Raw genomic sequence first — 55,759 nt, 5'->3', positions numbered from 1 at the left:
CAAAGTCAGGCTTAGGAGAACCGCCGGTTGTGTTCATACCTGATATATTCCTCTCCAAGGCAAAGGATACAGTGCACACCTTTTGTCAGAGTGCTAGTTTATAGGAAGCATCTGGCACAGAGCTGCAAGTTTTGTTGAACTGAGCCATGAGTCCCCAGGTTTATGACTGTCTTTCCTATATAGAGAGGGAAATGAAAGAATTGCTAGTAGTTTAGTCTAGAAAATCTTTGTGCTGTCTTTACTTTTTAATTTTGCCACATATTAGTGATGGAAAGAAAAGTCAAGACAGAGGTTACAGTGTAATAAGCATGAACATAGATAACATTACATGCACACTTAGCAAACAAATAATGAGGCTTTTAATGAAGAGCATCGATTGCGTGAAAACATGGTCAGTAACCACTCACCTGATGTAAGAACTGTGTATGTCTGTGTGGCCAGAGACTGTGTGATACAATCACTAAAGAATAAAGGAAGTATTTGATTCTTCAGTGAAAAAAGGCAAGTGCTGTCTGCTTAGTATGATTAAAAGACTGTAACACCTGCCAACCCACCTGTTGATTAGCAAGTAGACTAAAAAATATTGAATGTTCAAGACACAGTTTAACAATGAACGATTGACACACTTTGATAGTTGCTGGGAATCTGTTTGAACATGCATCTTGAAAATATACAAACCACTGACATTCATCAAGAGCAACCAATCTTTAACAAAGACAAACAGTAACAGGAATGTTAGATCCAAATCTAAAGAATAAAAGCCATATAATGTAAAATGTTAAACTATCTAACTAAAACCCTGCCTTGTTTACAATGCAAAATGCAGATGCATAAATGTACCATTACTGACTCCATAGGCTTTAATACTGAGAGACTGGAATCTTTTTCCTGAGAGGAGGAATTTGAACACAAGCACTTTACAAAGATATAGGTACAGTTCTTTGCAGCAGTTTTTTCTTTTCAGCTGTAATTTATTGAGAATTTAAAACCACATCTTGGTATATAGAGTATGTTTTCATAATGTTTTTCTTCTCATATATATATATATATATACATATATATATATATATACATATATATATATCATGTTATTTTTGAAAACTCAATAAGCTAAATACAATGCTACACCTTTTTTATGTTTTTTGTCTACAGAAACTCAGTCATACACTGCAGTCATTTGATTAAAAAAATCAAGCATAATATAACAAGATTCTAGCTCTTTTTGGGCTGTCAACACTGCCCTGATATAAATATTGCACCTGAGGAATATGGATGGTTGAACACATGACCACAGCTTGTTTGAGTGACCAACATTAACACTTTTAACCCAGAAATAGAAAGTGTATTTCATACTGAGGCCTATGTTATCAGTCACACCTTGTAAATTATAAACAATAATTTGTCATGGGTGTAGGGAGGAATAATCAAGGTGTTAAAAGTCATTCTGCACCATTCAAGTTCTTATCTCTGACTGGAAGGGACTGTGTGGTGACAAAGACATGATAATTAGCAACTAGGAAAACACTTTGTTCATATGTTGTTTGCATTTGAAATAATGCCAGAGTTTGTACTTTTGGCAGTCAGTAGTGAAATACAACCTTCTACAATTTATAGTAAATTCAAATCAAACAGTTAAAAGCCATGTGCCAGCATCATCATAAAGACAAATCTTTATTTCAGTCTCTACACTTAGTAGTAAAACAGCATCATATATCTGAAGTCCCAACAGTCAAGCTCATACGTTTGGGTTTCTTCTTCTTAAACTTTTCTCTTAATCATGACACTTTTAAGTCAGTGTGGCTGCAGATATGAGAGCATCGATGTCCTGTATGGCTTTGGATGTTCTCTGAAGAGCTTCAGCGATGCAGTTTTCGTTCACTGGTTCACGAGTCACCTCTTCTGCAGAACTACCTTCCATTTCTGCACGTCCTTTCTCACTTCTTAGCAGGCGGCTGTTCTCCAGCAGAACTGGGCACAAGACGTTAAAGAGCACACACGATCTTCCCAAGCATTGTGCAGCGACCACCAGCTGATATGATAATATAACATCATCATTTGCAATATATTAATTCCCACAGCCCCTTAGCACCATCATCTCAATGTTTAAGGATACAGTTAAATCGTTTTATCTTCTCCAGTTCTGCAGCTACAAGATCTGACCTAAATTGAATGGAAAGAAATATAACATTTTAAACAAGCTGTTCAGCTTTCAGTAATATAATACCAAAGGAGTGATCAGAAAAATATAACTCACCGACTTTCTACTGCCTGTTTGACATTCACATGCTGCTCAGATACAGGGTTGGACACATTTTCTTCAGTCATTGCTGGGTTAGAAAAATGTCTGCCCTGGAAACAAACTTTTAATCAATTTAGAAGCTTGAATACTGTGTAAATACCATAGATATTAACAGTAATATCAGCAAGGACTACTTCTTTCACCTTTTGCAAGCAGCTGGGTGTGGCAGGGAGCTTCATTGACTGCTTGGCCTCGTTGTAGCAAGTGAGAATCCTGTAAAACAGCGATGTGATGGTCAGGGACTGACGAAATAAAGTCATCAGATTCACCAGACCGTGATGAGGCAGTGTCTTACCTGCTTGCACGACTCAGAATAGAGCATATAGAGTACAGCTGTCCGGGTACGTCAGGTGGAAGGTTGTCCAGATGGTATGTTACCTCTTTCACCTGCAAGATACACACAATCAGTTAATTAGGCATTGCTCATTTATGCAAAGATGCAAACATATTAATGCCTGATTGGCTTTGTATTTTTTTGTTCCAATGCTATTTTAAATATAGTATATTAGACTTTATGACATATATGATGAGACTGAAATTTACCCGCCCTGACAGGAGCTCAGGTTTGTGATGGGTAAAATAATTGTTAAGGACACCATTAGATCGGATGACTGATCCATCACCTGGGGAAACCTCTATGACGGAGACAGCCATACTTAGTATCCTACACAGGAGACATACAGGTAAACACACAGTTACAATGCAACTGTATATATCATGTATCACTACATAGGGCTTCTTAAATAAGAAAGGTTAAGGCTCTTATTTTTTGCCTTGACAAAACACTCATTTTGAGCATCTAATCTAAACAACTGTCAGTGCTTTCATTTTGTGAAAGCAAGGACTTATACTGGGATGTTTTGACATAATAAGCTGTTATGGATGTTTTAAAAATCGGAATCTTGTGGTGTATTCATATTCAAGATCTTTAAACACAAAATTTCAAATAACCTGCATACCGACCTGTAGGTGACTCCTTGACACCACATCACTTTTACCAGCTCTGTTGGAAGATCTTGGTCTGAATGTTGTTTTTTGGCCAGGGGGTCTTTAACCTTCCACCTTAAATACACGAGTAAGAAACCTTAAATCAGTCGATGAACAACGTTAAATAGTGCTCCAGATGTCTTACTTAAGTCAAGTGATCAATCAACCTGTGCCAGTGAGGTGATGGACATGTGAGAGGCAGCGTCTGAGGAAGGTGAGACCTTCTTTCTACAATAGATATGTCTGGCATGTTTATTCTCCTGTGTGCCTGGGGGAGATCGCTGGCCCCCTCGGCTCTGACATCAATAGGTTTAGAGAGACGAGCCATCCAGAGATGGCGAGCCAAGGAGAGAGGGTAGCACCAGATGGGGGCGACAGCACAGCAGGAGTGATGCTGGACCACTGCAGTGGATTGGTACATCTCCTCTGGCTGGGAGTGGAAGTGAAGGGAAGTAAAATATTTAATCAAAGCTAAGATATAAGCATAGAAATATTACTCAGATGCATTACCTTTGGCTCAGTAGTGCTGGTAATCCGAGGAGAGCAAGACCTTGATCTAATAGACTCATTTCTTCTGCTTCCTCTTCCCTGATGAACCTCTTTGGTCTCATCATTGGTGGTCTGACAGATCAGATTGCTTACTTGCTCCTGCTGACTGCCTGGGCTGCTGTCAGAGTCTCTTCTGAAACCATCCATGCCGCGGTGCTGATTTTGAGTCTGACTGAGGCTGCATGTGAACTTGACGGAGAATTCTTCACCTGAGGGCGACAGCATCAACGCAGCTCGTCCCTCCTCCGACCTAATGGTGGTCTCGCCTCCAGGTACGAGCTCAACATCACAGGAAGACCACTCAGGCCACTGCACGTCTGAGTCAATGCTGAAAAAAGGCTACAGGAGGAAGTGCAAAAAATATAGATACTGATATCATTCCCCAAACATAATTTGAGGGATTAGTAGTGGGCTAGGAAATAGCTCTTGGTACCTTCTTGTGGTCAGCAGGGATGAGTTCCTCTGGTAGATATGGTCGACTAGCATATTTATTCCTAAATGCCAATGCAGCTACCATCAATGCCTATAAAATGACATAACTTTGTTAATACAGTGGGACTGAGCATATGTGTAATGCAGAAGACAACCAAACTGTGTACATTTATTCCAGCAGCCTATAGCCAGTGGTGGAATGTAACTAAGTACATCTACTCAAGTACTGTATTTAAGTACAATTTTGAGGTACTTGTACTTTACTTGGGTATTTCCATTTTATGCTACTTTAAACTTCTACTGCACTACATTTTGGAGGCAAATATTGTACTTTTTACTCCACTACATTTATTTGATAATTTTAATTTCTAGTTACTTTGCAGATTCGGATTGTTAATTCAAAATATAAATCAACTAATAAATGATGATATATTGTTATAGATTAAGCTACAGTAGGCTATATAAAAAGTTATCTAAAATTATCCCCACCAATACCAGCTGCAACATTAGTGATGCTTACACATTAATGCATCACTAATTATAATCCAGTAATATTTTTTTTCTGAAACGGGTCATTGTGCATAATGAGTACTTTTACTTTTAGTACTTTAAGTATATTTTGATGCTAATTCTTTGTACTTTCAATTAAGGATGATTTTAAATGCAGGACTTTTACATGTAACTAACAAGAGAATCTGAATACTTCTTCCACCACTGCCTATAGGCCCAGTTTGAGCCTCTTAAAATACACGGGAGGCACAATAGCTTAAACCATTTCTAAAGAAACGCGTATACTTCATGTTTACACCTTGTAAGTGCTGATGGTGAACCTTGTTCTTTGTCGGACTCTCTCCGTGGGCTGCAGAGGATGTCCGGAGGGGTCTGTGGGTTTTACCAGCATGAATTCACAGCCACACGGGGACAGTTGTAACTGGGCTCCGTTTCCGTAACGAACATCCACCGACTCATCCTCATACATGATCATCAAACTGACACTGGTTTCCATCGTTATACATGCAAACAGGACCAATCTTTCCTGGGTTGTATACACGCTGCTGAAACTCAAAACACGGTGATGCGTCGGTCAACGTCAGCAGGTGGAGACGTCTGTTATTGGTGCGCTCACGGTCGTGACCCTGGATTTGGAAAACTCTCGCGAGATTTGCACGCGTTGTTTCTTCATTGTGCGCGTTCCTAAACCTAACCAAGTAGCTGTGTTGCCTAAACCTAAATCTCGCGAACGTTTCTGCAAATCCAGGATTACCATCTAAACAGCTCCCGCGCTCACCGAGAGGGAGCGGGCCGGACCGGAAGTGCCATAGAGTTTACCCTATCTCATTGTGTAGAACTGTACAGCCAAGCACACAAAACAAGCACAGTACAAAGCAAAAGGGGCACAGTATGTAAATGAACAGTAACACAGAGATATAACAAAAGTGGAAAATAAAAGCCTCAACATTTTTTGGAAAGCTTAATCTATACAAAATATATCTTACATTACTTTTTAAATACTGGGAAGATAGCTCTAGGGTTACCAAATTTACATTTATGTACATACAATTTAATTGTATCATGTTTGCTTTTGTCCTCCTGCTTTAATCAAAGATACCAAAGAAAACAAAAGTAAAATGTATATTTTAATACATTCAAGAACATCAGAGAAAAAGAGGGTAAAGTGAAAGTAAATGGACAGGAAAACTTGTTGACCAGCTCAAACCAAACACTGGACAAATATATAAAATGAACAAGACAGGCAAATGCCCAATAACTACTTGAATCTTTTAATTATTATTTTAATAACAAACTGCAAGATTGGTTAACGCTTTGATATTATTAGTATTTAACCATGTTTAAAATTTGACAGTCTAATCGTTTATTATCTTTTAACTAACTTGTTTGTTTCCACATCAAAACTAGGACAAACCAACATATAACTATAGGCTCAGCACCTTGATCACTATAAAATATACAGCCTTTAAACACAATCCCTTTCATATATCTTCTCTGAAATTGGCAAATTATAACTTCCACCCCTAAATTCAGACAGATTTGCTCTGTCCAACAGGCTTGGCATATAAATGTAGTTTTAAGAGCCTGTAGTTGTACTTGTATCAATCCTGTAGATCCATATCCCTGAGTCTAGCATTAACTCTGCCACTGCCACTTTTTCAGCCATGGCCTGCTCCTGCAGCAGAATTCTAGCATTAGATATAGTAGTGACATGGGCAGCCATATCTAAGTACAGCCAATATTGGCTGTATTGAGATATGGCCAATGGCTGTGTAGTAGTAGTAGTAGCAATAGTTGAGTCACTATGAATTAAAAGGTAGGCTGGCACTGGCTGGGAAACACCTGGATGCAAAGAGAATGTGAAGCATGTTTTTATCCAATGCAGCAGTTACATTGAAAATTATTATACAGTTATTTAATTATTTGGACTTTTGTATTTTATTATTCAATTGACCAAATATATGTATATATATAAAAATGTATGTACGTTTTACCCCCCCAACATAAAGGTATAAATGTTGTTTTAAACTATTCCACTGCAGTTCTGGCGGGAAAATAGTAAATCCAAGTAGTGGAAATCCACTTTTTATATACTGAGCCAACAAATTGTTTGTAATTGTAAAACATAAACTTATCCTCAGTTTAAATAAGTTACATGACTGGGAAGTAAACTAAACTCAATTCTACATATGACCTGTGGAGGGCAGCAATACAATGCCGCTGCGTGCAGGCTCAGAAAGAAGAAGAAGCAGCATAGGCTTCATCATCATCATCAATGCTCGGGGCTCGACCGTTGCTCTCATCACGGCGCATTCAGGCAGTTCAGCTAAATAAGTGACGCCCCATATTGCAATGGTTACACCGCCGATCTGTTCTTTCACAGTAGACACGCCGGAGCTGCAATGAAGGTGTAGTTTTCTTTACATAACCTCTTCTCCAATTCTAGCAGCAGCTAGCTAACGTTAGCTAGTGAAACGCAAGCTTCATGTCGCTGTATCGGGGGAGCTTACGTTATGTTACCTAGTCTGTGGTTGCTAAGCTGAGCTAATTGTCAAAAAGGTTGGATAGGCAGCAACTTTGACGGCTGTCACTAAACATCGACTTGATAGTAATGTTAAGCACGAAATTATGTAGGTACATTTGTTGGAAGGTGTGTTTAGTTATTGTTCTGCTTTCTGGTAACATACGCGTCAGCTGGTTATCTAAAATATTTTAACTGTTATATTTTAACTAGCGTAATAGTCTGCTTGTGTTGTGGCAGTGTTTTGACAACTCTAGCTGCTTTCTTTTCCTGTCTGCACGGTCTGTGCTTTACTGTGGTAAACTAGCGCTGTTGGTGAAGGCTTTCAGTTATCAGAGAGTAGGTCTTGTTTCGGTGGTAACCATATGCATAAATGATGCTGTTAGAGGTGCACCTATTCATGTTTGATATGCTGTCAGTATTTACAACATCAGCATGATTAATAGGAAAGATAATACTGAAGTGAAAGTGTTTTGTGACTGTCAGGCAGGGGCCTCGTCCATGTGGGCTTCATGCTGTGGTCTGCTGAATGAAGTCATGGGTACTGGGGCCGTCAGAGGCCAGCAGCCAGGGTTTGGGGCCGGCGCTGGACCCTTCAGATTTGCCCCCAGTGCGGGTTACTCCACATACCCGCCCACCAGCTCAGGGAGTCCCAGTCTTGTATGCAAGGCCTGTGGTCAGGCCTTCTCAGTCTTCAGGAGGAAGGTAGGTTTCTGGATGTTGTATGTTAATTGGTCTACTGACTTAATGAGAAGGAAAAGCTGCATGTGTTGAAGCAGAGGGGGATATTAGATTAATATTTTAGACAGAAGTACTAATTACTTGCTGTACTTGGCTGTGGAAAACTAGTCATCTAGTTTTTGGCATGTAGGTAGAGTACATATTTTTATTCTCATTTTCTTTTCTACATTTGTAATGAGTCTTTATATTTTTAATGTTGTCCAGCCAATAGACTCGACGTTAATTAAGTCTGTATTTTAAGCATAAAACACAAATTATTAGTTGTTTTTTTTTTTTTACAAATATTCTTAAATCCTAGTCATTACTACAAAGAAAATATACAAATTCTCTACAGAGAAGAGCATAACTGACCACTAAGCTCAAATAATGTGTGGGGGAAAAAAAGTTAATTTAATTTACGCCCAGAGGCTACTAATTCCTCTTGAAAATGCTGTGCCGTTCTGGCTGATTGCAGACAGATGGACAACATACTTGTTCTGTAATGTCATCTTCACTGAGTGCCCATGTTCATGTATGGCTCGGGGTCTCATTCTGTCTGAACCTTGTGCTTCACTCGCTCACCATGCCAGTCGAATCCCACGTCTTGCATTTATTACTGTTTGATGTTTGTCACTTAAAAGAAATGAGCTGCCTCCTATCTCTGTGCCTGGAGAGGCAGAGCAGATGTGAGTGATTGAAAAATGCAGGAACGCTCTACTGGCATTCATATGCTTTCCAGTAATTTGTTAAATGTCCACTTCTTCTCATTTTTATATCATATAACAATTTAATGAAGAAATTTTAAGGGGTTAAATAGAAACATTTGGCCACATTTTTCTGTCAAATGCAGTGTTCTTTTTATGAGGGAGTTCTGGCAGTAATATTTTGTAGAAGTTGTGCATAAATCCCAAATTGCCTCATCTTGTTTTTTTTTTCACTCTGTTCTGCAGTATATCTGCTCCGACTGCAAGAAGAGCTTCTGCTCTTTGTGCTCCGTGCTTCAGGAGAATCTGCGCATTTGTGCCACATGTCATTTGCTGAAGGCAACAGCCTTTCAGCGGCCGCGGCTCATGCGCCTACGAGTCAAGGACCTGCGTCAGTACTTGCTGCTCCATAACATCCCCACCGATACCTGCAGGGAAAAAGAAGACCTGGTGGACTTGGTGCTCTGTCACCAAGGCATTGAGGAAGAGGAGGACCCCGACACGGGCAGTCTCCACTCACGTTCCCTGTATACGCCGACCCCTTCTACCACGCAGTCTGCCTCAGAGCTGTCTACTTTCGTCGCCTCTCAGGAGGAGCCGCTCAGCAGGAGTGATAGCTCTGATACCAACCAGGTCAGGACCGGCTTTAAATCATGTATGATTTTTAATAACACCACACATCAGACATATCCTTCTAATTACTATCCGAAGCACAGAAATAAGTCTACTAGCCTCTAGTTTTACTAGTCATCACGTGGCCCTTTCTGTTTGTTCTTAAAACTTAGTTGGCAGCTAAAATAATTTACTTGACTAGTGAAAGTTTAGATTTTCAGTAACGGTGGCCTGTTGGCTCAAAGCTTACATTTCTGAAGAGTCCACACTAGTGTTTTTCCACAGATCTTTAGTAGAGCTGGGTACCGCCACTGATATCCCGCATCGGTTCGATTCCGATTCACAAGGTTTCGATTCGATTTCCGATGAAAGCAGCCAAATCGGTAAAGTTTCCCCAAGTATTCCAGTATTGCACCCTTGGTACGACCTTCCTATCCGCGGAGCCCAACACGCTGCACTTCTCCTGGAGAGGAGCAACTAACACTGGTGGCTGGGGTCCCACTGCAGCTCGGGGGAAATCGGCTACATTCCAGCCTCATACATCGAAAAAATACGGGTAAACACGACTTTCTGACCTGGGTGTTTTTTTTCTCTCTTTTTAGTTACCTAGCTAGTGTCAATCTGCTTGTCATAGAAACAAAATCCACACGCAGCCGTTTTTCTCTCTCACCGCACAAGCGCTTCACTCCAGTGCTTCTCTGCTAGAAAAAAACCCGCTAGGCTATATGGACACAGGCCCTAACGGGATTAAAGCTTCACACAGCCACATAGGCACGTGTAAAGATATATTAAAAGATCGATATCGGATAATTCAAGTGACGATCGATTTGAATCAGAAAATTGATTTTTAATCTTTAGGTTATTTGTGCAGATCTTAGTACATTATGTCATCGCTTCAGGCACACTATTTGTTGAGCTGCCACAAATGAGTCTACTGGAACAACTTGACATGTCACCAAAGACAAATATAGAGACAAAGTAAAGAATTAAGGTTTATTGTTCATTCTTTCTTCCTGGCTTTACTACAATTTGTAAACCAGCTAAAAAGAAACTCATCAGGATTTTAGATGGCAGAGAGGCAAAAAGTAATGGAGAGAACAAGAAGCACCACAACTGGCACTGAAAAGGGAGCTCATCTCCAAGCAGCCAGGATCCACTACAAATACTTGTACTTGGCCTGCTTAGGGAGCTGGAAGCTTTTCTGTGAATGGAAGGTACGAGACGTTGTTTCCAAGGTATCATTGAGCTGTTTGAAGAGTGTCTAATCTTAATCCTCAGTTAACTGGCTTGTTCTTTGCATGTAGTGCACACTGATGTTTGGTACTGCTGCTGTTGTGTTGCAGGATATAGGTGATGCCACATCTGTGTCTCTCCTCAACTTGGACCCCAGTGAAACCACTCCTGAGGTGATCGATCACATTTCCTGCTATCATTATGAAATCATTCATATGTGAAGTATTGATCAATGCATTTAATGTCTGTTGCTGAATGTTGATACTGAAGTATAAATAGATAAATAGAAATACTTGGTGACACAGCTATATATAGATAGTTGAAAAAACAATGAGATACATTTTTTTTTAGATTTGATTCCACACCAGAACGTTTTGTTAAGCATGATTTCTGAATACGCTTTCACCTCTGCTGCAAAAATTGCAGTGATTTGAAGATTGCAGTAATAAATATACTTAAAACTTTCAAGTCAAAAAGTGCTTTTTGCACAAAAGAAGCAGTAATAAACCCCTTTTTGATGCACAATGGAGATAAAAAGATTTTTAATTACAAGAAGTATCAAGTGGTGCTGTATTCTTACTATAAAATACAAAACATGGAGGATTCTGGGAAATATCAGCTGTATTTTAATCTGACCTTCATACTGACTACTTACATTTTTAATGATCCTGAATAAAATATTTGTCACTGTGTGTCATGTGCTACCACATTTCACTGTTGTGCATGAGGCTACCTCTTAAGTGCTCAAATATTAAGGTAATTTAAACAGAGTTTGTCATGGGAATCTCAACTTCCAATTTTATTTCGTCACTCATGTCTTAATTCCTGTTCCTATAGGTCAGTCCTCAGACGCAACGTCGGGCCAGAGCGTCTCTCTCGGACATCTCCAGCTTGAGGGACATCGAGGGCCTGTCTGTCAGACAGCTAAAGGAGATACTGGCTAGGAACTTTGTCAACTATTCAGGGTGCTGTGAGAAATGGGAGCTGGTGGAGCGTGTCAGCAGACTGTACAGAGAGACAGAGGAGAATAGGAAATCATGTGGGTATTAACTTTGTCTCTCTGAGTAAATACGGTGTGCTTTTGTTTATCAGTCGTTAGCTATAAAAATGTCCTAATTAATTAGATGTACTATAGATTTTGTCTACTAAGGCTCTAATTATTTTTCTTGCAGTGGAAAATGTGAGCAGCACTGTCACCACAGGTAAGCTGTCACTCATCTGTGTGTACACTGTCCTAGATGTCAGTATCGAATTACCACATCCTGTTTTTAACCATAGAAACCTAGTCTCTGCTTCTTCAATAATATATAGTAGTTAATAATAAGTTGCACTGATCACAGTCAGATTTCAGTTTTCTCATTCACAATCATGATGAAATGTCTCTTGCTTGCTTTACTCCTCCCACACTAAAGTGGTGGCCTTCCCCCCTCCCATCTGCAATGGTGCCATCGGAGGTAAGGCTTATAGAGTCCTCGCCACTGTTGCCACGGTCACATGTACCATCTGTGACTCTCCATTGTAACAGTGTCATCACCACATCTGTATTCACCATGAACCCATTCTAATTCGTTATCCTACTTTCCACTTTGTAAAATCACCATATGTGGAATGGCATTTACTGTGAGCGTCTCTGGCTGTTTTATTCAGGACGAAAATTAATGTTCATTTATCCCACAGAAATTTCAATATTTCGGTTTCATTTGTCATGCTCCAGGAACATTCAACCACCCTGAGATCAATCTCCCTTCATCTATTCATGTGTTCAGTGTGTGAAGCTAATTATACTGAGAACTGCAATATGTTATGTAATTAGTATGGCATGTATATTCACTCTCTTACCAGCACGCTTCCAGTGATAAAGACTGTGTGGTTGTCATAGAAACATCTTGACACATAGCCCTAACAGGAGATTGTGAGCATGACCTTACTAAGATATGGCACACTGGATAAGACAAGGTGTTTTATTAAGCTGCTCGGTATATCACTCTGTTTTTTGCACTGTGTTTACAGCAGTTTTCGTAGAAAAGGTTTCAGTCGTAGTCATCTGGACACTGTTTTCAGAATCAAGACGTTTCGGCTCTCATCCGGAAGTCATTCTTAATTGTGAAAATTGAATGAGGGACTACACCGTCTTTACAGCAGTTTCTTAACATTTCCAGTCTTTGATTTTCTCTTGCAGATGGTGAGAAGGGTCCACTGACGATCCACGACGACAACCTCTGCAGGATCTGCATGGACGCTATGATTGACTGCGTTCTGCTGGAGTGCGGTCACATGGTCACCTGCACCAAGTGTGGCAAGAGGATGAACGAGTGCCCAATCTGCAGGCAGTACGTCGTGAGGGCCGTTCACGTCTTCAAGTCCTAATGCACCACTGCAAAACCGCGGCCCCTGCTTCAGAGCAGCAGCTCAGACTGAGACTGTACCTTAAATCAACCATGCAGCTCATAACCTTTGAATCCCCAAAAGACTTATTGTGGATGTTCCATGTTTGTATTCCCTAAATTCTCACATTATTTGCACATTGAAATATTATGAGAAATGTGTTTTTCTTAAGAATTTGACTCTTCAGTTTCACCAGTGGGCAGAGTGTAGAATCGTACCCTCCTATGAGTCATTCCTCAAGTAAACATATCTCTAATCTGTGTTCATTCCTAAGTGTCTGTTTTTCTTGTCTTTCAATTTTGTTAAAAACAAAGAATGTGTGGCACTCAGCCACGTGCAGTCTTGTTAAACACAAGTAATCCCCCTCAGATCTGCCTATAAACTGTAGCTGGTACTCAGCTCTGCTGAGTATTCTTAAGAGCACCTCTCTTTACAACTGCTGCAAGTGACTACATATCTTAGTAACATAGAGTACAGACACATACTGAACCTCACCACAGGAGAGAGGGGGTGGGTGAACTAGGTGCCAAATAACGGGTCATGCCTTTATGCTTCTCACCCATTTTTTCCCCTCGACTGTGTGGGCCAGTGTGTGGCTGCTTTAACAGAAAGCACTTTGTTCACACTGTGTAAATGCACCATTGCTCACAACCCAGTGCAAACTATGACCAGTAACGGTGGCTGAGGTGTACTAATTCTTGAATACTTCTCCAAACTTAAGCTTGACTGATGGAGTTTGGAAGGCCACTAACTTTGTTTAGGTTGGTGGAAAAAGCTAATTAGAAATCATTGAGCTTGTTTTCTTTTCAAGTTAAACTTGGTGTTACCCAGCCCACAAATGAGCAGGTGCTCTGCCGTTGTGATCAGAGGATATTTGTGATTGATATGGGTGATTTATGATGAAGTCGATCGATGCATTATCAATTTTATTATATTCACTTATTTTGTTATAGAAGCGCTTATTGTAATGCATTACACGTTTAAATGGTCATACAAAGTGTCATTACAGCAATAGCTAACCTCCGCTGTCACCTCTGTCCTGTCTCAGCACTTTAATGGAGACAAAAGACAAAAACCGGTGCTAACTCATCCAACCATCTTCCCTGATTTCCAGCTGAACTGTGGATGTTAAACTCTGAATGTTTTTATTTTTATTGTTGTATATTGTTGGGAGTGGAATGAAGTGTCTTAATGCAGTTTAGTTGATTTTCTCTCATGTAGGAGTAATGTATTGAACTATATTCAAAGCTAGATATAGCTATGAGTTTACTGACAGCTGTGGTATAGAAAGTATATAGAAATAATGACTTGCTAATGTACATTTGCATATATTGATCCATATGAGATGTATATATCTATATTTTTTTCCATTTGATTTAAATTGTGTAATATCAGAGTTTTGAAATGTCCCTGGGATTGGGTTAGTTTATTATTACAGAATTACGTTTTCCTGTTAAGTGGTTTAAAATGTGTTTAATCTGCATAGGTTTGCTTGAACTATCTGTCCCTCTTGAACTAGAGCATGACAAGAACCTGGTTATGTTATTCCCCATCTTCTCCACCTATAAAACTCAATTTCTTAGTTTTCTTTTCCCGTAATCCTACTCATTTAGAAGTATCCAGCTCTCTACTGTACCCACACAAAGTCAACATTGCTGCTATTACAGTAAAGCTGTCCCCTACAATCATGAACAGTAGTGGAGCAGGTTGCACTTTTCTTTAAGAGAGGGTGTAATTGTGTACAAGGTTTGGTCTTTGTATTTGGGAATGTTGAACTTTTTATTTTGGTAATTAAAGATTTTAATTCAACTCTTTTTTTTTTGTGTGTGTACTCATGCATCACAAGCGGTGACCCTGTACTATCTTGGATAAAGCAATTATTAGTGCTGAAATGATCAGTCAGTTGATCAACACAAAATTATCAACAATTTTGATAATTGAGTAATTGTTTTAAGTCATTTTTAAGGCAAAAACACCAAACATTCACTGGTTTTAGCATGTCAAATGTGAAGACTTGCAGGGTTTCTGTTTTATATTGTAGTTTTGGGGGGTTTGGACTACTAGTTGGACAAAAGAAACAATTTAAAAACATTGCATTGTGTGGGGCATTGTTTTCCACAAGGCAACTATATTAACAAAGGGACAGGTACAATAGAAACTCCCAGCATTTATTTTGGTTGTATTAGATGATAATCTTGCCCTAAATGACATTTTCCCCATTGTGAGAATCAAAATATATATACTATGGTTCTCAACCTAGGGGAAGATAGATCTGGAAGGAAAAATGATTCAAAGAAAAAAAAAAGTTTGTTCCACAAAACTGTATAATTTATAATTTTTTGATTTCTGTTGTGAAATATTTTGGATTTATTCACTTTGTCAGGCCTCTTAAAATTCTTCAAATGAAATAAGACGACACAGCTTTATCATGTTAACTATTTTAGTTTAGTGTGTTACCATGCTAACATTTACAAGTACAGCTGAGGCTGATGGGAATGCCAGTAGTTTTGCAGGGATTAAGTCATATTGTCCAAAGTAAAATTTTGACCTGATGATGGCACTATGTTAAAAGTTAATTTAATCGATTAATGGACAAAGTAATTACTTTTCATCCTGAGGGGGACCTGAATGTGTTTACCAAATTTAATGGAATCCATCCAATAGTTGTAGAGGCGTTTCACTCAAAACCACAAATGTCAACCTCACAGTGGCACTAGAGTAAAAGTGAGGAGATCACAAAAGTCCATAGGATTCATCCTCTGGGGACCATGAATGTCTGTACAATGGATCATGGCAGTCCATTGAGTAGTTGTGGAGATGTTTCAGTCTGGAGCAAAGGGGTGGACCGACAGACAGATCGATATTGCATGCCACTAGCATGGCTACAAATCACGTTCATATTCTGAACAGACACTGAGGCCATGACCTGTGATCGGGTGTCAAAAGCGGACAAAGTTGGGGACCACTAATATATCTGACCTCTGCTTCAAAGAACAAATCAACCATATTTCCATCACAATATGGAAATGAAAACTGACAAGACTCAGTGATGGTACAAATGAAATTCTTTTAATGCATATTAGCACTTCGTTTTTGGATTTACAAATATAAACATTATCACATTCACCTGAAGTGATAGATTACAGCACAACACACCCCAAAATACACACAACACCAACTGTTTGGAGTTATTATATATGCAAATGAGTTACTTGCAAGGGGATGACTTGCAAAAGTCTTTCACTTAGTTGCTTTTTTAAACCTGTACAGAGAACCACATGTGTGGGGTTGGCTGCATTATAGAAAGTCAGTGTCAGATAAATTGTCAGTCACACATTTGCAGGGACTGTCAACTTCCTGCCGCTGGCTTCTAGGTGTTAAACCCTATGAAACCCACCAACTGGATGCTGCAACAGGCTCTAACCACCCAGATAAATTATTTGCAAGCATTGTTTGGCCCAGCTCTGAGACATGCATGTCAAGTTACTCAAGTTACCGAAGAAATGAATAAATACAAACTGTAATATAAAAAAAAGAAAATCAAAGAAAAAAAATAAAATCAATAAATTAATGTTGAAATGTTGGGAGAAAATCCATGTCAAACAACACTCAACAATTCATAAGTATTAAGGTAAGTGAAGAGATGAGGGTGTAACAGATATCTGAAATTTGTTTACTCCATTTTATCCTTCTTGAAATACATTCTAAATATTCAGGTTTATGATAATTTAGTCAGATATGTATTACTGTTCATGTTATTTTTTGTCTGATACTGAAGTTACAATGTCAAATACAGATTTTGGCACATACAGTAGAAGACACTGATGTTTGAAGGTAAAGTAATAAAGGGGACAATTTTCAGTTCACATGCCATGCAGTCTCTGTAATATTTAGCTCCTGAGACAATGTAAACTCATGAAAGTATGCTTGTATAAAAATACTGCATTTTCAAATATTTAAAGAATAAAAATAAACAACCCACCATTCAATTACAAGCACGTCTTTATAAAAGTACAATCTCAGCACAAATACATTCATGCTGCTTCCTCTTCATCTGTCCAGTGAATGTTTATCACCTCCTTACATCAGAGTCCATTTAAGATCTCCATCCAGAAATCCGTCTCTCATTTCAGTTTGTTTACGGTGACATTGATTCGGGGACGTATCACAGGAGCAGTTTAAAAAGAAAAAACTTGTTCCATTAAGTGCAAAGAGAGTCTTTCAATCATTTCTGTCCTGTTAGGAACTAGCTTGACTTCTGCAGCAGTTTGTCCTCTTTCAGTCTAAACGGAACGCTCACAGACATCTCTGCGATGAACCTTTCGCAAGCCGTCTTGGACACCTGCTTGCAGAAGCGAAGGTCAATCTGACAGATGCTTCCACAGCGCTTGAAAAAGTTTAGGGAATGGTCTGTGACCCGGTTACAAACTAAAGGGAAACGAAGAGAACAATAATCAGTCATGAGCTAGAAAATTCACTGTCAAATGTAAATAACGTAAAAAAAAGCACAAGATCCCAAAGTGCATGCAGATTATGCAAGTAGGACAAATGCAAATTATGTAGCAAAACCCCTAACTCTTTCCCATGGGGTCTACTGAAACTGGCCCCAGTAAGCAGACTCAGTTCATTTACAATGATGGCGAGCAGCTACGACTTTCACCTTTAACTATATTCCATTCGAGAAGGGTTGCATTGAATTTTTGTGGTTTTTGTAAAGTTTAGTTTACATTCACAAATTTGTTACTTGAGGACAAAGTTACTTATGAGTAAAAAAAACAAACAAAAAACATACCTTTGGTTTGACACAGGCAACTCCCCATCCTCTTGTTTTCTTTTAAAAATCACACCTACTTGACTCATTCTTTTTTGGGTTGTAATTTGCAAACTTTCTTTGTAAGAACTCAACATAGCGACTAGTTCAACTGGAAAAAAAATCTGGATCCCCTCAAAAACTGTCTAGTGGGGCCTCCCAGTTGAAGCATCTAACTTACTACTGTATTGCACTTGTATGTACCCCCTTTACAACTCGGTGCAACTTTGCCTGTGTATTCCTACGCTGCCGTTGCTCAGGTCCCAGTTCTCACCTGACAGGTTAATTTCTGTGAGGGAGTCTCTGGTCGTGGTCCCTGCTGCTGTCAGCAGGTTGACTGACTGGTCATTGATATGGTTGCAGTAGCTAAGGTCCAGGTTGGACAGCAGAGGCATCTGCCGACTAATGAGACGTAAAGACGTGTCAGTGATATCCAGCCCCGCCAGCCGCAGGTCCTCCACGTTCCGCAACTTGCAGCGGTTATCCAGTTGACCTGTTGGTCACATAAAGAACATCACCAGTCAATTTTGGTATTTTGTCAACAGTGTCACACACTAGGCATCACAATGCATTTTTACATTTTAGTATGGAATAACCCCCCCATCCATGGCAGTGCTTGTGCTTTGTTGATCTTTGTTTAGTTACCTGGTCTGTTGTCTGTGGGGGGTGAGAGGAGGTCCCTCATCTGGGCATCTTTGAGTCCCTCCACCCATTGGACATCTAGGGTGCGCAGCAGAGGGCAGCTAGAAGTGCAGAGCGCAGATACAGCAGCCCAAGAACACCCCGATAACTTTAACACTCGCAGACCTGAAAGACACAGCAGCAATTTAAAATACTGATGCAGAACAAGTGAAACAAGATCAAGAATCACTCATCGTTAGGTACCTGGCAATCTATTAATAAGCCAGCTTAATTGTTTCTTGGAAATGTTGGTCCAGCTGAGGTCCAGGGAAACTGGCTGTCGGCGGATAATCCCACTTAGCATGAGTGGGGTGATGGAGGTGCAGCGGTTCAGATCGATCTTTGTCCAAAGTCTCTTATCACAGCACCTAGACATCCGAAAGGAAGATTTGTGTTGCATGTTATTGTCTTCATGTTACACAGTCAAAGCACAGCTCCCAGAAAACAAGCTCTAATTGCTCCTTCACACTTAAAAAGGAAGCATTTATACATTCTGTGCAGCAATATTTGAGTTTTGTCTTTGTGAAGCTGAACATAAATATGTAAACATGCTATTTTAAGTGTGTGCTGTGCATTTACCATCTGTTCCACGTCTTGCAAACTCTCATGCAGACACACAGCTCCTGGTGTGTGAGATAGCCAAATATCTTCATCCAGACCTCACGCTGTATGACATGAGTTTTACCATCTTTTAGAGGCAGTCTGTCGGGAGGCGGGCTTATCGGAGGGGGCCGAATGACGTGCCGCTCCATTTGGACACACTTGGGTGGGGAGTGTGGGGGCACCGGCCGGTTGGTAGGGGTGCTCCTGTTGAAGCCCAGCGGAGTGATCTGACTCGGGTAGAAGTGGCGCAGCTCCCAGGGGGTCCCGTTCATCTCTTTGGTCTTGAGGTGGGGCCTCTGATCCCCGAGTTCACTGCCATTGCGGAACAACCTCTTGGGTTCCTCGTTTTCTGTCTCCGGCTCCACCTTGAGGGGTTGCCGGTTCTCATTGGCCAGGCAGTTCTCAGTCTTCTGGATTTCCTGGTTCAGTGCTTTGCTCAGCTCTCGGCTCAGCTCTCTATTAGGTAGACGCCGCTTACGGCGAGCTTTTGGACGCTGACCTTTTTCCTGGGTCTCACTTCCACCCTCGCTGCTGGGGCCGGCCTGAGGAGAGCTGCAGAGAGACTGGTCACTGTCTCCAATCGGCGTTTTAATGCAGTGATTCAAAGATTCATTCTTGGAGTCCTTGTCATCCCCTTCATCTTCAGCATCTCTAAAACGGCATTTCCTCTCTACGCCACTCCGGAAGTAAGGCTCCCTTCCTTCTCCATCCTCCTCTTCATATGCGTCTTCGTCCTCCTCTTCTGTCTTGATTTGGTGCAGAAGTTTGGAAAAATACGGATCATCTGACTTTTCCTGCAGGAAAAAAATGGTATGAGAATTACTTACATTACTTAGGGGGTATTTCCACTTGTACCAAACCAAACACTTGCATCTACAATGTATTTAAAAAAAAAAAAAAAAAAAAATGTCAGTCAGTCTGTAAATGATACAAACCTTCTTTCTCACACTAAGAGCCTCTTCCTCATCATCATCAAACAGCTTCCTCTTCTTCCTCAGTTTGTCCTCAGGCCTGGGCCGGGGCAGGCTGCAGGGCGAGAGCAGTGGTGGCTGTCTGTGGAGAGACTCCTCGGGTTTGTACCTGGGTGTCTCCTCTCTGTCTGGTCTCCTCTTGGCTGCAGAAGGAACATCCCCCTCCTCTTTCACAGGCTTCTGTTCCCTCAACAAAGAGCCAGGGAGGTTGGACGCATACTTGAACCCTGGACCCCTTTTTTGCTTCAATACCAAAGGGGACAAAAATTGCGAGACAACTTTATACCTTTAGCCTATAGTGACAAGGAAAACCAACTGTACTACAAGTATACATAAGGTTTAATAAACTCATCACTGTGACCAAAACACAAAACACATCTGTTTGTGGTTTCCTGATTCTGAGACAGAGTCACGTGAATGACTTTCACAAACTAGAAAAAAGGAAAAACAGGAAGTGGCAAGCTATTCAATACACATAAACTGAAATACTGAAAGCAATACTGAATTAGGAAAGAGACTGTAATCTATGGGTAATACCAAAATCTCAGAAATTTCTAGTAGTAATTGTTTTACTGTTTTCAGAGTGAAAATACTTCCAACACACACCTAGTAAGCTGGCACATAATCTAAATCCTCTAACTCACACATATTTGTACTCACTTTTCCACTTTTTCCAGCATGGTTGCATTTGGGACATTCCCAGCAGTTAGGGAGTTCATCGTTCACCACTCCTGAGGCATCGTTCACCTGATAAACCAACAAGAAAATGAGCCGGATTTCAACACAAACAAGTCGTAACGGAGTGCTATGTACAGTTTGTTTAATACAAACAAGACAAGGGAAGTGAAAGTGACTGTTGTGACGTGTCCCTGTTAGGCAGGTCAGCGCAGTTTAACCTCAGCTATAGTTAACATGCTGACTCTTGATTCCTGTGTTGAATAGAAAAAGGGAAGTAGAGTTATTAAACACTCCTACTTGAGGAGCTTAAATATGCACTTCTGAATGGCTGTAATGTCTAAATTGTTCTATGCATAAAATGGAAAAAATAAAGATATATAATAACTTTGTTGTGCTGCAAAACAACTAGACAATGCTTGTATGAAAAACTGGTTTGACCAAACCTGTGCTAGCAACGACCTGTTGTGTTTTTGACATAACAGTTACAAACAGGGTGTGTGCTGCTTTACATTTTTGTTTTGGCTTTACCTCACAAAATGTTTTTAGCATTGCAACTAGTAAGGTCTGCTGTCTCACATCTTTTTAAGGCAGTAAACTCAATTTTGGGTCATTCAGATAATGTTCTTAGCCCCGATCGCTTGTTTTCTTGAGCATGTGGTGGGAAGTCAAAACCTCAAACATGATGGTGTCACACTTGAGCCATAAAAACTTCTGAGCCACATAAGAGCGATGAGTGTGTTCAGTGTTATATAAACAACACCAATTCCACATCCAATTACCTTCAGCAACTACAGTCCAAAAGTTTGAGTCACTCACATTATGTTACGATGTCCTGAGATTCCTGCCACACTAATATAACAGAAATGAGTCACTGAGTAAATGACTGGACTAAGGTGGAGCTGTTCAACTGTTCCCAGCCTGGCCCTCTGTACCTTAAGACAGTTGGGATGGACGATCTCGTTGCAGATAGAGCACTCCATCAGCATGAAGTTGAACTTGTCCTCCTCATCCTCCAGTGTGTCCTCTTTCCCTGCCTCTTTACACACCACACACACCGCCGTGTGGGGCAGAACCGGCTGCATGGATTGAGAACAAAACATCAAGAACATGCAGGAACAAATACATTTAACTCAACAAACCATATTATAATGACTTCTTTTTCAGAAGAGAAACTGTGACAATGCCCCTTGTTATTTCTTTGATACACAGCTGTTGTAGCAAAATATATAATATAGAAAATGTGTGTGTGAATGTGTAAAAGTGCTATCTTTTGAATATGCCAACTAACTTACCGCAATGCATTGTCTCATAATGCAAGACTGCTTCATGCGCCCCGGCCCTCCAAACTTCTTCATGTCCTTGCAGAAGTGACACTCTCCACACTCTGTCCGGAGGCACGCCTCGCACTTTCGGCAGCGTGTCCTCCTGCGTCTGGCTCCGGATGAGCTGCGGTTGGACGGCAGCTTAACGGCCGACGACGTCCCCATCTTGGGCTTCGGCCGGTTGGCTGCCCGCTGCTGGAAGACCAACAGTGAGAGTGGTTAGATGAAGGCCAGAAAATTACGAGACTCTTGTCATTTGAGGATGAAAGGTTTATACCAGGAAACAACAAGGGTCTTTAAGCAAGACAATGGGTGCAACATACTGTATATTAGTGAGCTCATCTGTTTTGAGCTTCTGAAGCTGAGCATCAGGGCAGATATGAAAATGATGCCTGATATGTTGCATCAACACGATAAACGGATTATTCATTTATATGTTTTAGTCATAATAGGCAGTTCTTGCTGCTTTTTGACAATTACTATACAATTTAGAGTTTCTAGTTGTAATTTATTTTCAAATGTTCTGTGTATGCTTGTGTATTTCTTTGTTGTGATTATTGAAACAAAAAAATACTAATAAAGAATAGTTTTTAGATATCTGTACCAAGCATTAATGCAACTATTATGTAAGTATAATAACAGGTAAAGTATTGGACACCAGACATATGCTGGCATTTAAGTGAAACAAATTATATTTATAGGTCTCCAACAAATGATTACTTTCATTATCTATTGATCTGTGAGTTACATTTATTCCTTTGGCAGAAGCTTTAGTCCAAAGCGATGTTCAAATTAGATTACTTTCTTGATAAGTGATTAAATGTCAGAAAATTGTGAAAAAATTTGAGTATCTGAAATGGTATCAAATGAAATAATCACGGAAGTTATCATCTCAAAACCAGGCATTTACATAATCAAATCACAACCTGCCCCACAGCTCTGACCTTCCTGGTGAATTGCATACATACACTCCCCGTGTGACTCACGGGAGAAAATGAAAGAGAAGGTAACATGGTGATTAATCTCATATTACATGTTTGTGTGGGAAAAGTCTCTCTCCCTCCCTCATATCTATGGTCCTAAATTCACGTTTGTGAATTTCTCATATTTATTTTTAGTCTCTTCCCTGTTGCCATGGCAGGTCCGTAAAGCACAATGAAAATAAGACAAATCATAGACCATTACAGTGATTCTTGTCTAGTAAGAGAGGTTACCTTGGCAACATGTTTGCCTTGCTGGTGGCAACTCTTTGAATAGAGGACTGCAAGAGATGGATAAAAATAAGCTCACAGGAGGAGGTTATGGTTTAGGGTGAGGCTGTGAGCACTTTTTTTGATGTCTTATTCTCTTACTGATTACTACTACAACATGGGATTTAAGCACATGTTGATTTCATTTTTAGGTAACAATGCTAGAGTACTATGGACAGGTCAAACAAGTAAAACTACTAAATGGTAATAGAACAAGACATTCCAGGATAATGACAATGAATCATATTACACAGACAGAAAGGAGAAACTAGTCCTAAATCTGTTGACTGTGACAAAGAACCAAAAGTGTTGTCCTGATTTTAATTTTCCCTCAGGAGGATTTTGGAAAGATATGTTTTCTTTTAAACTGTATGTTTTTCCCAGAACAATAGGTCATGTTTTGCCTGCTGTTACTGGTGGAGAATTTAGTCGAAATAAGGAATAATCCATCTGACAGCTTTCCATAAATCCATCGGTCTGCCGTGGAAATATGGGAGGGAGACATCAAAGGATGGGCTACTGCGGCTGCTGCAGGGGTGGCTGTGACTGTCAACATTACACAATGTTTTTTAGTTCAGCTGGCTCATTATTTTCCTGACCTTGTCTGACACAACTGCTTTTCTAATATCATATCTTAAGTCAAGTTTGCAGAGCCTCTGAGCAAAGTAGCTTGAATTAAAAGTGTCCATGCAAAGTTTTGACCACAACAAATATTTGACGTTTCTTCCATTCCCTGAACATCTTGGACCTCTGCCTTGCTACATTGGCCACTTTGCAAAGCGTGGTCAGCAAAAAAAAAAACAAAAAAAAAAAACTATCAGCTGACTCGTCTTTTCTGTAGCTCTGTGCGGTGATATGTCAGGAATTTGGGATTGGTTGCAGAGGACTGTGAACAAAAACATGGCCTATATTCTGAGCGCTGTCTTCTGATTCAGCTTCAGCATAGATTTCTGTGAGAGGAGGTCACAAGGCTCAGCTTTTACTGCTCATGTACAGTGGTCTTCAACACAAACAAAAGTGTGTGTTACTGTCTTCAACACAAAATCACAACAAAACAGGTCTAAATACCCTCTCTGATGAACTGTTAGTGAGTGCTGTAGGTATAAACATTGTGTAAGCACAAGTAGCCGACTCTTATTTCAGCAGCTCTCATATTTCTCCTGAGTTGTACAGGCCAAGTGTCTAATGGAGACTTGTGCAATATCTCATAAGCCATGTTAGAAAGCATTCATGCTGTGGACCCCACTATAGATGCACTTCATGCTACATATCAAAACTTTGTTCTAAGGAACCTCATATTGAGTGCTGTTTATTCCTCCTCCTAGTGCAAAACAAGTGGACCAAACACTGTTGAAATCAAAGTGACCATAATTTTGCCAGGGGTTTGAGGGGGTCACTGGACCCCAGTTTGGGAACCACTGGACTACCAAGCAACACAAGTCGAGCCACTTCATTGTTCCCTCTCCCCATCCCCCTCCTCGGTCCCTGCCTGAACAACATTTTGCTTTCTTAAAGTCCTCTTAAAGGCACAGAGTGGTGAGGGCAAGTTCAGGAAGTGTGAGGAAATTAATCACAGGAAGAGCATTTTTTTTTTTCCAAGGGGGCTTATGGGAGGTTAGTGTACATGAGGAAATCACAGCTTTTAAAGTATGAGGCTGGATGATCTTAATGGTGGACACAGCCACGAAAAATGTAACATTGCTGGATGAAACTGCTCTGTATTAAGAGGTGGTCAGTACAACATGGGTCAGTTGTGATGGTGTCCAAGGTGGAGAGTACACGGTGTGTTAAGACGGCCAGGGTATCAATTCTGGGTCTATTTAACTGTGTACGAAACATTTAGCTAGTTGTTCGTCTCTATAACCTGGTTAACTGTAGAAGAAGGTTTAAATGACACCTTTCTCCTTACAACTCGACTGGCGTAACGTTAGATAGAGTGAAGAAGAGCGGGTGAAAACCCAACGTTAACCAGAAGCAACTGAAGAAAAACACCATTCCGCTCACAAAAGGCTTTCTTTCGCACACAGCACACTGACAATAAAAACAAAAACAACACACGCATATAGAGAGGTCACATAATGAAATGTAGGAGCTCTGACCTGCTCAGACTCTGAATCATATTCCTCATCGTCTCCGCTCAATGACAAGGCCATGGCTCCTCTCTCTCATCGTTCGTGAACAGCAGAGAAAACTAACATGGCTGAACGAGCCTCCAGCTCAGCTCATTCCCCCCGCCTTCACATCACACCAACACAGGCAGCTGCTGGCTATGTTCATTGTGTTGTGTTCAGGAAACAAGGGAAGCATGGTAAACACCATTTTCCTGCTTTCTTAACGTGCTCGCAGCTTTAGGGTTAGCATAAAACAGTCGACCGAAACGCGTGAAGGCAGACAACAGTGATTATACACGTGTTCTAAATATAAAAGAGTGTGTAAAACAGTGAAGTAAGGTAAAAACTAAAGTAGGCTAAATATAAAAACCCTGCCATCCGTTGCTACTGTTATTAACGTGCGACGTGACCGCAGCATCGATTCTAACAGGAAAAGAAGATAAGCAGCTGAAACAAGAAAGTTCACTCCTACACAAGTCCGTCTTCGCTTCTGCTTCTGTTTCTGTTTGTGGGATGTGTGAGTCAGTGAGTGACGGTACGGGTTAAATTCGTCAAAGGTTAATTTGATTTATTTAACATCTTAATCCTTAAGGGTTTAGTAGGTTACTAATGATTTTATCGCGACACGCCGCACGCGACATGTGTAATAGGTTTGGTGTCAGTAATGGTTATTCATATTTTCTATATGCTGTAGCTTAATCGCCAAACAGTGCAATGATTCTTGAGTGGCTATGTCAGTCACCTGACCTCAGGTGTTTCACCTGCTGAACACCAGACAAAAAGCGAAAAGCCATAGAAATTAGCAAGATCTGAACTACAGGTATCATCAATATTTCCTGTGTGTGTGTCCTGATGTCTGTGAGTCACAGACCTCATCATTGATTGCAAGAGATTTGCAACCAGATATTAAATCTGATGACTGTTCACTTGTCCAATACATTTTGTTCCCCTGAAATTGGGGGAGTAGTTATGTATTTAACATTTACAGTTACCACACTCACACTGTTGGTGATAAATGCTGATGTTGATAATGAAATTAACCTCAAACGTATTACTTCATTTTGGATCCAATGTACTTGGGTACAGAGCCAACACAACAAGAAATGTGTCACTGGCTTACTCAGGACTGGACTGTATGATATAATGATGATGATACAATGAATCATGTAAAGCCACTATGTTTAGGGTTTGAAAATGTCTTACTTTGGCGTCATCCAGTGGTAGTATCAAGAATTAGTCTATGGCAGGCAGTTTGGGAAGACTACTAAAGCTGAAATAAAAGTGAAGGAGAATTTAGAAGATTTATTTCAGTAATTCATATAGCCTATCTAATATGAAAACTGTTTTTTTTTTGTCTTAATATGCTGATATTTTGTATTATTAGCCATACTGCACGCTCTTTTAGAGCTACACTCTATTCTTCTTCTTTTCCTTTTCCTGTTCCCTTTCAGGGGTCGCCACAGCGAATCATCTGCCTCCATCTAACCCTGTCCTCTGCATCCTCTTCACTCACACCAATTAACTTCATGTCCTCTCTCACTACATCCTGACTTTATCTCTGAAACGTCTAACATGAGCTGTCTCTCTGATGTACTCATTCCTGATTCTGTCCGTCCTCGTCACTCCCAAAGAGAACCTCAACATCTCTGCTACCTCCAGCTCTGCCTCTTGTCTTTTCTTCAGTGCCACTGTCTCTAAGCTGTACAACATCGCTGGTCTCACCACCGTCTTGAACACCTTTCCTTTCATTCTTGCTGATACTCTTATCACACAACACACCTGACACTTTTCTCCACCCGTTCCAACCTGCTTGCACTCGCCTCTTCACCTCTTTTCCACAGTCTCCATTGCACCAGAGCAAACAAGAAGGGGCTCAGAGCCGATCCTTGATGCAAACCCACCTCCACCTTGAACTCCTCTGTCACACCTACAGCACACCTCACCACGGTCTTACAGCTCTCATACATGTCCTGCACCACTCTAACATACTTCTCTGCCACTCCAGACTTCCTCATACAATACCACAGCTCCTCTCTCGGCACCCTGTCATACGCTTTCTCTAAATCTACGAAGACACAATGCAACTCCCTATGACCTTCTCTGTACTTCTCCATCAGCATCCTCAAAGCAAATACTGCATCTGTTGTACTCTTTCTAGGCATGAAACCATATTGCTGCTCGCAAATGCTCACCTCTGCCCTTAGCCTAGCTTCCACTACTCTTTCCCACAACTTCATTGTATGGCTCATCAGCTTTATTCCTCTGTAGGTGCCACAGCTCTGCACATCTCCCTTGTTCTTAAAAATTGGCACCAGTACACTTCTCCTTCATTCCTCGGGCATCCTCTCACTCTCCAAGATTTTGTTAAACAAACTAGTCAGAAACTCTACTGCCACCTCTCCTAGACACTTCCATACCTCCACAGGTATGTCATCAGGACCAACTGCCTTTCCACTCTTCATCCTCTTCAACGTCCTCCTCACTTCACTCTTGCTAATCTTTGCTACTTCCTGCTCCACACCAGTCACCTCTTTTACTCTTCGTTCCCTTTCATTTTCCTCATTCATCAACTCTTCAAAGTACTCCTTCCATCTTCCCATCACACTCCTGGCACTTGTCAATACATTTCCATCCTTATCTTTAATCACCCTAACCTGCTGCACATCCTTCCCATCTCTATCTCTTTGTCTGGCCGACCTCTACAAATCCACCTCTCCCTCTTTAGTGTCCAACCTAGCATACAAGTCCTCATATGCTCTTTGTTTTGCCTTTGCCACCTCTCCCTTCACCTTACGCTGCATCTCCCTGTACTCCTGTCTACTCTCTTCAGTCCTCTCAGTGTCCCACTTCTTCTTAGCTAACCTCTTTCTCTGTATACACTCCTGAACTTCCTCGTTCCGCCACCAAGTCTCCTTGTCCACTTTCCTCTTTCCAGATGACACACCGAGTACGTCGGATGCCCTTCCTGACACAACCCTCTGCATTTATCCAGACTTGGGACTGGCACAAGAAGACACTGGCTTGTGCCCCCTTGTGGTTGCATTAGAGCTACATTCATGTTTTAGAATCGCCCCTGGTGATAAAAGACTTCAAATTAAAATCTCCGACTGTGCAGGGACAGATTCATAAGTGTCCTTTATAAATCTACAACCTGAGTGATGTGAGATCAGATTTCATTGTGCTCAAAATCAGGATTTCACCAAAAATCTAATCAGCCTGTCCCTGTGCCAGTGCAAATAACTAACTTTTCAAGTTTACTAAACAGGAGCAGTTTACACTGCTTCGCCCCCATCAGAGTGCACTTCAGAGGACAACACAGATCCAGCATTTGCAGGATGTGATACTGCACACAGTGTGTATCTTAAAAATGTACATTGTTACAAATAAAACAGGCTGTTGTACAATTTCACTTTACTGGTGCTGCTAATGGTGATGATGGCCTAACTACGATGTCACACAGAGGTCCAGTCACTGACTGAGGGCTGTCAAGCACCTTACTGACCTAGACAGACCAACTACTGTAAAAAGACGTGATCCCTTACCGCCACTTGTGTTTGATGGGGCCAAGCCAAAAGCATCGCAGCCAGGGATTGAACCCTGGTTTCTCTCCCCCAGGTGCTTTATTTATAAATTAATTGATACAAATTTGTACCTTGGACAATAAGAAACTCCTTTCTTCCTATATTGTGGATCAAATAGTAGGCTTCACATCTACTTTCATGAAAAACCATTATGTGCCTCTTCTGTTAACAATGTACTGAATGTGCAGTGAGCAGAGTTTCCACTGTGGTAACGGGGAGCACACACAGAAAACTCCTTATTCTACTCTCTCTCAAATCAACTCCCCATTTCTGATTTCTGCCGTTTCTGACAGTTCAGATTATTCGAACTCTCTCCTGCACCGCAGCAGCACCACAAGAGAGATACTGTAAGCTTTTAGCTTTATTGTGTTTTTAACTTGAATTGAATTTGATGTGTAGGAGTGGGTGACTGCATGCTTGTATTTACCTTTATTATTGTCAAATAAATCTATCGATCTCCTGTACTGTGACAGTTAATATGAATGAGTAATTAATATCACTCAATTAATGTAAATAAGAAAAAGGGATACAGCAATACAAGTAGTTATTGGTATACATAAATGGATACCATTTTGTAACCTTTTCTTTCTGGAGGGTAGTGACAATTTTAAGGAACTTTAATGGCTCTTTAAAATAAAAGACATTACCAGACTTCAGTTAGATTCATGCATATTTTTTGCTGAATTGGTCAGACTTTTGGTCTGAGACAAATTTCACCAGATTCATTCAAAACTGCTGATACAGAGGCCAGTGTGGGCAGCAATGACAAGCCACTAAAAGTTGCGCAAAAGTGGACTGCAAAATGTGGGTGTATGTTGAAGAGACTACATATTAGTAGATGAGGAGACAAATCAGCCTCATGACGAATTTCTGGCGCAAGGAGGCGAACTGTTGCAGCGGCCTGACAAGAGCATTGGATTGTGGGTATCTTGTGTTTCCTGACAGACTCTGAAAGTCAGTCAGCTGTTGCAGGAAAGTTTTGACATCTATGTCTAGTGTTCATTAGATCTCGCATACCTCACCGGAACCAATTTTCCTGTGCGCGCGTTTCATCAATCTACTTCATCGACTACCGTCCTGTAAATCCATCCGGGTTATAACCATATATAAAAAAAACAACAACAAAAAAACCAACAACAACTGACAACTTGAAACAACTCTCGGAATGAGTTTAAACGAGCACTCCATGCAGGCTCTGTCATGGAGAAAACTGTACTTGAGTCGAGCCAAGTTAAAAGCCACCAGTCGCACTTCAGCTCTGTTGTCGGGATTCGCGATGGTAAGTTATGTTTTTGACTTCACTGGTTTCCGTTACAGTAGTCACAATGTTTACTGCATGAATGCAAACTCAACTTAGGCCATCGGCATTAACCGCAGGTACATATGTGACGCAGATGATTGTTTTCAAGGGCTGTGGCGAGCATGACCCTTTCCAGGCCTAATGACGGCTCCCGTGCCTTAATTTTTTACCATTAACGAGCGTTTTGTTTCCGTAAGGACAGCGTCGTCAACTGAGTACTTGATACAAAAGGGTCACAATATCAAAAAGAAACACTACTCGTCCTTTTAGTCATGTGTGGGTTTGCACGAGGTGTAGCCTATGTCACGGTGCAACAGTGCAATGATAACGGACCAAGAAAACAGTTTATTTAAACTTTAGAGGGCTTCTTGCTTACACACCCTCAAATCCGGGTTTGTCTTCCGCCATAACAAGTAGACCGCAGCGCTGCTGAAGCGTCCACACCATTTAAAAAAAAAACAAAATCCTTTTTTATTTTATTTTTCAACGTACAAATAACACCAACTTCATATATGTACATACAAAAAGTTGAGAAATAGCCAAATTTATTTCTGAAGTGTATAACACTGCCAATATTTATGACGCTATTAAGATAAGATAGAACTTCATTTATCACGAGGGAAATTGTTGCGCAGCAGTTGCAGTGTAAAGTAGGAAGGAGTGCAAGTATAACATATCAATAAAGGTGTGAGTATAAAAATATCAATAATAATCCAAAATCCACAAAATTAGAATAGTCAGCAGTAAGATATTTGTGAAACTATGCAGGCTAATAATGAACATAAACATGCAAAGTATTAAACACCATGACAAAAAAAGTATATGAATATATATAAAAATGTATATTCTAATGCTCCTCTGTCCATAGACTATTCGTGAAAAAGTCCATATATAAGTATATAAATAACGGATTCATTTGGGTTAATCAGATATGGACTTGTCACCTATTCTTCTATCTCACCATTCACTTATTTCTACATCAATGTACAGTTGATGCTCAAATCTGTATGTAAGCAATGCAGTTACAGTAATGCAGGTGCCCTGCTCTTATAAGTAAGTAAGTAAGAACATTTATTTGTATAGCAGCTTTCAAAGGCAGATGTCACAAAGTGCCTCACAATAAAAGACAAACAAGCACGTGAAAGACATGAAATGCAGACATCAAGCTAAAAACGTAAAAAGAATAAAGGTTAAATAAGACACTAAAACTAAGCAAAAGCAAGGCTAAACAAATGGCTGCTTTTTTAAAGGTTTCAGGGGCCCTCCAATCTTCTTATAATACCATGTAAATTGAAACTTTTCACCACAAATTGCTATTTGGTAAGATTCAGCAGAAGAAACCACTTCTGAGACGTTTTTTATTGTTACATTTGATTTGATTGATATATATAGCTGTCTTTGCTGTGTGGTGGAGGTGGTAGAGGCATCAACAGGAAGAAAGCAAGCAGTGATCAAAGTTGTCTTTGTTTATTATTTTATGTACAAACACGTTTATTGTGTTTCTTACCGATGGTTTGAAAGGGGTTCAGGTAGGTAAGATGTTTGGTTTTTTTTTGCATAGTCATATGTTAATATTCAATTCTCAGCTGGAGAAAAAAGTACATTTTCAGTGCCAGTTTACTACATTAGTAAAGACTCATGTAACACTGACATCAGCCCCAATTTTAATTCCAAAGCTTCTTAATTTTTTGACAAACACAAAGAACCACCTTAAGAGTGCAGATGCAAAAATCACTGCTCTGAAGGTACATAAAGCAATCATAATAAAATGTGCCCAATATGCAAATTAAGATTAATGCAGAGACTTTCTCTACCTATATTTGTTGCAAATATTGACATTTTTCTTGTATGATTTTCCCAGGTTGCCATGGTGGAAGTACAGCTGGAGCGGGATTATAAGTATCCTCCAGGGCTGCTGATAGCCTTCAGTGCCTGTACCACAGTCCTGGTTGCGGTACACCTCTTTGCCCTCATGATCAGCACCTGCATCCTCCCTAATCTTGAGGCTGTCAGCAACGTTCACAACCTCAACTCTGTCAACGAGTCTCCTCATGAGCGCATGCACCACCACATAGAACTGGCCTGGGCTTTCTCCACTGTCATCGGCACCCTCCTCTTTCTGACCGAGGTGATGCTCTTGTGCTGGGTGAAGTTCTTGCCTCTCAAAAGCGCCACTGAAGAAAACAATGGCACCATAAGTTCTGGTGAGGCCGCAGCCATCGCCTCCACCTGCATCATGGTGCCGTTTGGAATCGTTTTTATCGTGTTCGCCGTCCACTTTTACCGCACACTCGTCAGTCACAAAACGGACCGACAGATCCGAGAGCTGGAGCAGGTCATTCGGCTCCAGAACCAGCTGGACCACAGGGCTGAGAATGACGACCTGAAGTCCGCTGTCCATTACCCTTGATTATAGCCAGCTAGCATACAGCAGCAGCGGACATTCAACATGGGAAATCTCTTATAGAAGCTTTATTTTTATGTTTATGAACTGTGCTCAGATGCTTCTTTTGGAATTGCAAGCTTCATCCGTCGAGCGTTGCAGGTTTTGACTCAGTCCACTTAGATAATGCATGTTCACAAACTTCTACACATCATATTTTAGGAAAATAGCTTTACCTTTAACTTGAAGGTAAATCTTTTGCTCTGAGGCACTAAACTTTTCAGTGGCTTGTGTAATGACATATCATATCGTATTGTAATATTACATATTTCAGGACTAAAGCCACTTGAGGACTTCACACATGTACTGTCATAGAGATCACCAACACCAGGGAAATCTGGGTCAAATGGTTGACCTGAGGAAGATCCATATGAGATCAACAATGACGTTAACGAATACGTTAAAAGTGCACTTCCTTGTTTGAATAGAACTCGACAAAGCCAGGACTTATTTTCAATATTCACTAAAAATGAAGTCTGCGGTGAAGCCTGTTTTTACTTCAGGTAGAAAAATTGTGGTGCTGCTCTGTCTGGGCTTTTCTATGTGTAGTTTACACAACTCACACTTTATTCTGTGTCCCATGGTGGGTTGCATTAGTTTCTCCTGTTCTCACATTTGCCTGGCTTTAAATTAGACTTTGTAGGAAGCATTACCAAGCCTTTATCACCAATACAGATGTTCATATTCAAGGTGTGAATTGTCTGACTGAAATATCAGTTATATTAGAATCACTGTCCGCATGCTTTAAAACCAAAATTATAGAACAAGTTACATGCTTTTAAAAGGCCTTAGTGCTTTGGTTTGATTGATACACACACGTCCATACTCACTGGACTAAATGGTTACTTGTAGGGACTTTTTATTTTAGTTACCAAGTTTTGTTTTAGGTTGTGTCAAATGTTTGCTCCCGTCCTTTCCAGCTATTGTTTTTATCTTTAACAAAACAAAAATAATATCTTAATGTTAACAGCCAACAGTATTCATGTGAAATCTGATGCAAAAGAAAAATTAATGCCAAACCAAAGTGTGTTATTGCAGTGAACATATTTTTGGGAGAATAAAAATCAGTTATTAAAGACACGTTTTGGAGCCTGGTGGTGGAGTCTGTGTTCAACACTCATTTTTCTTTATCCAGTCATCCTCTTGTAAAATCAATCTCGGGGTAAAAGTTTGAGGAATTTGCTCAATGTCACGTTGCTTTTGCAATTCCAATATACTGTAATCCATACAAATGGTTACTGGCTTTGAAGAAGTATTGTTAAATGTATTATTACAAAGCATGCGCGTATTGGAAATGTGTTTCAGTTTTTATGTTTTGTACTTTTCATAGTTTACAAGCTTGAGCATGTTCACACATTGTTTATGTTAAAGATTGTTGAAGTGTGGAATATGGGGTGTGTTTTTTTATTGTCTTTACTCTAACATTGGTACAAAAACTCTGTCCAAGCTCAAATGAGGGAATGTGCACATATTTAGAGCTGGATGCCAAATTTGTCAATATCAGTTGTTCTCTCATGTGATGGTGTCATGACAAAAGTTTCATATCATTATATCATATCCCATAATATTCTTCCTTAAATATGTTGAATTAGTGTATTTCACAACATGAGTATATATACATGTTATATTTTGGCTTTTGGTCAACAAACACAGTACAACCATTTTGATCTATGTGATGAACATGAGTTTGCATTTTTATCAAGTGATTTTGAATTCTTAATATTGTAACATACTGTATTTATAGAAAGGTAATGCTGTGGGCATTATTGCAATATTATATATTATACAGTTTTGTCTGTATTACCCACCCCCTACACATGGTTTATAGTCATGGTAATGTAACAGCTTCTGTAGGACACAAGCTCCCAAAATTTGCATTCAAATTGTCCCGACCAGATGATAATATCTCTGTGACACGTAATAGAGAACAAGGAGCTAGAAGGGATTAAAAACTTACAGACTGTTTAGTAAAATGGTTTTCATGCTTCTCCAAAGAATTGTTGATGGCTTTAAGAGTATTTTTTATTTTATTTTTTATTTTTCACAAGGGATGAAATGAAGACAGGTTTATTCAGGCCAACTGCACACACTCCGGGACACTCGCCACATGTGCCTTCTTTAGAAACAGATCACTGCAAACAAAGGCATGCTTCTTTGGTTCATTTTTGTGGTTTATTTTTTTAACCCAGTTTATGTTGCTGTAAATAGAGAGGTTCCACTGCTTGTGTCAATGCACAGTTTTAAAGTAAAGCTTATGTGTGTTGTTAGCAGCGAAACAATGCTGCGGCTTTTTAACCTGTTGAGAGTGACCAGGACTGTTTCTTTTTGTTGCCGGTTTGAGAATAAAAAAACATCTGAGATGATCTGTGAGTTTTATATTCATGTTTTATTGGTATGTTCTTTTTAAACATTTGCATGTATAAAAAAGCCACAAAAAACAAACAAGGAAACACTATTATCTTACACAAAATGTATTTTAAACTGTCTTAAAGAAATGAATTGGAGTAGTTAAAAGTGAATTTACACCAACTCTGATATTCTCCTCAACCAGAACAAAAACATTAAAGACACAACTTAGAAATACCTTTATGAAGACATTATCGAAGCTTGAAGGACACGACATCGTAGCAGACCAGCACCATGTTAACATTGTGGTAGGAGAGAGGCAACAGGTGGTCATCGTCCTCTTGACTTGATATTAACAACATCAAAACCTGCATTTGAACTTACAAGGTCCACCACTGCCAATGCTACCATCATGATTGCCAAAAAAATTCAGGGCTTCGTAATGAATCAAAACTAAAACTAAAATAACGAATAAATAAATAAAAGAACAATTAAAAAACATCTCAGGTCATTTTAACCAACATAATTGTAGTGTTTAGGTTATTTTGACCAAAGACAAAAGGGCAAGCTTGTATTTCTCTGATCCTGTTGAGGAATAACATGGCACGCCTTCCACAAACATGGGTTACCTGTTCATCAAGCTGATATCAAAAGTGCAAGTAAAGAATGAGATCTTACTTACCTGCAGTGTCATATGATGGAGGTAAGATGAGATGTAGCTGAAACTGTTGCCCTCTATACCTCGAATTGACAGCACTTTTGTCGAACACAGATGGGACATATTCCTGAAAAAAAAAACATTTTTGTCTCTCAATACTTGACTGCTGATGTTTATTTAAATTATAAACATTTTATTCTGTTTAGTTTTTACATTAAAATTTGTGAAAAGACAGATGAGGAAGGATGCTTCCAGTGACTGCTGGGCCTGGCAGTGTGTATACTGTACTGTAGAGACAATCCAGAGAAAAACAGAAACTGTGACTGCAATAGCAGCTATCATCATGATGGAGGCGGCGGTATGCACAGATGTAAGGGTTTGGAAATAATCAAATATACATTTCATTAGCTACAATATTCTATTGAATATCAAAAAAATATTTATTTATTATCTATATCTATTGTTATTATACATAACCACTACACTATCCTAATGTACAATGATATACTATCTGTCTTTATTATGTCATGTTCTTATACTATGCTACTGTATTTCATTGTATTTTCTCTTGTATTTATTCATATATATCATATTTATGTATGTGTTATACAAACATATAGGCTATATGACATACTCATATTTCCATAGATTGTTCATATTAACATTTTTCATATTATGCTTGATTATATTCATTATTCATACATGCTCATATATATAAATATACATTCTAAATCTATTGTATCTACTATGTCATCCCCCCCATTTTCATTCAAAATGCTAAGAGAAAGTAAAACATACACGTTGCCATTGGATGTATTGTACCGGTATAGCCTGCAGTCATAGCTACATGATAGTGTGATAATTATATACATGAACATGATTTTCTATCTAACAACACATTTTTATATTATAAAGGTGCATAGAAACTCCTGAAGGTACATTAAATTGCACACCTGTCACCTGTTAACCCACCGTCCTCCAATGTGTGGTATTCTTCCGCCTCACGTAAGGGTCTATATTCCGTGTCTGTCTGCTAGCGGATGGATCCATTCTCTAACCTGGGTGACGAGCTGTGAAAACACCGAAAATAACAACAGCTGTTCCACAATGTTGCTCCATCAAAGGATAACACTTTGGCACAGGTAAGCGAAACAAAACGGTTTTCTTAAGTTATCTTTGAGTATTTGGATATGTTTCATTTCACAACCTGTTATCTTTTAGAGAAGGATAACGTTACAGGTGATGCTCCTCATCACCTGTCGGGGCGTGTTAACCTGCAGTGGAGGACTAATGTATGCTAGCTAACAGCTGTATTTATCGTGGAACAAATGACAGCATACGGTGTTTATTTTGTTATATTTCCAGGTTTTGACGAATGTAATGGAAAGCGAAAAACAAACTTCTGAGAGAGAGACACCGCCTCAGCACTGGAGAAGTTGCAAGTTGATTATTGACCCTGCATTGACAAAAGGCCTGTACAAAGTGTACCGTTATGATGGGCAACACTTTAACATACCCGTGAGCATTTTTAAATATTTGTTTATTGTCTCCGTCTTTCATAGATAATTGCCTGTCAACACATTTTCCCGCTATAACATTGCGCCAAACAAGCATGTATGTTTTCCATTATGATGATGATGGGTCTTGTTTACCTGAACAGGTTGAGGACTTAGGTCTGTTTCCTGTGGATACAGTCAGAGATCCCCGTATCTGCCGCCTGTGGAGCAAATGCCACAAGACTGACCTTTTGGTTCCTAAATTGAAGGTAATCTTTTTCAGTTGTGAGGGGTCCTTTACTAAAGTAAAAGTAGATACTAATACCACACTGTAAAAATACTCCATTACAAGTAAGTCCTGCAGTGAAAATGTTAGTTCAGTAAACGTATGTAAGTATTATCAGGAAAATGTACTTAAAGTATCAAAAGTAAAAGTATTCAATGCAGAAATATGGCCCCTGTGACTGATATATGATTAGCTCTTTATTATTCATGCATTAATGTGTAAGCAGCTACTTTTTAACAATTTTATATAGGGCTGCAACTAATGACAATTTTCATTATGGAAGAATCTGCTGATGAATAAGCGAGGGATTGTTTGTTTTGTAAAACTTGTGCTCATCACAATTACCCAGAGCCAAAGTGACACCTTCAAATTGCTAACTTCAGAAGTGTTTACTGCAATTTAAGACAAGAAAAAGCAGCAAATCCTCACTTTTCAGAAGCTGGAACCATGAAATGGCATTTCTGCACGAAAAATTCCAAAACAATTAATCAGTTATCAAAATTGTGTTAATTTTCTGTCAATCAACTAATCGATTCATCAACAAATAATTTCAGCTCTAAGTTTATATACTGTTGGGTAGTTTAATCTATAACAGTGCATCATATTTTATATAAGGTCTTCATATGTTGTGTATGCAACTCTTAATTGGTAAAGTAACTAGAAACAGTTGTCAAATGAATGCAGGTGTAAAAAGTACAATATTTCCCTCTGAATTGTAGTGGAGTAGAAGTATAAAGTAGCATGAAATGAAAATACTCAAGTTAAGTGCAAGTACCTCAAATTTGTACTTAAGTAGAGTACATGAGTAAAAGTCACATTACGCCACTGATCTTTATAATCACCATAATAATCATAATAACCATGCTAATAATGATATTAATAATAGTTCTTGTTGTCTACCTATACCCTTTCAGGTTGATGAGTGGTATGTTGGACCTGTTCCTCCCAAAGAAGTGACATTTTCCAGGTTGAATGACAATGTAAGGGAGGCGTTCTTGACTAATATGTGCAATAAATATGGAAACATTGAAGAAGTGGAAATATTTTACAATCCTAAGAACAAGAAGCATTTAGGGATTGCAAAGGTCGTCTTTGACACAGTGAGGGCCGCAAAAGACGCTGTTCAGCACCTCCATCAGACGTCAGTGATGGGAAATGTTATTCACGTGGAAATTGATCCTAAAGGTAACGCTGATTTTAGGAATTCCTCAAATTATTATGTATTGAAAGTATAAATGTCACTCTTGTTGAACTGAATTAATTGTAACATGCAACCTTCCTCAGGTGAAAACAGGGCACGATATCTCCAGTTCCTCTTACGTGGCCTTTATACTCCTTGGATGCCAGTGGGCAGCAGTGGGCGAGCTCTTCAAAGCGTAATCGACAGTTTGCTGGTAAACATTTTACAGCTCCTTATAATAGTGTGAACATTGAAGTAATCGTGTATTCAATATTTAGAAACCAGCTGTTAAATTAATGTTTTTTAAGGATATTTCTCAGTTGTTATCTTGTTTTCTCTGTATTATCCATCTCTTACAGGGCAGCGCAGCCACGCAGCGACAGGGGAGTGCCTCCAGCCCCATCAGCATCGCTACACCCCTCTCTCTGGACACAGCCTACTCCAGTATTTGGCAGGATACACCTTGCAGCTTTGGGCTTACACCACGTTCTCAGGGAACCCCCCACACTCCTTGCTTGTCTGCGACTCCTCTCTCTCAGGACTCTTGCTACTCCAGTCTTCAGGCAACTCCGATCCTCCAGGGGGAGCCCTCCACCTTTAGTGTTCACAAACCTTTAAGACGAGAGCTCTGCCATCGTAAACCAGCAAGGTATCACAGGGGATCCGGCGAAGTCTCAGATGTCAACTTAATTTTGAAGCATTGCCAACCACTGCCACCACACCCCCCCTCTACCCAAATACAAACTAGCAGCCAACACCCTGCACTGTGGGGTCACAATGCACAATCCTCTACTCACAATAATGTAGAGTCTTCCTTTGACCTTGCCTCTCCTTGTCAGGAGTCCAGAGACGTGGTCCCCACTACCTCCAAGGCTTTACATCTGAACTGCAACTCTTTTAGCATCCTGAGCATTAATTTCACAGCTGACCAGCAGACAGCAGCATCCTCCCCACCTGATGGTCATGCATGCATAACAGACGTATCTCCACCTGCTGTTAACTGTTCCCCTAGTAGCCCCCAAACAGAGGTAGAGAGTTTGGACTCCCGCATTGAAAGTTTGCTGATAAACAGCCAGAGTACTGAACCCTCATACTTTGTTAGAAAGTCTTTGGAGGCTGATGTGCACTCTCAGGACAGCCCAACTTCACCTTGCTCAGCCAATGCCTCCCCTCTCTCAGATGACTCGCTTGTTTACACTCCGACCAGCCACCAGCACTCCCACAATGATGTGGTGGATGTCAGTCAAAGATCGCTCGTTGAAAATGAAGAGGATGAAACTACTCAAGCTGTTTCGTTTCTTACAAGAGACTGCCAGTCTCCCACTCCATCTGATTTCACACATTTTGAAAGGAGGGCTCATGTAAACAATGAAAAAGATGCAGAAAGGTTCCAGTTGTTATGTCCAAAGGTAAATCCTCTACATACATCATGAAGACAATAAAAGTAGTAGTTATTATGTTGTTATCTATGTAAAAGTATTCATGTTGTTGTAAATCAGTCTTTCAGTTTTTTCTTCTTCTATCTTATTCAGGAGCATCATGCAGCAAATGAGGATAAGGAGCACTCAACAAAAGAAATCTCCTCTCTTCCTCAGCCTCCATACTTTTCTTCTCTCAATAGCACCACTCATCTCCTTACCTCCAAAGCTCCTCCTGCCATTAGGTCTGGATGCTCCCATCCATTAGTCACCCCTTTCCCTTTCCCTATTCCTCTCTTTCCCCCATCTATTCCACCTGTCCCACCGCGCCTGCCAAATGGCACCATCCCTATCCCACCTCCAGGCTGGATCCCACCTCCGGGCCATCACACCGTCATCCCCATTCCTCCTCCCCATATTCCACCTTCTCCTTCTTTTCCTCCCCCACCAAATTTTCTTAGACCCCCTCAACCTTTGATGGCGCCGCCTTCTGTTCCACCTCCCGTGCACACGTACCCCTTACCCATACAGCCTGCAGGCCCATTGGATAAGGGGAATCCTCCAAGGCATGGCAGTGCACCTTTACCATTCCCTCGACTACTGTGGCCCGCTCCACCTTTTCCCAGGTTTAACCCCTTTGTGCCACCACCAGACTACCCGCTTGTGTGGGAAAACCCTCATAAAGTCACAGTAGAAAAAGTTTTAGAAGTCATCATGGATGAACTGAGGTCAATCATTAAGAAGGACATTACACGTAGAATGATTGAAGGGAATGCTTTCAAGGCTTTTGAGGACTGGTGGGACTGTCAGGAGAAGAAAACAAAGGTATGTTCTTTACACCCTTTATTAACTCATTAAGGGGTCAATGAAATCACATAAATGAGGAAAAAAATGTTTTCTGTGTCATTTTGATGGCAATACACGTATGGAGCCAGTAGGTTCATTATTATTGTTGTTTTATTCATTAGGTGCAAGTTTGTCCTTTGAAAAGTGGAGCAGAAAGTGTGGAAGAGAGGACCAAAGTAATAAATCCCCTCAGTCACATCAGTGGCCAGGGCAGAAAACCTCCACTGCCGTCCTTCAAGGTAAACTATTCTGCTTACTGTAATATGAAATGGACCAGCATTTGACCTGTGAGTGATAACTTAATGTTATGTCAAATAACTTATTGTTATGCAGGTAAAAAGGAAAAGAGCTGATGATCCTGCTACATCAGAAGAGATAGAAAATGTGTCATGTTCTACTCATGAAAGTGTTGGTCAGTGCTTTTAATGCAATTAATCCTCATTTATTATATATTAACTCAACTGTCTATTCTAGACTGTAGCTTGATCAACTGTGTTGCTCTCTTTTCATGTGGTTTTAGATGTGAAACAGGCAGATGACATATTTAGACCTACATCTGAGAGAGCCAAACGCAGACATGCAAGACCACATGAGCTGGACAGTGATGATGAAGGGAACGAAGAAGATAACACCCTTCAAGATGAAGGAACAATATCAGACAAAGTGGAGACCATTGTGCCAGTTGATAATGATCCTCAAATCCTGGTAAATAGGGATTTTGCATGAAAGGTTACATTTAAATTACTACTTTGTTTACAGTTTTAATAGAAAACTTTGCTTTCAAAATTATTGACTTGAAGTCATGTCTTGAAATATAAATCTTACATGTATTTCCTTAAGAAGCCCATAATCGGCTGTGGTGGGTTACAATTTTTTAAAATGATTTTCCTCATGCAACTTTTCCAGAATCTATACAAAGTATTAATATGATAAACTGTCTATATGCTGAAAGTATGAAATTCCTAAGACTGCATAATATTACTGGTGCTCTTATAAGTGTGACAGAGAGGAACATGATGATGGTGATGAAAGTAATCATACTGAGGAAGAAAAGGAGTTGGCAGAAAAACACACTAAGGATGTAGATGCTGTCATCTTCCAAACTGGTGATGGAGTGCAGTGCTTAGATAGCGGTACGTTAAAAGATCATACAGTTGCAACACTGAACACTAATGAATAATCACATACCTATGCGTAAGTATTTAATTTTTGTTTCTTTTTTCAATTATAGAGAGGTTTGCAGAGAGCAGCTCCTCAGAGGAAAGTGAGTACTCGTCAGACTTCGACTCCTCTGACTCGTTCTCTTCAGAGAGTTTTGAGGACTCGTCCTACTCTGACCTCAGTCCTGAAGATGAAGACATGGAGGACGACAGCGAGGATGACAGGAACGGCGAGTGTATAGTCATATCGTCAGAAGAGTCGATGGAGCTTGAGCCCCCCGTCACCCCCTCAGCCCCGCTAACCCCTGGTGCGCAGCTGGAGCTGGGCCTGCGGGACTGGTCAGATCTATTTTATAGGGAGGAATCCGCGGAGAACCAGTACACATCCTGTCAACAAGACACCTGTGGCTTGGATGCCGTGATGGAGCTCCAAACCAGTGAAACCCAGGATCATCTACAGCTCCTGTCACCTATAGGACTTCCAGGTTATATGTCCAGCATGCTGTATAGCAGTAGATAGAAATAGTTCACAGCATTAGGAAATTGCTAAATTGGCATTCAAAAAGTTCCCATTAGATGCCAGAAAGTTTCTCAGTTTTCCTAATTGGGATAAAATCAACAATGAAAGCATTTACAGATATTGCTTGACATATGTATACATATGTAATACATGAATCCTCAATGTGCATGGTTTTCATGTTTACAGATCATCCTAGTAACTTAAACAAGACTAAGAATCTACATGCTAGCTGTTCTGTGAGGCTGTACTTAGGCACAGCAGTGCTTTGAGCTAAATGCTAATGTCAGCATGCTAACATGCTCACAAATATAATGCTAGCATGTTGATGTTTAGCAGGTATAGAGTTTATCATGTGATAATAAACACAATGTTTAGCATATTAGCATGCTAACATTTACCAATTAGCACTAAACACATAGTACAGCTGAGGCTGATGGGAATGTCATTAGTTTTGCAGGTATCTTTAAGTATTGGACAAAAAGAAATATTCACCTAATTATAGTGCTAGATAAAAAGTCAGAGGAACAAAGTTAATACAATTCATCATCTGGGCACCATGATTGTCCCGTCCCATAGTTATGGAGACAACATTTCAGTGAAAACCAAAAATGTCAACCTCATGGTGATGCTAGAGGGAGGGTCAGGGGATCACCAAAGTAATTAGAATTTATCCTCTAAGGACCTTGAATATCTCTAGCAAATAACATGTCAATCCATTTAATAGTTGTCAAGGTATTTTAATCTGAATTCATCCTCTTAGCGACAATGAATTTCTGTATAAAATTCCATGGCAATCTATTAACTGTTGACATATTTCAGTCTGGACCAAAGTGGTGGACCGACTGACAGACTGACTTTGCCATCCCTAGCATGGCTAAAAAGGAATGGACTGGAACAAGTATTGACAGAATGTTGAAAATGTGATTTTGTAATATTTTCTTGTTTTTTATCTGTGTAGAGGTGGAGCCACACCTTGATGTAGCGGTGGAGAGCCCCGAATGGAGGGTGGAGTCACTCGAGAACATAGAAAACCTGAGGCCTCTCACTCCTACTGGCTGCTTGATGGACAGTGACCCTGACCTTCTGATAAGAAGCAAACCAACATCCCCAGCAGTGGAGGAGGTGGAACGACCACAAACACCAGGCAAAGGGATAGTTGCTGAACTGGAAAGTGGGGACTCTGCCGATGAGGTGCTCTCCCTCTCTCCAACAAGCACTGAACTCGTTCTAGCTCCCTATGATCCCCCGGTCTCATACCTATCATACCAGGATATGCCCAAAACTCCTGGTAGAGAGGATAGACGTGGATGGACTCAGTACAGCTCTGGGAGAGCTCCGGCAACACCAGGCAGAGAGACGACCATGTCAGAAGGTAGCTTAGGGATGTGCCCAACAATTAGCAGCCCACCTCCTGTGCCATGCCTCTCTAGGAATCCATACATCTCAGCCCCAAAGACTCCTGGAAGAGACATCATCCTACCCCGAAGAGCCATAGTCCACAAGAGGAAAACGCAAATGGTGACCTCCTTACAGCCCCTGTTATGTGATTCTCTCAGAGGCTCTCCCATCTCAGTGTCCTCTCCATGGAGCCTGTCTGAGTCCTCATCTGACTCTGCTGAAGGGAGAGGCATGTGGACCAGTTCAGGTGTGAGAACAAAGCCCTTGCAGGGACTGGAGAATATGCCTGGGCTTCTGGTTGAGGAGAATAGGAGAGAGACAGAGAAATCCTTATTGAGGAGAAAGCAGCTGAGGAGGCTAAAAAGGAGGTGGAGAATCCATCATCGGCAGAAGTCACTTAAAAGAATCACAGGTTCTCTCTCCTCTCACAGTCGTCCTCACAGGTGGCGTTCTCTCTGTGAGGAGAGGAGGATACTTCATAGGGTTTGGAAGGAGGGCCTGGATGAAGAAGATGCAAGGCTGCTGCAGTGCACGTATGAAAGGCTGCAAGAGCAGGATAATAGCTTTGGGTGGCTCAGTGACACCCTGTGGATACCTCATCCTCATATCCTTTTAAACAGAGTTTCATGTTCAAATTAAATTAGATCAGAGTGAGTTTACAGTACGTGAACTAAGTAACTGATAATGTACTAATAGGTGTGATTATCTCAAAAGTTGTATTGTACCATGCACAAATGACTTAGATTAACTCCACAATTGTACATATTTATTTTGGAAAAATATTGCATTGTATTTAAATTCTGATATTTTTGAAAAAAGTCTAAACAATTAAACGCTGTAAATTGAGAAGGCTTAAATAATTAAGTGTCATGTGTATGGCACTGTTGCGGATTCCTTGAAAGGTTTGCTATTGAAACATTTTAAACATAAATGATGAATTCAGATCAATCAATACTGTATATCATCATCTGTGCTTGACATCCTTAATTGCTGCTCACTGACTAAAGTCGTCACAGAGAAGAGTGAGAAACACAAATGCTGGCTGCCACACCACAGGACCGGCTCTGCTCGCAGTGAAGGTTTCTACAAAATCAGCATGAAAGACAAAATGAAATACCTCAGCAACACAAAGCTGACCACTGAGCTTCCATATACTAGTACTCAGGTATTAAAGAGAGGAAATTGTGATGATCTCAGTGCCCAGTTTATTCCATTCTTGTGCTTAATGTCAACATATATTTCAGCAGGGAATGTGCATCCCAGCCCAGCATCCGACCTCACTGCGTGCTGGATCTGACTTCAGGTCTGAACAGCGTCGCCTGCTGTCCTCTTTCAGCTGTGATAGTGACCTGGTCAAGTTCAACCAGCTGAAGGTTAGTAAGGTATTAGTAAAGACACTCAACTGTAAAAACCCTGCCTTCAACTAACAATTTGCTATGAATTTGATGTGAACTGCTAGCAAATGGAACAGTACAATGTTTTATCAGTGTGTAAGTCCAGGTTTGTTAATTAGATTATAAGTCATCGGGTACTGTGTTTGTGTGTGTGTATGTAACTTTGTTATATATACAGTATATATGTATATGTATATACATTTTCTCTAAGCCCTGGTGGTATCTAGCCATTCAGATAGTTTCGGTTTTATTTGCAGAGGTTTTGAGATAACTGCCGCTGAGATTGCTGCTATCACACCAATACAATAGTGGGGAATGTCATGCTTTAGCACTGAAAGGTTGATGCATGACAACAAAGAGGCTACATATGACACATTTAAATAAACTCAACAGTAATGTGTCTGTCCAGATGCACAGACTTTGCTGTGGTCAGACTTTTCTACCCAAGGTAGAACACAGTAATTTGAATGATTACTTGAAAGGAGTTAACTGTCATGTCAGTATTTGCAGCAGCTGGAGCCTGTGTTAACAAATGGAAAATGTCTCATTTTGTCATAAAAGTCTTCATATCTTCTTATATCAGTTCCGAAAGAAGAGGATTCGTTTCAGCCGGAGTCACATCCATGAGTGGGGCCTGTTTGCAATGGAGCCTATAGCAGCAGATGAGATGGTGATTGAGTATGTGGGCCAAATCATCAGACAGGTATGAGCGAAAGCAAACTAATGACCAGGCTTGGAAATAATGAATGTCACTGTCGAACTTTTAAGCAAGCCACTTTCCCCCTTGTTGTTTCCGTTGAATTGCCCCAGTGAACCATTAGGATCCTCTGGTTGTTCTGGGTGCTTTCCAGGTGTGTGAGTTGGGTGATAGTGATTAACAACTATGAATAGGCGTATCTGTTTTTTTTCTTCTTAGGGCATCGCTGACATGAGGGAGCAGAGATACGAGGAGGAGGGCATTGGAAGCAGCTATTTGTTCCGAGTTGATCAGGACACCATCATTGATGCTACTAAATGTGGGAACTTGGCCAGGTTTATCAACCACAGCTGCAATGTGAGTAAGAGCTGGTGGTGCTGTGGTTAGAGACTGAAGTGATTCTGAATAAGATCAAGATTTGTTTAATAGGATCCTTAATGCAAAATAACTTTACATTATCATTACAAAACTTGCATTTGAGGATTTTTTTTGTCTTGCAGCCTAACTGTTATGCAAAGATCATCACTGTGGAGTCTCAGAAGAAGATAGTGATATACTCCCGGCAGCCGATAAGCATCAACGAAGAGATCACATACGACTACAAGTTTCCCATCGAGGAAACAAAGATTCCTTGTTTGTGTGGAGCAGATAGCTGCCGGGGTTCCTTGAACTGATCTCTAATGATCTCATACAGGAGCTCATAATAGACTGCAGCGTGGTGGTGCTGCTCAGTGAATAATGATTTAATAAACTGCCCTAAACAGCACTTAAGACAGAAATGGGACCAAGAACTTTACTTTATCAATTTAGGTCTGACATGGAATGATAATGTACCACCTGCAAGCACTGGTAACCACTGGTAAATCATTACAAAAGCAACATTACAAAAAAAAAAATATTTGCTTGTACATTACAGTTTATGAACAACTGTTTCACAAATTGCAATTGTTGCCTCTTCCCACATGGAGGGGGAAATGGGCACTCCAGACATCACGCAAAAGCCCTCTGTTACAATGAAATGTCTTTTGACCTCATTGTCCAAATGATAACAAAAGTTTATAGTTAAATGTTTTCATTCATGAGAGCTTAAATGGTGTTTTGCTTGAGTCAAGCTTGTATCAATAACATTGGATTTCTTGTTAACATTGTATAAAAAGAAAGTGTTGCATTATGAATGTTAAGTTGGGATGTACTCTTCTTGATAACTGGCGATCTTTCATGAACAACAGATGAGATTGATGAGATTACAAATACGTATAAAATAAATGTTACATTGTAATAAAACATGCAAGTCACAAAACATTAAAGAATGACAGCATTAATAAACATGCTTTGTGCATTCTTATTTTGTATCTCATGATATCAGAACATTGATGTAGCACATTATTAGTAAAATACTCCTAAAAAGTAAACAGGGCCCTCAACAGACATTGTCTTTTCATAGTTGAAATTCATTGAGACTTTCCAGAACTAAAGCAATTATAACACTGAGATCACATGTTCTTTGAAACTCCATTTGGTGTCAGGATAGTCAGATTTCCTCTAGCATGCTGGTCTGCTTCGATGGCTTCAAAAAGAGACTTGAAGTTTCCTGCACCAAAGCCCTGTGGATAAATCATGTATTTAAGTTACTGTATTTGGCAGCAAACTGAATCCTATTCCTAGCACAGATGTTGTCATATTGAGACAGAGAACAATGTGCTGTATACTATCTCTTCTAAAAGTTGTCATCTATCCAGTGGTGTACTCACCTGGTGGTTATGTCTCTGAATGACTTCCAAGAACACAGTGGGGCGATCCTGAACTGGCTTGGTGAAGATCTGAAGTAAATAGCCATTGTCGTCGTAGTCCACCAAGATCTTCAGCTCCTGGATATGAGTAAGATCACAAGATAACATCTGTCTGTTGTAATGAATTTCTCCATTAGCTTATTGTGAAGCTGAATAGTTGACTCAGTGTGTGCTGTTGTCATTATGTACACATTACAGAGGTCTATGTGAATTATGCTCCCAGACTAAAAATAGGAGACTATACTCTTCCGAAGTGGTTACTAGATATGGACACAGATATAATCATTGCTTTGACCAAACATAAAAACACAAGGTTCATATCGCATCAGTCCTCCAAATTTGCTAAAATATGAGTTCTTAGTTCTGACCTGCAGGACATCCAGGTCCTCTGAGATTTTGACCTTCGAGTGTTTCAGTTTCTCCCTCAGCTGGTCGTAGTAGGTGTCTGGCACAGACATAAACTCCATCCCACGCTCCTTTAGGTTACGAATCTGCAAATAAAGGATTCATCTGAGCATTAGTGTTGCTGCTTTTGGGAGGCATCCACATAAGAAGCCACACAAGAGTGTTTTGTAGACTTACTGCAGTGATGATATCTGATGTATTCATGGCTATATGTTGCACTCCTGGACCTCCATAGTACTCCACATACTCCTGTAAGTGAAAATGTAGGCAAAGGATACCTGTTATTTCACCATTATTGTACAAGTAAATCATTTCTAGTCCACGTATTTGTTAAAGTGTAAAGAACATGCCTGGATCTGAGACTTCCTCTTCCCCATGGCAGGCTCATTGATGGGCATCTTCACGGTCTCCTCGTAGTTTGCCACAACAATGGAGCGCAGGGCACTAAACTCTGTCTGCAGCTGCTTGTCATCCACTGACCAGAAGCGGTGAAAGAGAAGGTTTCTCTGGTACCTGTTAGATCATGAACCAGAGATCAAGAACCACAGGGGCGTAAGTTCAAATATCATATTGTGGGTCGAACACTCCTGAAGGGCCTCTTTTAGTGTTAACACTATGTTAAAAACTTTAAAAGCTTAGTGTTTGTGCTTTTCATTGGGGTCTGGAATTGATTCTACCAACAATCGCGGAGTGACTTTTTGAGTTACAGGATCAACCAATAAGCCTGCTCATTTAGAGAACTGCCTTTCCCCGCCTTTTCATGCCGATGGGGTAAAAAACAAGAACCAGATGTGGAGACCCACTTAAGAAAACGCAGAGTCATGCTGATCCCTGGAAAAAAGCAGAGTTATGTAAGAATCAGACACCCTTTGACTCCTTGTAGATCACATCTTAACACAGAGGCATGAAGAGCAGGTATGTTGTTATCACATGTGCTACACCGCATGTTTCTAAACTCTCTGCAAGAAATATTACCATTCCACCACTGGAACCATCTCATCATCTGGCTGGTTTCCCACAACGTGATCAATGAAGTTCAGTTTCCCACCTGGTCTGCATGAAAGAATGGAAGCAAAAGCATACAAACACAGTAAATTAGCTGTCATTCGGACTTTATCGTCTTATAAACATTATAAATGTACACTCACAGTTTGGCTAATAAAGGGTCCTTGAAGAGAGAGGGATGGAAGCCCGGCAGAAACAACCCACTGTATCCTGTCCTCTCCACAAACGTATGTGTGGTGTCACCATACTGCAGCAAACAAAAGTCATTTTTTTAGGACATTTTCAACTTCTTTCATAAAGTGCTGAATCGAAATAGTGACTAAGAAGTTCAGTGTAAATAGGATTCACACTTAGAGACTTCTCTTACCGTTTGAAGCACAGCCAGCCTGACTTTACCATACTTGTCCTCCATGGTGTAGGGCTCCTTTACAATAACTGCACCTCGCTCTCGGGCTTTCTATGGAGGATGATATATGGTAAGTGCATTATGTAATTAGGTAATCTAATAGTATTCATTACCAGCAATTAAACGTAACATCAAAAGTGAAAATGCACCACTAAATTAAAAGTTGTTATATTACCTGCACAAGGAAGTCACAGTCCTGCACTGTAAATGCAATATCCTTCACTCCATCCCCGTGCTTGACTAAGTGATCTCCCATCTCTGAAGAAAGATGAGAACATTTTCTTTAGCCACACAGAGTCAACCATTCTGTTAATATTATTATGTTTAGTGTCATCTTCAATTCAAGTGTCTAAAATGATGATTTAAATATACTTTTGCACGTTAAACTTGTTGACTTTTGCCAAATCTATAGGACTAACTGGTTAACGATAATATTGAGAACCCAGCTCCTGATCAGTGCTGTACCTTTGTTTCCAGGATTGAGGGCAGAAGTGAAAACATAAATGATCTGTGAAATACAAAGTGAAAACATTAACATGATGAAAACAACTCCTACCTCTGTCCATCATTAACTTACATTTGATTTACTCTGTACAAAGCTACCATTTGAGTCCAATATATTTACTTAAAAAAATTATAGAATTTCACATAATTAGATTAAACTAATTTCTGTTAAGTATACTCACTAAAAGAACACCAATTCAACTGGCACAGAACAATGTTTGCCATTTTTGTTTTGTTGCACTAAAAAAAATCTGACGTTATTGCTGATTTTGTCACTGTTTGATGTGGGTTGTACAGGCACTGAAGGTTCTTTACCTTGTCTTGTTTGACTGCATGGGACACCACTTCTCGACTGCCTGTCTCCAAACCCTGGTAAGCCAAAGGCTCAAATCCCAGCTTGTTACAGTAATATGATGCAGCCTGTTGAACACAATGATTTTCACAGAATTCATGGAGAAGTCTCTTAATTTATGTTACAGTGAACTGAAATCGGGCATGATTTCAACAGGTTTGGCCTTAAACTTTCTCACAGTGCCATCTCCTGGTGACTAGTGAGTTTTGACTCAGTTTGTGCTGTGTGAAATTTAGTATGTGGTCTGGTGTGGTTTTACATGCTGTGTCCCCTCCACCCCTCAGGAGAACCAATAGCTGAGTGCTTAGTCTACCCCTCTCTGTTATAAAAGTTGGTCAGAAATAAAATAATGTGCCCAAAAAAGTGGACATTGAGTTAACTTACCTGTTTAGCATTTCCAACCCAGAATGTCAAGTGATCAAAGCAGAGGAACCTGCCCTGCTCATGCTAAAGACAAGAAGAAATGATGGTTTGAATAAATTAATCACTGATGGTAGATTCATTTTTAAGCTTTTTTGTAATTAGTCAAAACACATTTTCAAGTGTGTCTGAAGGGAAAGACAATCTAACAAAAACAAATGCTGGATTAGTGGCATTTAAAGCCTGGTTTTAGTGTTAATAACTGCAACATTACTTAATAACCTCTGCTCAGTAGTACATGTGATAAGGTTATCTACCTTTTTGCCTTTATCTGTGTATGTTGTCTGTAATCAAAAAAACACATCAAAAAGTCATTATATCACATAGAAAAAGAATAGCCATGCTGAAGTACATCTACACATGTAGAAAGACTCACCATTGTGCTCCTGGTGACCTGACTGTCAGAATGAAATCTACAATGAACTTCTGAATTTAAACGCTGAGAAGGAAGTTTCTAAATCCACACCCACTGGTGAGGAGGAGGAGGAGGAGGAGGAGGGAGTGTAGTGATGCTTGGTGCACTTTAGCTGTTATTCAGTGATTACTTGGGAAAACATGTCAACATACCACAGGTCTGATTAGACCTCATCATCACTTAATTCACTGTCAGTTTGATGCCACTGACTATGATGCTTACAATAAATGTCATATCAAGAAATTTGTCTGCCTAGAGACTTGGGTAAATTTTATTTTGCAAATAAGAAACAAGTCTGAATGACTGAGTTATTTGTCATGGCTTTCCTGCTTCATAACACATCTTAAATAATCAGATTTAGATATGAATAAATCCAAATGTTTTTCTGTCCTCACAGGTTTGGAATTACAAGTGCATTTTTCTAGAAGAAGAAGTCCATATGTTAGTGTTTAGTGGCGAGAGGCGGCTCGCTCATGTAGGACTCTCATTGGCTCAGTTGAGTGAACCCTTGTGTGCCTTGAAATACTCCCATCCCATCAATCCCCCTCCCCAAATAGCATTCCAATAATTGTGATTATTCCAGTTAAAGAGTTACTGGAAAACATTTTTACACTTTGTAAAAATGTTATACATCTAAAATCGAGTTGATCCAGTAGTAGTGGTTGTACTGGTTGAATTCATAGGTTTCAGCTGGTGCCAAGGTGCAGCTGTTTTAATTTGTGCACACTGAGTGGTCTTAAAGACAACAGTGCAGTACTTGAAAAATGTCCAGAATGACACTAAATCCATTTATTAAACTGTATACTTTATGACATAAGAGAGCAAAAGATAATATAAAAGAATATGTATAATTTTAACTGGAACTGGAACAACTCCAGATTCCAGCTGCAGTATCACAGCATGAGAACCACATACAGTCATATGTACCTGTATTGTTAACTACCGTTTTCTCTATAATTTATATAATAAAAACATAAGATACTGACTGTAAAAAAATCTATATTTATAATATAGCAGCAGGCGAAGAGCAGAGTGATTACATTAAACTGGGATTTAGGCCTACAAATTATCTACCTGACCAGATAATGATATGCAATGACAACAGATGAACTTAAAATAAATAAAATAAAAATAACCCTACTGGTCAGTTGCCCTCTAAGTTTGTTGTTTAGTTGTAGTTTTAGGTACAAAGGTACAATAATTAATGAGTAGTTTCTGAATAACTCGGGGAATCTGGGACTATATAATAGATACCAGTGTAAGTGAGATTTGACCATGGAGCTGTGTGGAAAGTCCAAACACAAACTGCTTTCACAAGGTGTACTGAGTATTCACATATTTAAAAAATGTCTCAGCGTCTATAAAAATAGTAAAAATGAGTTGAGACTTGTAGAGAAGCTGAAAAAAATTACAAAATATTGGGTAAGTAATGGTCAGATAATCATAAAGTAATGAGACACTCAGTGTGATGTGTCACTTTACTTGGGGGTGCACAAAAAGAGTAATGATTAAGTTATTAATGAGTTAGACGGTGTAGTCCCTCATTCGTCCAGGAGTGTTCTATCGTAGAAAAGGTTTCAGTCGTAGTCATCTGGACACTGTTTTCAGAATCAAGACGTTTTCGGCTCCCTTCCGGATGGGAGCCGAAACGTCTTGATTCTGATTCTTATTAATGAGTTGTTGTGCTGCTCAGCGGCCGATTCAGAGTTATTCAGGAACTACTCATTAACGATTCATTAATCATTAATTATTCATTAATCAGGTTGTTTCTCATTTGTCCCTCACTCATTCTTAAGTAACTACTCACATTCTTGTGTAGTGTATTGTTAAGTGTTACCACTCTTCTTATTCAAGTCCTCCATAGAAAACATGTTGATGAACTACTGGAGCAAGGTTTGTTAGTTGTGTGTTGTAACTCTTCAATCGAGTAACAGCTCACTAACCACTAATGAGAATTTCATGCCCGCCCCCCTGCGCTCCCTCTGCGACTGTCCCTGAAGATCTTTGTTTTTCATGCTGTTACCAGGAGGTTCACTGTTGTCATGGGATGCAACTACACACACTCAGACAGAGAAACACAACATGCGGGATTCAATAATATTGGCTGCTTTACACAACTGCGGCTTTTAGATCATTTAAAAGTGTGATATGGGAGGTGTTGTTTGTTGTAAGTGCCATTGGACAGAGTTGCACTTACACTACACTTACAGTGCTGCTCTGCCAGAGCAGAAGCAGTTATTCCAGGCTTTTAATGGTGTCATCTACTTGAAAACGCTGGATGTTGATAGATTTGATGTTTTAACTGGTTTAACTTGCATTGCTGTTGTCTCACTACAATGTTTTTAAACGTTATCTCATATGTCATGCTGCATTACACTAGACTATAGGCCTAAATCCCCTGGTATTTATCCTCTCTAAGGACAAACGTCTCAGTCAATTGGGTCCTTCCCACACCAGCACTCCTCACATAATTGAAGTAGCTCCAGTTCAAGGGACAAGAAATCAAGAAATAAAAATGAGTGAATTATCATCTGAAACAAATCCACAAATACTGGTGAATGGTGAGCAAAAGGAGCAGCAGCGGGACGACGCTGTTACAGCAGAAGAGCAGATCTTCTCTGTCAGTCTGGAGGATGAATGTTCGGAGGACAGCGTTGCTGCAGAAAAGGAGACACAAGCAAAGGTGAAGTCTGTTTTCCAACAGGTACGTAACCAGATCAGATCACAAGTGGGTATGAAGGCCCCAAAGAGCAGCATGCTGGAGCTAGTGCAAAAAGTCAAAGACAGAGAAATAGAGATTGCACAGGTGAACAGTGAACCTAAGGGCAAGAATGTCAGCAAGGAGGAGAAGAAACAAGCAGAGACGTTGACAGATGAGAGCAAAGATGAGATGGATCTAAAGGAGGAGGAGTTGTGTGCAATTTTTGAAAAAAAACTTGAGGCTAGTAAAAAGGCCTTAAGGGATGAGTTTGAAGTACAGATTTCCCAGGTGCGTAAAGAAATGCAGGCCTACACTGACCAGGCTCTGAAAGTCTTGGAGTGTAAGACACAGAGCTGGCAGTCCCACAATCTACAACAGGCACATCCCAAACAACAAGAGAGCAAAGGTCCAGACAAGAAACAGAAGTCTTCAGCAGCTCCTTCACTGGTGTCCAGAAGAGGTAGAGTCCTGACTCGCACCATGACCACCATCATCCCTAAGACCTGTGCCCCTGTCATCATTGGCCCACGCGCCAAATCAGAGACACTGAGCTCCTCGAAGAGTAAAAGCTCTCGACTTCTGAGAGATCCAGTGCTCTCCCTACCAGGCAACCAGCTGTGCCAGGGCTACAAGCCGCTGCTCCCGCCTGCTTGCCCCCCACTGCATCAGCGCAAAAAGCCCGTCCGGGCAAAAGCTAAAGCAGGGAACTGACTCTGACTTGGGAGCCTAAGGAAATCTTGATCATTATACGACTGGACTGACAACAAACCAGGAACAAAAGCATTCAGGTGTGACCATTACTGTACCTGCTACACTGCTGTCCAGTTATAGGATTTACTGAGGGGGCTGTCACTTTCAGCCATATTATTAGCTTTTTATAGAAATAAAAAGTATGTTTGAAAATTGCAATTATAATGAATGAAAATAATCAAACATCTTGTGAGAGTTTTGAAGCGATTTCCTATTCACTTCAATATAGCCATTGCATTTTTGTGCCATTACTTAGCGCTTCAAACTATGGGGGGAGTTGATTATAGGATTCTGTTTAAATGCTCAACTTAGATTACAGCACAAAAGGACTGAAAGCTATTGTTTAAATGTGTTAAACTGGCCAGTTTACAGTTTTTTCTCAATTGCTTTGGCTCATTGTTTGAAACAGTAAGTATAATTGTCACAACTGTTTCATGGGACATCACAACTCTATTGCATGTCTGCAAAAGGTAGAAACTCACCCAAAACATTTCATTCATGCTTCAAAACCTAGTTATTGTGTCAGTAAATTGGCCAATGCCCCCCAAAAAATGAAAAGTTGTTTTGTCATCGCGTGAGCCGTGCGGGTCAAAATGTTTAGATGTTTTTTCACCATGGCAGTCAAGCCTGGAGATGTTTCTTATATACAAATCTCTGTTTTGTTCTGCTATTTTGTTGACACTGACTGCTCACCGTACTAAACAAGAATGTCAGTTTTGTCTAGCTGAATGCTATTGTGTATCGCACTGAGCTTTTTGGATTCAGATTTCAATAGTAGGTAAATGTTTACTGGGAAAAGTCAATACTGTACAATACAGTAGCACACACAAAAAGGATATGCACATTTGTATGTATACAGTACATTTATTTGTGTAGAAATGTGTTGTGTAGAAATGTGTTGTGTTGCTCA

General features: G+C 40.1%; 6 protein-coding genes and 1 long non-coding RNA gene across 15 annotated transcripts; 4 read left to right on the top strand and 3 right to left on the bottom strand.

Annotated features, from left to right (window-relative positions):
* Window positions 1–1,154: 1,154 nt before the first annotated feature.
* Window positions 1,155–5,399, bottom strand: lg5h5orf34 (linkage group 5 C5orf34 homolog). Of its 2 annotated transcripts, none has more exons than XM_044197173.1 (11): window positions 5,076–5,396; window positions 4,269–4,358; window positions 3,797–4,174; window positions 3,454–3,716; window positions 3,263–3,361; window positions 2,843–2,963; window positions 2,595–2,686; window positions 2,443–2,512; window positions 2,255–2,349; window positions 2,114–2,160; window positions 1,155–1,968 (listed from the first exon to the last, which is right to left on the bottom strand). In XM_044197173.1, the coding sequence occupies exons 1-11, from the start codon at window positions 5,271–5,273 to the stop codon at window positions 1,787–1,789; spliced, it is 1,635 nt and encodes a 544-aa protein (XP_044053108.1). In that variant the 5' UTR covers window positions 5,274–5,396; the 3' UTR covers window positions 1,155–1,786. The 2 variants fall into 2 exon arrangements, 1 of the variants encoding a protein (XP_044053108.1); XR_006378099.1 differs by having other exon boundaries at window positions 1,874–1,968; window positions 2,255–2,360; window positions 5,076–5,399.
* Window positions 5,400–7,001: 1,602 nt separating this feature from the next.
* Window positions 7,002–14,761, top strand: rnf34a (ring finger protein 34a). 4 transcript variants are annotated; one of them, XM_044197168.1, is made up of 8 exons: window positions 7,008–7,185; window positions 7,785–8,003; window positions 8,969–9,355; window positions 10,678–10,740; window positions 11,405–11,606; window positions 11,740–11,769; window positions 11,980–12,021; window positions 12,747–14,761. In XM_044197168.1, the coding sequence occupies exons 1-8, from the start codon at window positions 7,180–7,182 to the stop codon at window positions 12,932–12,934; spliced, it is 1,137 nt and encodes a 378-aa protein (XP_044053103.1). In that variant the 5' UTR covers window positions 7,008–7,179; the 3' UTR covers window positions 12,935–14,761. The 4 variants fall into 4 exon arrangements, with proteins under 4 accessions (XP_044053104.1, XP_044053107.1, XP_044053103.1 ...); XM_044197169.1 differs by lacking the exon at window positions 11,980–12,021 and having other exon boundaries at window positions 7,002–7,185; XM_044197172.1 differs by lacking the exon at window positions 7,785–8,003 and having other exon boundaries at window positions 7,007–7,185.
* Window positions 14,762–15,999: 1,238 nt separating this feature from the next.
* On the bottom strand, window positions 16,000–25,796 carry kdm2ba (lysine (K)-specific demethylase 2Ba). 3 transcript variants are annotated; one of them, XM_044197164.1, is made up of 10 exons: window positions 25,367–25,796; window positions 21,988–22,212; window positions 21,628–21,771; window positions 20,678–20,764; window positions 19,982–20,269; window positions 19,023–19,840; window positions 18,648–18,811; window positions 18,408–18,569; window positions 18,037–18,255; window positions 16,000–17,380 (listed from the first exon to the last, which is right to left on the bottom strand). In XM_044197164.1, exons 1-10 carry the CDS (start codon window positions 25,418–25,420, stop codon window positions 17,199–17,201), a joined length of 2,343 nt encoding a protein of 780 aa, XP_044053099.1. In that variant the 5' UTR covers window positions 25,421–25,796; the 3' UTR covers window positions 16,000–17,198. The 3 variants fall into 3 exon arrangements, with proteins under 3 accessions (XP_044053099.1, XP_044053102.1, XP_044053101.1); XM_044197167.1 differs by having other exon boundaries at window positions 19,982–20,260; XM_044197166.1 differs by having other exon boundaries at window positions 21,988–22,209.
* LOC122876612 lies at window positions 25,787–28,787 on the top strand. Its single transcript, XR_006378098.1, has 2 exons — window positions 25,787–25,913; window positions 28,314–28,787. It is a non-coding gene; the product is annotated as an uncharacterized LOC122876612 (long non-coding RNA).
* A 1,034-nt stretch (window positions 28,788–29,821) lies between these two features.
* Window positions 29,822–35,065, top strand: LOC122876609 (calcium release-activated calcium channel protein 1-like). The gene is made up of 2 exons (XM_044197163.1): window positions 29,822–30,238; window positions 32,121–35,065. The coding sequence occupies exons 1-2, from the start codon at window positions 30,125–30,127 to the stop codon at window positions 32,667–32,669; spliced, it is 663 nt and encodes a 220-aa protein (XP_044053098.1). The 5' UTR covers window positions 29,822–30,124; the 3' UTR covers window positions 32,670–35,065.
* A 1,662-nt stretch (window positions 35,066–36,727) lies between these two features.
* On the top strand, window positions 36,728–47,431 carry LOC122876607 (histone-lysine N-methyltransferase SETD1B-A-like). 3 transcript variants are annotated; one of them, XM_044197160.1, is made up of 18 exons: window positions 36,728–36,848; window positions 37,072–37,224; window positions 37,367–37,471; window positions 38,403–38,673; window positions 38,773–38,882; window positions 39,028–40,077; window positions 40,201–40,911; window positions 41,055–41,171; window positions 41,266–41,344; window positions 41,453–41,637; window positions 41,930–42,065; window positions 42,164–42,577; window positions 43,571–44,614; window positions 45,009–45,175; window positions 45,258–45,383; window positions 45,988–46,107; window positions 46,321–46,458; window positions 46,602–47,431. In XM_044197160.1, the coding sequence occupies exons 2-18, from the start codon at window positions 37,087–37,089 to the stop codon at window positions 46,773–46,775; spliced, it is 5,085 nt and encodes a 1,694-aa protein (XP_044053095.1). In that variant the 5' UTR covers window positions 36,728–36,848; window positions 37,072–37,086; the 3' UTR covers window positions 46,776–47,431. The 3 variants fall into 3 exon arrangements, with proteins under 3 accessions (XP_044053095.1, XP_044053094.1, XP_044053096.1); XM_044197159.1 differs by having other exon boundaries at window positions 45,255–45,383; XM_044197161.1 differs by lacking the exons at window positions 36,728–36,848; window positions 37,072–37,224; window positions 37,367–37,471 and having other exon boundaries at window positions 38,450–38,468; window positions 38,563–38,673; window positions 45,255–45,383.
* On the bottom strand, window positions 46,881–51,424 carry hpdb (4-hydroxyphenylpyruvate dioxygenase b). Its single transcript, XM_044197162.1, has 14 exons — window positions 51,360–51,424; window positions 51,241–51,267; window positions 50,948–51,010; window positions 50,527–50,631; window positions 50,173–50,215; window positions 49,883–49,965; window positions 49,669–49,758; window positions 49,445–49,548; window positions 49,272–49,349; window positions 48,647–48,809; window positions 48,474–48,545; window positions 48,260–48,382; window positions 47,853–47,969; window positions 46,881–47,705 (listed from the first exon to the last, which is right to left on the bottom strand). The coding sequence occupies exons 1-14, from the start codon at window positions 51,360–51,362 to the stop codon at window positions 47,595–47,597; spliced, it is 1,182 nt and encodes a 393-aa protein (XP_044053097.1). The 5' UTR covers window positions 51,363–51,424; the 3' UTR covers window positions 46,881–47,594.
* Window positions 51,425–55,759: the final 4,335 nt, after the last annotated feature.

Source organism: Siniperca chuatsi, linkage group LG5 (assembly GCF_020085105.1).
Source record: "Siniperca chuatsi isolate FFG_IHB_CAS linkage group LG5, ASM2008510v1, whole genome shotgun sequence".
NCBI classification, from domain to species: Eukaryota; Metazoa; Chordata; class Actinopteri; order Centrarchiformes; family Sinipercidae; genus Siniperca; species Siniperca chuatsi.
Note: the sequence above shows the minus strand (reverse complement) of the source record. Positions and strands in the feature narration are given on the sequence as shown.

What these genes read in the sequence shown, in the direction of transcription:
- lg5h5orf34 (XM_044197173.1), bottom strand. Translation starts at nt 5,273, where the DNA reads ATGGAAACCAGTGTCAGTTTGATGATCATGTATGAGGATGAGTCGGTG. An exon ending in TCACCATCAGCACTTACAAG is followed by an intron (nt 4,359 to 5,075) that starts GTGTAAACATGA and finishes GTCATTTTATAG; the next exon opens with GCATTGATGGTAGCTGCATT. An exon ending in CACCCAGCTGCTTGCAAAAG is followed by an intron (nt 2,350 to 2,442) that starts GTGAAAGAAGTA and finishes GTTTGTTTCCAG; the next exon opens with GGCAGACATTTTTCTAACCC.
- rnf34a (XM_044197168.1), top strand. An exon ending in ATAGCTCTGATACCAACCAG is followed by an intron (nt 9,356 to 10,677) that starts GTCAGGACCGGC and finishes GTTGTGTTGCAG; the next exon opens with GATATAGGTGATGCCACATC. An exon ending in CCAGTGAAACCACTCCTGAG is followed by an intron (nt 10,741 to 11,404) that starts GTGATCGATCAC and finishes CTGTTCCTATAG; the next exon opens with GTCAGTCCTCAGACGCAACG.
- kdm2ba (XM_044197164.1), bottom strand. Translation starts at nt 25,420, where the DNA reads ATGGCCTTGTCATTGAGCGGAGACGATGAGGAATATGATTCAGAGTCT. An exon ending in ATGATTCAGAGTCTGAGCAG is followed by an intron (nt 22,213 to 25,366) that starts GTCAGAGCTCCT and finishes TTGGTCTTCCAG; the next exon opens with CAGCGGGCAGCCAACCGGCC. An exon ending in CACAGAAATTAACCTGTCAG is followed by an intron (nt 17,381 to 18,036) that starts GTGAGAACTGGG and finishes GTTTCCCTTTAG; the next exon opens with TTTGTAACCGGGTCACAGAC.
- LOC122876609 (XM_044197163.1), top strand. Translation starts at nt 30,125, where the DNA reads ATGAGTTTAAACGAGCACTCCATGCAGGCTCTGTCATGGAGAAAACTG. An exon ending in TGTTGTCGGGATTCGCGATG is followed by an intron (nt 30,239 to 32,120) that starts GTAAGTTATGTT and finishes TGATTTTCCCAG; the next exon opens with GTTGCCATGGTGGAAGTACA.
- LOC122876607 (XM_044197159.1), top strand. Translation starts at nt 37,087, where the DNA reads ATGGAAAGCGAAAAACAAACTTCTGAGAGAGAGACACCGCCTCAGCAC. An exon ending in CGTGGAAATTGATCCTAAAG is followed by an intron (nt 38,674 to 38,772) that starts GTAACGCTGATT and finishes AACCTTCCTCAG; the next exon opens with GTGAAAACAGGGCACGATAT. An exon ending in CCTGTGGATACCTCATCCTC is followed by an intron (nt 44,615 to 45,008) that starts ATATCCTTTTAA and finishes ATTGCTGCTCAC; the next exon opens with TGACTAAAGTCGTCACAGAG.
- hpdb (XM_044197162.1), bottom strand. An exon ending in CCTCAATCCTGGAAACAAAG is followed by an intron (nt 49,966 to 50,172) that starts GTACAGCACTGA and finishes ATCTTTCTTCAG; the next exon opens with AGATGGGAGATCACTTAGTC. An exon ending in AGAGGAAGTCTCAGATCCAG is followed by an intron (nt 48,546 to 48,646) that starts GCATGTTCTTTA and finishes TTTCACTTACAG; the next exon opens with GAGTATGTGGAGTACTATGG.